The sequence below is a fragment of the Actinia tenebrosa genome, unplaced genomic scaffold, assembly GCF_029948245.1.
Source record: "Actinia tenebrosa isolate PJP-AT-01 unplaced genomic scaffold, QUT_ActTen_1.0 PGA_scaffold11__36_contigs__length_13525064, whole genome shotgun sequence".
Lineage (NCBI taxonomy): Eukaryota > Metazoa > Cnidaria > Anthozoa > Actiniaria > Actiniidae > Actinia > Actinia tenebrosa.
The window spans coordinates 8900785-8972873 of record NW_028292571.1 but is presented as its reverse complement, the minus strand read 5'-3'; the positions used below and the strand labels follow the sequence as shown (position 1 = coordinate 8972873).

Below are 72089 nucleotides of genomic sequence, written 5' to 3'. Positions count from 1 at the left end.
AGTGTTGCGTACTAGGATGATTGAGGATAAAAATATCCCTTACGTATAATATGCTCCGCGTATTCGAAAACAACGAAACTAAACTGCAATGCCTAGTGCAAAGCGACAAGCTGTACTTTAAGGCGAAAGAGGTAGCAAAGGCATTAGGTTACGCAGACACCAAAGATGCTATTAAAGTCCACGTGCGGGATAAGCATAAGAAGAGGCTTAGCGAATTTAGAATAGAGGTGAATCGCCTCCCTTCTGGTTCACACCCACAATCCCTGTACGTGACGGAATCTGGTTTGTATCAGTTAATATTTAGCTCCAAGCTACCGACAGCAGAGGCATTTCAAGATTGGGTCTTCGAGGATGTCCTACCTACGTTAAGGAAGACGGGAAAGTACTCGTTGGATGGTCCAAATAAGTTGGTCTTCAAGATCGAGAATGAGTTTGACTTACATAAGAAGGTCATCGATTACATACGCCGGTTTCACCCTACGCTGTTATTAGCACCTGGACTCGGGGAATTGCAAGATACCACCAGTAAAAGGATAACGTGCTGGCAAAAGGGCTACCAGGCAGGTCAACCCGACATCCTAATTCTTAACTCCCATAAAAAATACAATGGGTTATGTCTGGAACTGAAGACGCCAAAGGGTAACGGCGTATTGTCCGACAAACAAAAAGCGGTATTGACGCAATATGAAATGAATGGTTATCTTACGATGGTTTGCAACGATTACGATCTGATCTGCAGGGAAATCGACCGTTACGTCGACGGCATTCGCATGCCTTGTCCTGGCTGCGTTAAGGCTTTCAAGTCACAGGAGACGCTACAAACGCACCGAAAGATATTTCATAAATATAATGATAGTTGAACAAACTCACTGGCGCGAATTAATACAAGGCATTTCATACAAAATAAAAAATTACGTCGTCTTCGAGGACAATAACCGTTTAAGGTTGGTCCTCTTAGACGGCAGCCAAGAGTACAGTTTGTGGGCTCCTGACTGCGTACGGTACGTACTGCAAGGCGAAGAGTACACTCACATACGTAGCTATGGTAAAGTCAACGGCCGATGGAAGTTCGACGTTGAAAGAAAGGCGGAGGCTAATCCATTGTGTGATTAGTCATATGGGCTTCTAGGTATTGGTCTGCTACGTCGGACCTCATTTTTTCCGACATGAAATCAATCGATATCGTAATCAAGGCTCCTCCTGCGAACGCTGCGACGTAAGGTAACATCATATATTAGACCATTCTTTTCGTATTGCAAGGTAATGGTCTAAAGGCTTGGGACCTTCGTACAGGCAACACCAAATATGTTGTTCGCTACGTTGACAGCCACATTTGTCACAGATGCCGTCCCAGTGTTCTCGGTTCTCCCATCTTACGCCTTCATAGTCGTCAAAGCAGACAAAATCTTGGTCTATTTCTTTCTTACGCTGCACTAAAGCCCGGCTGGTTTCAAGGGGGCAACATCGCTCTGCTAAATCGCCGTGGGTTTCACAGACGACTTCTTCGAGGTGGTAACGTCGGCAGCGGTATTTATGCCAGTTTTCTTCGAAGAGGGGTTCATCGCATCGGCGGCAATGACCTTTAAGGCAGACTCTATGCTCTCGGTGATATCGTAGGGCCTGTACTGTGGACAGTTCCTTACCGCAGTCACCGCAAACAGTGCTGATGGTCTTCTGACAGACTTTCTTGGAAAGATGGTATTGCAGTCGCTGCTTGCTACTAAAAGCTCTATCACATTGCACGCACTTCATTATATATACCTTATTTTTTATTGTTAAATTGTTAAACCCTGTAAGAGGGTTTTAGGATAGGGTCTATTATTTCTTGTTATTTTGTTAAACCCCCATTAAAAGATGAGGTATCATTCTTTCTCATTGTTGAAACCAGCAAGAAGATAATCATGTTAACCATTCTTCGATTACGATGATTTAACAAAATAACAATAAAAAATAGGTCCTTACTTGAGACCTCTTTGCAGCATTTAACAAAATAACAATAAAAAAGAAAGACCTATGCTAATTCCTCTTGCTGGGGCTTAGTAAGATCTTCTTTGCGACCTCTTACTCTTCTCGAACGTCGTCTAAAGTCCTTCGTGCTTTAGTATCCGCGGGACACCAATGTCCAACGAAGTCTTCTTCAGAGAATACCTTATTACAGTGACGGCAGGTGTGTTTCTTACGAGGCGTCGGAGGGGTAACGATGATGCAGTCAGCAGGTAGTTCGCACGTAATGCAGTCCATATATCTATGGGGGATATCGAATGAAGTCCTTAATGGACTCCTTAGCCCAGCCCGCCACTGTCAAAAGCGCGCCAAACCATTCTGCACGCTTCAGACCACACATTTCATCGTACAATTCCTGTACGCGCTCTTTTAACCGGTCTATCTCCTCCCTTTGCATTTCTATGGTGTCTTTTTTATCCTTTGCGTCGGTGGTAATCCTTCTTACTGCTTCCGCTGGTTCCATCTATATATGAACCCAGATCACATGCCTTGTAACGCTCTGATAGTAGGACCCACCGGCTGTGGAAAGACCCAATTCGTCGTGGAGCAGCTATTAGGATCCTTTAGATACCGCTTTGACTACATAGTGCTGCTTTGTCCCACCTACGTGAATAACCGCACCTGGGAAGGCATAGGAGTGAAAGATGACGACTTCTTCGTAGATATTTTAGACCCTAACGAGTTATCCAGCCATTTGAAGTTCTGGCATAAGCAATTCCCTAAAGATACACAGACTTTACTCATACTAGATGACATTGCCTGTGGGGACGACGTAAAAAAGCGCACCTCCGAATTAGTGAAGCTCGCCTTCAGCGGTAGACACGACAATATCAGCGTTTGGTTGCTCTCGCAGCAGCTTACCAGTGTCTCTAAACCCTTCAGGGAAAACATAGGCTCCCTGGTCGTATTTTATACTCCAAGTAAGTCTGACCTGGAAACCATTTTAAGCGACTACGGCGGTGAGATATCCAAGGAACAGTTACACGAATACATGCGGCATTTAAAAACGCACCAACATTCCAAGATGATCTTCTCTTTGAGGTTTCCGTACGCGGTTGGAATCTTTGATTCCTAATGTATATGGACATTGAGCAGCTCTTAGATGAAGTCCCCACACAGTTAGATGAAAGTAACCTCAAGGAACAACTTAACATCCTTGTGTCTTCGGGGAAGTGTAAAGAAATGATAGGCAGGGAACTTACCCATGAGCAGGTTAATAAGCTGTCGGAAGAGGAAGTCAAGAAGTTCCATAAGAGGTATGAGGCTGCCCTTGCAAGTAAGACCACGGACGCCGTCGCAGACTCCGCTATCCGACTTGCAACTAAATTACTTGGACTTGCGCTGCCCATAGACGACGTGGAGCAACTACAGAAGGACATAAGAGATGACTATGTCATCGCCCAAGAACTTAAGATAACCTGCGGGTGGTTGTCTTTAAAGTGCGGTAAGTTAATGGCAGTCGCCTCTGCGGCACTTCACGTAGCTCAGCACGTCGACTTGAAGGAGGTACTAGGTTCCTTAGGAACATCTTGGAAGGACTTCAAGAAGGACAGAGAAGTCGAAAAGGTCTTCCAGGCAGCACTTGCTGAGGCACCTGCAAGTGACTTATCAAGTACTTAGTCAAGTCATTCGCGGGAATTACCTAGGCCGCCTCAAGTACCTAGTTAAGTCATCCTTAAGTACTTAGTCAAGTCGTCTTAAGTTACTTATCAATTCCTTCAAGTCCTTAGATATAAATGAGTGAATCGAAGGCGGAGGAAACCCCTCAAGTAGAGGAGCAACGAATCACCAAGGCTAAATCTCCAGGCAGAGTTGCTGCCGGAAAGAAGCTCGCGGAGATGAACAGGAAGAACAAAGCAAAGAAAGAAGAAAAGGTGGAGGAAGAGGAATCCTTTTGGAATCCCGGCTACGTCATCGGCGCGATAGGAATTGCTATAGCAGCAGGCAGCCTCTACTTACAATGGCGGGCTACGAAGCCAGAAGTAAAGTGGGAGGCCCCAACATATCACGCACCTGTAGAGACGAAAAAGAGCAAAATCCCTGAAATGGAATAACCTTCTCGCTTTGTAATATAATGTCGACCGCGTTGTTGAAAACTGTTGAAGAAGCAGCTATCATTACTTCTATTGTTGCGGGTATTGGTTGGGTAGGTAAGAAAGTGCTCAAAGAAGACTTTACTGAAGACCCAAGCAAGAGCTTCGCTAATTTTGCTAAGATGACCGCTGCCGTTGGTGGGGCTATCATGGTAAAGGATTACCTACGGAAGGAAAAGTACCTACCTAATGTATAATGGTTAGCTTAGTCGCAGGTGGAGTCGTTGCAGCTTTAGCATTTACAGGGGCTAATTATGGTGGTCAGTATTTGGATAGATTAGTTAGAGGTGATCGCAGCGGAGACTTAGCCGCCGAAAGGAAGAGACACGACTTAGCGCTGGAGAAATATCAGCGAGACGTGGCGGCTTGGAATGAAAAAAGACAAGCTTACAGGGATTGGTTGGATAAGAATTACCAAGACAAAATGCAGGCGGATAAGAACTTCGAAAACACAGACTACGCCTTTAAACTTTATGCGCAAGCGCATCCCACAGTGGCGTTAAAAAAGCCTCAGTTCAAGGATTACTATCAGCCTTCTAAGAAACAAAAAGATAGTGAGTTGGTATTCGTGGGAGTTGCAGGGCTGGCGGGAGGCGTAGCCTTGGCGTATCTACTCTAACGAAGGGGACTTGTTCCCTGTAATATATGATCGTCTTTTTGGAAAGCGACAAGAATAACTTTACCACTTATCTGAATCCCCCCATCAAAGCCCATAAAGTTCGGTTGGTTAGTTGCTCTTTGTACAATTCTTGGTATAACCTGATTAGGGGCATAGTCACTGAGCATACAGGAGGATCTAACTATCAAGCCGTATTGCTGCCCGATGGACATTACACACCAATCACACTGGCCAAGGAATTAGCAAAACACGGTTATACTCTCACCACAGGATTGCCGCACGAAATGACCCTCAAACATAATATGTCAAATTATTCAATGACTTTTGGAAAGTCTGACCCATTGGGATCTTTATTATGTGCTTCAGGCAAGACGATTACCAACACAGCCATACCTGTGAAATGGAAAGTCGCATCCTCTTACGAAGTCTATTGCGATTTAGTCCATAGTTACAACAATGGAGAAAAGTCTTCTCTTATGTCCAAGTTTCTGCCCAAAGGTAATCCATTTGACTCAGAAGAATACACTCCCATTTCTTTGAGCTATGACTTGTCTAATTTGGTAGAAAGCATAAACATCACCATTAAAGTGGACGGAAAGACGGTGGATTTTAACGGACGTAAGATCAATCTTGTTTTGGAATTCATATAATGGGTCGCGTAGAGGACAAACTCAAAAGGATTTACTATGGACCTGAGGGCTATTGGAAAGGAGCGTCGGCCATCAAGAAACTCGCGACCGCGGCCAGGGTATCAGAAGAAACGGCTAAGAACTGGTTGAAAAAACAAACCCTCTGGCAGGTTTATCTTCCCGTGCCTAAGTACATTCCCAGGCCCAGCTTCACCGTAAATACCCCCAATGAAGTTCATCAGGCGGATTTGCTTTTCTTGCCGCACGATAAGGTGAGAAGAAAGACCTATAGGTACGCTTTGACCGTAGTCGATATCGCAAGCAGATACAAGGACGCCGAACCCATAACCAGCAAGGATTCTGGGGAAGTCGCAGAAGCCTTAGGTAGGATTTATAAGCGCGTCTTGAAATGGCCCAAGCTGCTGCAAGTGGATGCGGGGACAGAGTTTATGGGCGTGGTTACCAAGATCCTGAAAGACCACAACACTAAGATTAGAAGAGCTAAAGCAGAGTACCACAGGGGTCAGAGCATCGTCGAAAGATTCAATAAGACCTTGGCCGAGCGTCTCTTTGGGTACCAGTATTGGAAAGAGCTGGAAGATCCCTCCAAACGCAACAGGGAATGGACTCAGAGGCTCCCCCAGGTCGTCGCAGCTTCGAACAACGAGGCGGCCAGGGCTACGGGAATGAAACCCAAGGATGCCATAAAAAAGAAACACGTGGAACACAAGTCCTTCATCAGAAGTTCGAGGGCGGTCTTCCCCCAGGAAAAAAGATTAGGTAATGTCACGGTTCGATATCTCTATGAGCCGGGTGAATTAGAAGGAGGATCCAAAAGAGCTACGGATCCTAATTGGTCTTTGGAAACTTACCAGATCCGAAGTGCGATAGCTAAGAAGGGCCAGCCCATCTTGTATTATCTTCATGATGGTCCCACGCGTGGGTTCGTCAAAGAAGAACTGCTTATCGTGTGATGTCCGAATGCTATCGTATGCACTCCGTCATCACACATCCATCGCTTACCGTCAAATGCAGACAGTGACACCTTCTCCTGCGTGACGTTATGTATCTGATGACCATAGCTGCGCAGGCTGTTCATCTTATGCCGCTGTTCCTTGCGTGTTCGTAATACGTTGAGGTAGGACTCGTGCGTAATGTCCTTCTTAACCACATACTTTTTTACGCCTTTAGCTTTCTTTTCTACGCCGTCTAACTTTAGCACGCTGTACATCTTTGGTTTCAGACCCACGTATTCCACGATGGGTTTTCCTAACATTTCGTCTTTCATCTTCCCAATTACCTTCTTATTCTTCGCAGAGTAAAGGAAGTGCTCCTTCGGGTAACCGCTGGTGTCGTACTCGTCTATGTCGGGGAGGCAGTCTTTGTAAACGTCTTCCGTTTGCACTTCTAGAATTAGGGAGTCGGTGTCTGTGTACAGGAGGCGACAGCGGTCTCCGTACTTTGGCTTAAGCTTATCGTAGTAGAACTCGTACATAAGCAGCTTCGATAGATCCAGCACCGTAAAGCCTGTGTAAACGGGCTTGTTTAGTAAGAGGTTTGCCCTTTTCATGTGAATCACGTAGAAGTTCAGCATTTCTACGTATCTAACGAAGCCTGGCTGTGACACGTATGCTTCTGCTTCCTCTTTGGTGCTGACTATTTTTACGCTTACGCGCTTGCGGATGTTCTCCATTGTCTTTCCGAACACGCTGTTGTTCATCAGTTTGAAGAGGTTTTTCTCGAAGTCATTTTTCGCTGCGGTACGCTTTTGCGTGTTAAAGTCAATGTAGGGGCGCATCCAGGGTTCCTGCGTGAATTTTAGGACTCTGTGGATCTTCTCTACGCGCATTCCGTGTCGCACGTAGAACTGCAGGTTGCGGTAATGTACCACATACTTCTTCTTATCCATCAGGTTCATAGTTAGTTTCCTGTACGGTTTGTAACCAGGGCACATTTGCTTTTGCAGCGGACTTAGCTGCTTAAATGGTATCTCTATCGCTTCTGGTGCTAAGGGGAACTCATTGTGTTCGTCGTGCAGGTGCTCTGGGTACTCCAGATCCACTTCTAAGACGTAACCCTTGTCTTCCTCCTTTCCTACCTGCATGTAGAAGTCTATCGGCTTCACTGGATCCCATTCGAAGTCTCTCACAGGTAGGTACTGTGACATTGCCCAACCATAAAGGTTATTCGCATCCAGGTAGTAAATGTATGTGGTTGGTTTCTCTGGGTCGTGCTCTACTAAGGGGTTGTTTGCGCGGGCGTAACGTCGGCTGGGTCCGCATACGCCGCCACGAATACCGTCTTCCATAAACCGATACATGTCGTACTCCGTTAGGAGATCCAACTGCGCATTTGTCTTCTTTAACAAAGCACTCCAGCTGAGCCCAGGAGCCGTGTAGAAATTAGCGGGATCCAATCCGTAATATTCCATTGCCATCTTTCGAAAGCTTTGGAAAACATCTGCGAGCAGCACTACGTCTGAACGTAGGTAGATGTCGTGGTATTCTCCCATATTCTCACAGGAGTACTTTTCCCACACATCTAACGCATGCTGGTACTCCTCATCCTTTATACCGGACTCGTTTAGGGTGCTGTAGAAGCGATCTTTGGGTGGTAGGGGTTCTTTGAATCGATCCCAGGAGTCCATGTATTCGTATGGGTAGACTCCTTTCCTTTCCGCGCCGTATTGACTGGAAATGGGGAACTCCGTGTTGTATTTAACCAAGTTTGCTAAGGAGTCCGCCATGAACTGCTGTGAGTCTAAGAACTTTAGCTTGCCTACGGTTACGGACATGTAGCGCTCTTTGTTGTTGGGTATGCACTTTACTTCGGAGCCGTCTGTTCCTTGTAGTAGCAAATGGGAGTCGTAACCGCGGAGGTTGTGAAAGAACACCGGAATCTCCATGTCTGGATTTACTTTGAAGTTTATATTACATTTCCAATGAGCCGCTCCTCTGTATTTACCCGTGATGTGGCAGTGATCTCTAACCTTATCCATATAGAAATCCTCAACAAATGCTTTGTGGCAGTGAATGCAGTGCGTGGAGGGCTTTCCCGGCTTCTCACCTTTCTTAGCATACTTCCCCGCATTTAAAATGAGCTTCTCCTAGATACTTTCCATCTTCATCCCACGCTTTCTTGGCTCGTCTTCCAAACTGAAGAAGCGTATGTTGACAAATGTGGCATTTTTTTGCCTTGTTAAAAGCCTCCTGGTTCTCTTTGGTAAATTCCATCTTCTTTGGACGTCTTAATTGTTCTCTAATCTCCCCCTCCTCTTCTCGCAATGCTTCTAGAAACTCATTAGCTGCGTTCTTACCTCGGTAAATCACAGGAGGGTTTGCTTTACCGTCTGATCTGACTACTATGTAACCAAAGGAGCAGATCTCGTGTAATCCTACCTTATTCGTGGCGCCACGTTTCTGCTCTTCCTTAGTTATCAACGCTTCGAAGTCTGCATATATCACGTAAGGCACTTGCATCTGCTTTTGATGGTCTGCGTATGAAAGCTCTTTGTTGGTGGGCATCTGGATCCGTTGCGCCACTTCTTCGACTCCGCGGCAGATCTCATCGTGTTTCTTTAGGGTATTTAAGGATGTAAATGACAGCAAGCAGCAGTCGCAGAAGTACTTTTTGCCTTTGTGCTTAGTATGTCTGTAGAATAGTCTGCTAATGTGTTTAACCCATGAGTAGTGTCCGCCGTGGTAGAATAAATGTACGCGCTCTCCTTTACTTTTTGACAGAACTAACGGTACTATCGTCTGCTCTCTGACTCCGTAAACGTTAATTGCTAGATCGTTTATTTCCTCAAATATGGGGATGTCTATCAACTGCATGGGAAATTCCACACCATCCCACTCTAAATCATCTGTGGGATACTTACTTGTCCTACAGGGATCCTTCTCTGCTGGATACAGTGCAGACCTGATTGCCCACATGAAGCATCGATTGTCTTCATTCTTCACGTTTACAATAGCCTTCTTCCTTTCTACCCACGTTGGTAGCGGTACGTAACTCCCCCCTCGTATGGGTACGTACCTGGCTATACTTATCTCTATTCCTTCAACCTCCTCTACTGTCCAACCCGATCCTTCTTTCGTGTAGTTAGACAGCGACTCCATTATTGCTTCTAAGGCTTCACTGAGTGACCTATCCAGATTCGTGGATTCTAATATCACTAACGACTTTGATCGCAACATTGCTGTCGTCATTACCTCGTCTTTTGACAAACTTACTTCTACCATTATGCTCGCTTTCAGGGCTCCTAATTCTTCTATACCTTTTCGGAGAGTCCTTTTAACCTTCCTTTCTGACTGACGCCAAAACTGTCTAACGTCAATCTCACCGTTACCGGGTATTGTCACCGTGCTGAAGTTGCTTTGGGATTCCATCTATATAATAGGAAATATTTTATACCTAATACCAAGCACTTTTTAGGTCGTCGTAGTCGTACTCACAGTCCTGACAATGCCAAAACAATTTAACCTTAGTCTCAAACTTCTTACCACATCCACAATCATAACTGCTCATACACTTCGTCTTCATTTTCAAATGCTTTTTCAAATCCGCTTCTTTCTTAAAAGTTCTCTTACATTCTTCGCACTCCATATATAGACTAACATATTTGCGCTGTTGCCCCCAACCACACTTGGAGTGGGTTGTTTCCGTAGGTGGATTTTTGACACGGGTCTTGCCCGTGTTGAGATTGCGCTGGAACCCCCATTCCCTATACTACTCACTTCATAATGTTAAAGATAAGGTTATCATATTGTTAAGTATGTCTGCATGCTGCTTTAAAAGACACCTCAGAATGTTAAGTATAAGGTTGTTAAATTGTTAAGGATGTTACTTCTAAGAAAAAAGATGTCTTAGAATGTTAAAGATAAGGTTGTTATATTGTTAAGGATATACGTATGCTGCTTTAAAAGACACTTCAGAATGTTAAAGATAAGGTTGTTAAATTGTTAAGGATATACGTATGAGTCATTTAAAAGATGTCTTAGAATGTTAAAGATAAGGTTGTTAAATTGTTAAGTATGTCTGCACGTGCTGCTTTAAAAGACACTTCAGAATGTTAAAGATAAGGTTATCATATTGTTAAAGACTATTATCTCTTCTTTTTTTTTAAGAAAAGAAATATCCTTATCCTTAGGTATATTTTCTTAAAAGAAGAAATAATAGTCCTTAACAATTTAACGACCTTATACTCGACATTCTGAAGTGTCTTTTAGAAGTAACATGCAAGACATCCTTAACAACCTTATAGTTAACATTCTAAGGTGTCTTTTAAACAGCACACGCAGTATATCTTTAACAATTTAACAACCTTATACTTAACATTCTAAGACATCTTTTAAAGCAGCATGCATATGTCTTTAACAATTTAACAACCTTATCTTTAACATTCTAAGGTGTCTTTTAAATGACTCATACGTATATCTTTAACAATTTAACAACCTTATCTTTAACATTCTAAGGTGTCTTTTAAATGACTCATACGTATATCTTTAACAATTTAACAACCTTATCTTTAACATTCTAAGGTGTCTTTTAAATGACTCATACGTATATCTTTAACAATTTAACAACCTTATCTTTAACATTCTAAGGTGTCTTTTAAATGACTCTACAGCGGATATCGCATAAAGTCCTTAATGCTTTCTTTTGCCCAACCGGCCATCGTCAAAAGCGCACCAAACCTTTCCGCGCGCTTCAGGCTGCACATTTCATCATACAATTCCTGCACGCGCTCCCGCAGCCGATCGATCTCCTCCCTTTGCATTTCTATGGTGTCTCTTTTATCTTTTGCGTCGGCGGCAATCCTTCTTACTGCTTCCACTGGGTCCATCGTATATATAATGGATCCGAACCATATTCCCTGCAATGCTCTGATAGTAGGACCCACCGGCTGCGGAAAGACCCAATTCGTCGTGGAGCAGCTATTAGGACCCTTTAGATACCGCTTCGACTACATAGTGCTACTTTGTCCCACCTATGTGAATAACCGCACCTGGACGGGCATAGGAGTGAACGATGACGACTTCTTTGTGGATATCTTAGACCCTAACGAGTTATCCAGCCATTTGAAGTTCTGGCACAAGCAATTCCCTAAAGATACGCAGACACTCCTCATATTGGATGACATTGCCTGCGGGGACGACGTAAAAAGACGCACTTCGGAGTTGGTGAAGCTTGCCTTCAGCGGTAGGCATGACAATATCAGCGTTTGGTTGCTTTCCCAGCAGCTTACCAGCGTCTCTAAGCCCTTCAGGGAAAACATAGGTTCACTTGTCGTATTTTATACTCCGAGCCGGAGTGACCTGGAAACCATCTTAAGCGACTATGGGGGTGAGATATCCAAGGAACAGTTGCATGAATACATGCGGCATTTAAAAACGCACCAACATTCCAAGATGATCTTCTCTTTGAGGTTTCCGTATTCCATTAACATATATGGACATTGAGCAGTTGATAGATGAAGTCCCCACTCAGCTAGATGAAAGTAACCTCAAGGAACAACTTAACATCCTTGTGTCTTCTGGGAAGTGCAAAGAAATGATAGGCAAGGAACTTACCCATGAGCAGGTTAATAAGTTGTCAGAAGATGAAGTCAAAAAGTTCCATAAGAGGTACGAGGCTGCCCTTGCAAGTAAGACCACGGACGCCGTAGCAGACTCCGCTATCCGACTTGCGACTAAATTGCTTGGACTTGCGCTGCCTATAGACGACGTGGAGCAACTACAGAAGGACATAAGAGATGACTATGTTATCGCCCAAGAACTTAAGATAACCTGCGGGTGGTTGTCTTTGAAGTGCGGTAAGTTAATGGCAGTCGCCTCTGCGGCTTTGCACGTAGCTCAGCATGTCGACTTGAAGGAACTTGCGGGCACCTTTGGTGCCTCTTGGAAGGACTTCAAGAAGGACAGAGAAGTCGAAAAGGTCTTCCAGGCAGCACTTACTGAGGTACCTGATCAAGTCGCCTCAAGTACTTAGTCAAGTCGTTGTCAAGTACTTAGTCAAGTCGTCCTTAAGTCATTGTCAAGTACTTAGTCAAGTCGTCCTTAAGTCATTCTCAAGTACTTAGTCAAGTCGTCCTTAAGTCATTCTCAAGTCGTCGTCAAGTTACTTATCAAGTCCTTCAAGTCCTTAGATATAAATGAGTGAACCAGAGTCGAAGGTAGAGCAGCCCGAGCAAAAGATTACCAAGGCTAAATCTCCAGGCAGAGTTGCCGCGGGGAAGAAGCTCGCGGAGATGAACAGGAAGAACAAAGCAAAGAAAGAGGAAAAGGTGGAGGAAAAAGAAGAGGGATCCTTTTGGAATCCCGGCTACGTCATTGGCGCGATAGGAATTGCTATAGCAGCAGGCAGCCTCTACTTACAATGGCGGGCTACGAAGCCAAAAGTAGAACCACCAACATATCGCGCACCTGTGGAGGTTAGAAAAAGCAAAATCCCTGAAATGGAATAACCTTCTCGCTTTGTAATATAATGTCGACCGCGTTGTTGAAAACTGTTGAAGAAGCAGCTATTATTACTTCCATCGTTGCGGGTATTGGTTGGGTGGGTAAGAAAGTGCTCAAAGAAGACTTTACTGAAGACCCAAGCAAGAGCTTCGCTAATTTCGCTAAGATGACCGCTGCCGTGGGCGGGGCTATCATGCTAAAGGATTACCTACGGAAGGAAAAGTACCTACCTAACATATAATGGTTAGCTTAGTCGCAGGTGGAGTTATTGCAGCTTTAGCATTTACAGGGGCTAATTATGGTGGTAGATATCTGGATAAATTAGTTAGCGGTGATAGAAACGCAGAATCTAACGCCGAAAGGAAGAGGCACGACTTAGCGCTGGAGAAATATCAGCGAGACGTGGCAGCTTGGAATAAGAAGAGACAAGCCTACAGGGATTGGTTGGACAAGAACTACCAAGACAAAATGCAGGCAGACAAGAACTTCGAAAATACGGACTACGCCTTTAAGCTCTATGCGCAAGCACACCCCGAATTTAGAATGAGAAAGCCTCAGTTTAAGAATTACTACCAACCGTCTAAGAAACAAAAAGACAATGAGCTGGTCTTCGTAGGAATCGCAGGGCTGGCGGGGGGCGTGGCCTTGGCGTATCTAATATAATGATCGTCTTTTTGGAAAGCGACAAGAATAACTTTACCACTTATCTGAATCCCCCCATCCGCGCGGAAAGGGTTCGGTTGGTTAGTTGCTCTTTGTACAATTCTTGGTATAATTTAGTCAATGGCTTTGTCGTCGGAACTTCCGGCACCAAGCCAAAGTTACCAGATTCCCATTACACCCCCATAACGCTGGCTAAGGAGCTAGCAAAGCATGGATATACTCTTACCACAGGATTACCCCATGAAATGACATTCAAGAAAAATAGTGGAAGCGCTAATTTAAAGGACAGTTCATTGGTAGAACTCCTGGGCCTTACTAGTACCACGATAAATAGCGGCAGTACATATGATGTAAAATGGAAAGTCGCATCCTCTTACGAAGTTTATTGCGACTTGGTCAATAGTTACAGCAATGGAGAAAGGTCTTCTCTTATGTCCAAGTTTCTGCCCAAAGGTAATCCATTTGACCCAGTAGAATACACTCCCATTTCTTTGGAATATGATTTGTCTAATTTGGTAGAAAGCATAAACATCACCATTAAAGTGGACGGAAAGACGGTGGATTTCAACGGACGCAAGATCAATCTTGTTTTGGAATTCATATAATGGGCCGCCTGGAGGACAAACTCAAAAGGATTTACTATGGACCCGAAGGCTATTGGAAAGGAGCATCAGCTATTAAGAAACTCGCGACCGCGGCCAGGGTATCAGAAGAAACGGCTAAGAACTGGTTAAAAAAACAAACCCTCTGGCAGGTCTATCTTCCCGTGCCTAAGTACATTCCCAGACCCAGCTTTACCGTAAATACCCCTAATGAAGTTCATCAGGCGGATTTGCTTTTCTTACCACATGACAAGGTGAGAAAGAAGACCTATAGATACGCTTTGACCGTAGTTGATATCGCAAGCAGATACAAGGACGCCGAACCCATAACCAGCAAGGATTCTGGGGAAGTCGCAGAAGCCCTAGGTAGGATTTATAAGCGCGTTTTGAAATGGCCTAAGCTGCTGCAAGTGGATGCGGGGACAGAGTTCATGGGCGTGGTTACCAAAACCCTGAAAGACCACGACACCAAAATTAGGAGAGCCGAAGCTGAGTACCACAGGGGTCAGAGCATTGTTGAAAGATTTAATAAGACCCTGGCTGAGCGCCTCTTTGGATACCAGTATTGGAAAGAGCTGGAAGATCCCTCCAAACGCAACAGGGAATGGACACAGCGGCTCCCCCAGGTCGTCGCGGCTTTGAACAACGAGGCGGCCAGGGCTACGGGAATGAAACCCAAGGATGCCATAAAAAAGAAACACGTGGAACACAAGTCCTACGTCAGAAGTTCGAGGGCGGTCGGACTGAAGGAAAAAAAGCTACCCCGCAACATAGTGGTCAGATACCTCTATCAGCCGGGGGAACTCGAAGGTGGCAGTAAGAGAGCAACGGATCCTAACTGGTCTTTGGAAACGTATGAGATTTCGAAGTCCGTCACCAAGGAAGGGCAACCTGTGTTGTATTACCTAAATGGCCCAAGTCGCGGATTTGTCAAGGAAGAGCTGCTCATAGTCCCCAAAGACTCAGAGTAGCGCAGCACCACGCGCCCGATTACACTCTAGGCATGTCAGCCTTACGTTGCCTCTGCAATGCCCGCGTTTATTATTTATGCGATCCACGGAGAACTGCTGATCGTCATTTGGGTCAAACCTCCATAGTAGTGGTATGTTACACTTGGCACACCTTGCCCCTTTCTTATAGACGTCGTCCACGCATAAGTCAAAGACATGACCCTTCTCTTCGTCGTGTCTTTTGTAGCGAAGGAGTTTCTTAGCAATGTTCTCTTTGGCTACGTCCTCTGGCGTCTTATCGTAACGCAGTTGCGGCCCCCAGGCTCTCTTTAACTGTTTGGCATACTCCACACGGCTTACGGCAGTGTAGATAAGGTTGCTCCAACACAGCCGCTGGTCTATGATCCATAAGGTTTCTTTTATGGTAAGCCCTTGCGCGCTGTGGACTGTCATGCAATAGCCCAAGCGCCAATCTGGATGGGAGGTTATTTTTTCCACCTTTTCTATGGGTACCCAGGCTTTATCGTGCGTTACCGCGTTCTGCAGTTGCACGTCGGTACCCGGCACCCACACATCACGCTTCTGCATGCGGGTATCGCGAGGCTTATAGCAAACGGGCACCAAATGGCCCGGAAATCTTTCGCGGTGCACTTTTAATAGATCTTTCTGTATTCGCGATTGTGCTGCGCGCTTACTGCTCAACACCAAGTCCGCTGGATGCCACGCGGTAAGGAAGTCCTCGTAAGACTTCGCTCGTACATGCTTACGCAGCGTCTTGTTTTGCTCGGCGTCACTGAGGCCCCTTAATGCCGCCTTTAAGTTTCTCACTTGATCCTTGCTGCGGTAGTCGGCATTGATTTCCTCCGCGTGGTCTACCATCTTCTTCAACCATTTATGGGGCATTTCTCCGCAAATGGGAGGAGGTTGGCATGGATCTCCAGCAAATATCACTTGACACTTCCCACGGAGGAAGTCTACAAATTCCTGCAGGATTTCTAATGGCACGGTGCAAATCTCATCCCATAATATAACCGACGGTATGTCGCGTATTGCTTCCGGCACCCACTTTTGACCATTCCAGCGAAAGAAGCTGTGGTACGTTTGCGCGTCGTGGCCCATCTCCGTCAATTCTCGTTCCAGACGGTGCGTCGGCGTTAACACCTTCACGCTGGGGAATAACTCCAAAACCCTGGTGGTCTTACCGCTGCCTCCGGGCCCATAAAGGTACGAAAAGCGTTGGTAAGAAATGGGGTCCACAACGGACGGCAATGGCTCCACGGTGGGGGTTATGGCACCTTTCGTATGTTTCCCGTGGTATTCCACACGTTCTCTCCAGGCTTTTATCTCTTCATTTTTTACGCGCCATTGACCACTTTCCGCGAGTTCATCGGCCGTGTAGAACTCCCGCATTCTTTCTAACACTTCGGGCTTCACATAGAGGGAATCCGTGGCCACGCGTGGGATATCCTCTTTGTCAAAACGCAACAGCATCGCAAGGAGATTGATATGCGCATATGCAAGCATGCTCGCCCGGAGATGGTAATATTGCGGGCGATGATCTTGGTAATAACACAACGCATTCCATTGTCGTTCACCTTGGCCTTCTATGAAATAATTCCACTTTTCTACGGACACCATTGATCCTTGTTCATGCGCGCGTTTTACGAGGAAGCTCAACTCTCCGTCATCGGTTATCAAACGCCGCTGCATGTGCTTTTCTCCTTCTTTTGCACCCTGGGTGAACTTTCCTATGACGATCCTAGCAGTGGGGTTATGCTCCGGTAACCATTGCGTGAAGGCGGAGTGACACAATATGGCTTCATGCGCCGTGTACGTGAGCAGCCCGCGTTCTTCGAGAAACTTCAACAAGGGTATGGGAATCCATTCTTTCTCCTGTAGGTGCTTCCCATACCACGCGTAAATTATCGGATGTAAGCCCTTTGCTAACTTCCACGTGGTCAACCGCACAAACCCCGTGGCTGGGGCGTCGTATTTACCGGGCAAAGACACACGAAAGAACTGCGAATCTGGATGCCCGTAGCGGTCGTAATACTCCTTACAATCCCCGAGGCCTTTAAAACTGGCGGGGTAACAATGTTTCATGTCCAGGGATACGTATTCGTTCTCGTCATACTCCATGTTCCATAAACCTCCATGACCATGCTCTACGCAGGCTTTGGCTATGTCGGCGAATTCCTTAGGCGTGGACTTCCAGCCGTTTCTTTTCTTCGCGGCTAGAAAGTCCAAACTACGAGAGCTAAGGACCTCGTCTGCAAAGTCTTCCCCTAAGGTCTCACAAGCACTTTGAATGCGTTGGTGTTCTACTAGAGGCCTGTAGAGGGTACCATCCTGCGTCATAAACTGACTTCCTTCCGCGTCCATTAACCAAACGGAATTCTCGTGGACCAATTCTGCCAACGGCGACATCTTATAAACCTTAGTTTCCTTCTTTTTGGGAAACCTAAGTTCTCGCCAAGCGTGTCCATTGTGTTGATAGATGACAATGGGGGCACCTCTACCTCCATATTTTTTCGTCCCTTCGTAAATGCAACCGTCCGTGATGTCCTTCACGTGTATGCGGCGTTCTAAGGCCGTCTCTAACTTCTTGATGTTCTCAATAGAGCCTCCAGTCTTATAAGTGTCATTTTCCCATTTCCTGATGGCTTCTCTCCTCTTGGGCGTAAGCTTACCGCCACGAGAGGAATCTTCGAAGAACTCTCTTACCAACTTCCCGACACAATTACCCGGATGTCGCATTGGTCGCAACTTCTTAACATCCGGCTCCTTAATCTCGTACGCGCCGTAAATGACCACGGTAACCGGGTAAGCGACCTCATAGAAGAGCATGTCAATTCCCTCCAATGCCCCTGGTCTCGTATGCTTATTCAAGACGAACAAACTCTGCTTGCCAGACGCCCTGATGGGATTACGGCCCTTTTCTATCACCCACTCGCCGTCCAAATACTTCACGAACGTCAACTCCAAACGGTAGTCGCCGTCCGGCATTCTATTGATTATCCTTTCAGCCATCTCGCGATTCATCGTCTTGTCTGTATTCCCCTCCATGAATGTCGCAAAGACGAAATCCGCATCTGAGTTATCCATCACCTGATTTCCCAACCTGCGCACAGTTTCGTTTTGAATGTCGTTGACGGATGCCATGTATATCTAAAGAATATCTTTCCCTCCATTTGCGACCCCAACAGAGCAGCAGTTAGGCACCTTTCGCGCTGCCGGCGGATCACGCAAGACCCCCTGTTCCGCGGGTTACCGACCTCCAAAAACCCACCCCCCCCTGGCGTTTTTCGACTTGTGATTTTTGGCAATGCCGGCGCTTCGCGAGTCCACCTAACTGCTGCTGAGACATATTCGCACGTTTTATACAATTATTTTGGTCTGAACGAGTGACAGTCACTTAACACCTTCTTTCGGACCGTGTCTTTATGATTGTCAAAAAAACAACAACAACAACAAAAACCAGGGTGCATGCTACATTCTCGTTACAAAATTCAAGGACTTTTCAAGCACTTTTCAAGCACAAAAATTCGATTTTCAAGGACAAAGTTTTTTGTATTAGAACGTGGTTTAAACATTGATTCAATGTTAAAGTGCAGCTAATTCAGCCGGGGCCACGTCCACCAATAAAAAACGATCATGACACGCAACCAACCAGTAAACAAGCAACCAGAAACTCTTCAATCAATTTTAATCGTTATTTATTTTAAAAGGAAAGTTAGAAATAACATTAAGTTTGCATAAAATTCAAGGAGTATTCCAGGAGTTTTGGCGTTTTCCCCTATTTTCAAGAGCTTTTCAAGCGCCCTTAAGGGCGTGTTTTCAATTCAAGGACTTTTCAAGGATTTCAAGGAGTAGCACGAACCCTGTAATAGAATTCCAAAAAGGTTATTAAAATTACCTAGTAGCTTTCTATGCTTTTCTTGTAATTTGAGCAATTCATCATCACTGAAAAAATGAAGTTAGATAATTGATTCATTAATGAGGACTTTTCTCAAATTTGATTTGTTGTTTTATTGATAATTGAAGCAGCACGTTCTTCTTGATCGACAAAGAAATGTATGGGATCCTAAACAACAATAAAAAATTATAATAACAACTCTTAATAAAAATACGCAGGTGATTATAGAAAATCTCGCGCGCTGATTGGTCAAGAAACTCACACTATCACACGATAATCACCTTCAGCGAAATTCCGAAATGGCAACCAGCCGCTTTGTTGCTGTTACCGGAAAAAAATGCATTTTCTCTTGTTTTTTTCCTTTTTTTGAAAGAATCACCTGTGTATTTATACTAAAACAATTATTTGCCTCAGGCTCAGTGATTATTGGAAGACTCGCGTCTCGGTAAATATTCCCCGATTCTTCGTTTGCATTAGACGTCATAGCCGCCATGTTAAAATTACACAAAAGATTTTTTAATGAATTCTTTTGTTATATCTTCCAACATGGCGGACATCCCTTTTGCTTATTGTGCTCTCTTGGGATTGATTGCAAACCAAGAATAATCACTTCGCCTTCGGCGAATAATTGTTAAATATATAAAGTTGCCGATACACGCTGCACTTTTTTCTCGCGCTGGCAATGCACACTTAATTTTTTCCGTTGCATTGCCAGCGCGAGGCGCCAACGATTTCTCACAACGCACAGAATATTGCAGAAAATCAACAAGTTTGAGCTTTTCTCTGCAACCCTTTCGGAATTGTACGCCTAAAAATAGCGAAAACTGAAAATTGCAGCGTCTATCTCCCATGTTTACTCGTAATGAAATAATCCTATTCAGACTAGTCAATCAGGATTTAATACTGATTTTTACTGATTTTTACTGATTTTTACCCTTTTGATATTGTAGACGTTAAAATTTTTCGCTGCAACAAAAATGTGAAATTGCGTTACCAGCTCGAGAAAAAAATTCAGCGTGTATCATGCCCCGCGACTTTGACGGCAACGAAGTCTCGCAACACAAAAATTGTTGCAGAAAATCAATAAGTTTAAACTTTGAAAAATCTCGATGCGTTTACACCTACTGCAAGAAAGTTGTCATACGAAAATAGAACATTAGTGATTTAGTGGGATAGGAATTATATTTAAAAACAAAAGGAGATCACTGAAGCTGAACTTTTTTTTGAATCTTCGAGCGGCGAGGTAAATATTCCCCAATAATCACTGAGTCTGAGGCAAATGATTGTTTTAGTATAAATACACAGGTGATTCTTTCAAAAAAAGAAAAACAAAGAAGATAAAAGGACATTTTTCCGCTAACAGCAACAAAGCGGCTGGCCGCCATTTTGGATTTTCGCTCGAGGTGATTATCGTGTGATAGTGTGAGTTTCTTGACCAATCAGCACGCGAGATTTTCTATAATCACCTGCGTATTTTTACTAAAATATATCTATAATAAAGTGCCCTCCTTAGTCAAAAGACAGATATTACCGGAAGTGACCAGTGTTTTATGTGTGAATGTATTATATGGTCAAAATAAATTATCATAGCCGTTGGTCATTTAATTTCTACTTTTTACCTTTCCTTCTCTATTTCTTCATCAGAACTAGAGGTATACACGCTTTTTATTCCTTGCCTTGCTGTGGTCAGCCTCAAAAGTTCTGTTCGTGGAATAAAATCATTTGTAGAAATTAAGGAGCAAGTAGATTTTGTAATAGGATTTGTGCCCCCCTCCCCTCCCCCCTTTTTTGATGATGATTCCTTATGTATATATTAGATAGTTCTTGACTTAATTTAGTATATAAAGAATAACTTAAAAACGTCCAGTGTCTTTTTAGTGTGCACCCAATTTTATTACATTTTAGTAGTATAAGGAAAAGGCTATTACAACATGTTCTCCATTTTACTCCCGGTGGGGGGAGGGGTATCCCCTATATTCGCTATACGGGTACGTGCCGCCAAACAGGGTATGGTTTTGAGCGATTCTACTCTGGAACAGGGTATATAAAATCGCGCTAGCTCTGGGACAGGGCATATGAAATCACGCTCTCTCCTCTCTGGAACAGGGTATCCATTTTCACAATACCAGAACAGGGTATGATTTTCACCGATCTTGCTCTGGAACAGGGTATGAATTTCAGTGATTTTACTCTGGAAAAGGGTCAGTGTTCAGAGGGCTCAGCGGCACATCCCTACTCTAAACGGGCAGGAGTACCCCACCCCCCGGACATTTTACCCATTTTGTCATTTCAAATCTTACCTATATCGCTTCCACTGCATTCATCCTCTTCATGGTCATCAATGTAGACAATATCCTGATGAATGAACTTTTGATTTTAGTACGGCTTGTAAACCACGATGCGATAAATGTGGACATATTTTCCCATTTCAGGCCCCGTCCACACGTATCCGGAAATTTTCGAAAACGGTCTCCAGAGTGAAAATTTTCGAATACGCTCCAAATACAGATACGTGTGGACGGTCGTATCCGCAAATTTTCGAATACGCTGACGTAAACACAATTTTGCGCATGCTCAATAAGAAATACTATCCGTCAAAGGGACTAGGCACCAGCGTGCATCAGGGCGGACCAAGAAATTTCCGGATACATGTGGACAGTGAAAACGATTCGAAAACGATTCGAATAAAATTTGAAAAAAAATTTGCGGATACAGAAATTTCCGGATACGTGTGGACGGGGCCTCAGACCATGTGCCATTCTCTTGAGAATAAGGTTCTTTGTTTGAGTTGTATCCATATTCATGTGTCTTCTCATGTGCAACCGAGCGCAACCATTAAACAAAGAAATAATACTCCAGAGAATGAAACGTGGTCTGACGTACTTTTGCAACACTTTTATATTTGCACATGATTTTTGTACTAAACTTAAAGAACACAAAGTGCAGTTGGTGTCTGGAAGTTGGTGTCTATTAAGAAGTAAGTTGACTATCAAAAAACTACTACTTACAGATTCACTGTCTGAATCAAACCATTTCTTTGGCAACCGCTTGCGCTTGTTCCCAAACACTAGATGTATATTTTGAGCAACAGGAAAAATTAAGTATTTTAAACAGTTAATCGGCAAAGAAAAAAGAAAAAAAAAATGTGATAAAACAACAAACAAACCACTTTCTTTGCTTTTTTCTTTGTCGGTTGGTCCAATACGATCCTGAAAAAAGTAAAATAATGGAATGTAATGTCTGTCCAAATGTTCCAATTAACAACTTTATGAGGGTTTCAAGAGCTTTGTTGTAAAATAAAATAAATAAAAAATAAAAATAAATCTCTTATTTAAGTGTCTAGTTGTCTAGCGCTTTTCGCACTAACTCACCTTTTCGGCCCACTGGTCTATCATACTATCACTAATGCTACATTACCCTGTCAGTATTGTTCTCCTGATAAGTAGCTTGGATTGTGTGTTACGGTCACCAAAAAGTTCGGACATCGTTCTCAGATTCCCATACAAATTCACTGAGTTTAAAGATTTCTTTAGTTAGCTCTCTTAACAGCAGAAAGAAAAGCTTCAATCAAGCTAGAAAAATGATTATTTACTTGTATTTAGAGAACTAATTAAACATTAACCCAGTAAATAGTTCATTTAGAGTCAGCATATTTGTACGGAAATTCGAGGACAACCGAACTTTTTGGTAACTGTAACACAGTCTAAAACGATTTATACCCTGTGACGGCTAGCGCCGAAAAGGTGAATAGGAGGTTTGCATGATGGCGTCATTTGACTCCCACTACCAAGATGCTTCGCGAATTTTCGTTCTTATTTAAATTTGTATTTCCTCGTGAGAATAGTAAGACAATTGGTGGTAATTAACTGAACAAAAGAAAGTGTGCAAGGGGGTCTGGTAGTAGATGTCAATGACGCCATCAGGTAAACGTCCTATTGGGGACACTTTTCACTCATACACACTACGGCTACATTCAATATTCTATGCACACAACGCTCAACTCACATTAGTGTTGATTATTACGGAGGGAGGAAACCGGAGAACCCGGAGAAAACCCTCGTAGCATAGAAGAGAACAACACATTAAACAAACTCAATTTACATGTGGCGACCGCAGGGCTCGAACCAGCGACCCGACCCGTTGAACTCACAGCGGTGAAAGACACGTTAGCTGCAAACGCAACCCACGCTACCCAAAAAATAATTTCTGCAACTCTGTGGATTCATAATGCAAAAGCTGTGATGAAAAAAGAGTTGATAAAGAACAAACGAGAGGCAGTGTATAAGCATCGCAGTGCCCCGGGGAGGGGGGGGGGGGGGTACTCCCATACATGGACTATACGGGGATGATCCGCTGAACAGGGTATGGTTTTTCGAGCTTCTTGTCATAAACAGGGTATTCAATTTCACTCAAGGTCCAAGTTCTTCCTGAGTTTCTTGTCATATTCAGGGTTTCTACTTTTGTATTGACTGCAACTGGTTATTATGGTCGTCAAAAAATTATACGCGAGATGACATGATAATTGAAACGGGAACTCAGTGCAATTAATTATATCTTTTGTCATAAACAGGGTCTACAAATTTGAGTTTTTTTATCATAAACAGGGCACCCCTTTCAGAATCCCCGCGGCTTTCCACACCACCATACATTTCTTTGTTGGAATTTATTAAATTCATGTTCTGTGATTTTTGACTTCAACTTTTTTGGCTCCCTTAGATAGTTTATTAAATTACTATTTTTTGCTTTGATTTTATTAGTTGGACCTAATAACATTTCTTATTTTTATCAAAAAATATTTTGTTGCTAAAAATATTTCCCTTTATCTCAAATGCGGGATACCTGTGCCAGTAAAAACCGAAACTGAAACCTTAGTTTCTATGACAACAAGGGAAGCTATTATTTAAATAGAGCCGGAAGTACCATATAAGGGAAGCAGTAGGCGGACTTTATGATCACGTGGTACATTGGGCGCCAAGAATTTGAATCTAAAATCCTGCCTTCTGATTGGTCGAAATTGAAGGAAATCTTTCGATGACGTCACGCTGTGCTCCGTCGATGAAAACGCGACCAAAAGAGATTCAAGAGAAAGAGTTTTCAGGTAAGATTTCTACTTTAAATCCTAAGATATTTTAGCCATCCTTAGCTCCAGAATTATTTTGGTTCCACCATAAGATTTTTAGATGCCTATATGATAATGCTGTGTGTTCATTTTGAAATCTAATCTAAATTTTATCGCTGGAAGTGGTAATGTTTGTGTGGTATTTCTCTGTGACTTCACGGTATCTTATTGTTTTTGAGTAAATATCGCTTTAAAACTGTCTTTCTTAAATCGATTTTATTCGCAGAGTCATAGAAAAGTGTCATTCCATAAGGAATGACCTAGATTTCTTTGAAAAAATTGAAAATTCTATCGATTTAACGAGTGTTTACGACCAAAGATGACTATGTCAATCCATGTTTGGAAGTCATTACATGAACTGAGAAGAATGTATGTTTAAAGCTAAAAAACTCACATTTATGACCTCTTAATGTTTAAATAAGCAATGTGGACTCTTAAAAGACTCTTAAGTAACTTGTATGGAGTGTTTTTCGTTTGCAAAATGCGTTCAATTTGGTTAAATTCTGCAGAAACAACGTCGTACCATAGAATCTTAATCTATTTCCTGTCGAAGTAAACACAAACGTTCGCGCCCATAATCAAAACACCAAAATCCTTTCCTTTTGAGATTCTCTCTAAGAATATGAAATAACTGTTCAAAGATTAAATACTCTTTCTTCTTAGCTATATTTTTTCGAATTTTTGTTTTGTTTTGGCATGGTTTAATTGAGTTGTTTTTGTGTTATGTGACGTGCAAGATTCGTTCTAAGGACCAGTCATGCAAATATATTTGTAGACTCTTTTCATACTCATTGGATGTGATCAACACCCACGCTTATCCCTCGTATTCCACAAAAAAGCTATCATGTCTGTCCAAGTCTTTGCTACTTCGATAAAGTCTACATCTCAATAACTTTTTTACTATCAAAATTGATTCGTAAATGTCACTGAATTTGTACATTTGAAATTTCCCTTACATAACAGATCTTTAAAAAATTTATATTTACAATAAAAAATTTTTCTTTGTAACTGTACCTTTCCAAAATATTTTGTTGTTTATTAAGGTTTCATTTGAATTTCTAATGCATTGTATTTATAATAAATCTGAACTATCTGAAGGGATTTTAATTTTAGATCCCCCAGTACAACCTGGAATGGTAAAACACTTTGTAATTTTCAGATGTAAAGTATTGGTGTTCTTGTTCATCATTATCGATTCAAAATTATTTAAGAACTTTTCATTCTGAAGCTTCGCTAAAATGCCTGAGCGATGTTTGTAAATTTCAATATTACCCATGTTTGCATTAAAGTGCGAACACCAGACATCAAGATATGTCCTAACTGGCTCCTAAAACTTGTTTGTTTGTTGGTTAAAAACTAAATGTTTGTCAATTTCAAACAGGACTGCCTTTAACGTTGACTTTTTAGCTTACAAGTTTCTGGAGCCGGTTAGAACATGTTTTGATGTCTGGTGTTTGTGCCTAGATGCAAACAACGGTATTGTATTAAGTAAACTGCTAAATTTTTGCAAATTTACCAATATAGCCATGTTTCTATATAAAACAAACTCAGTAGTTGTATCTGACATTCAAAAATGCTAAAGGTGTTGATAGATGACTTTTGATTGACAACACATTTCAATAGGCAGCTCAAGATCATGAAGTTTCCATAAGAGTAATCATGAGAAGTATGAGTGGCGTAGAGGTGAAAGAGTTCGCCCCTCATCAATGTAACCCGGGTGTTCGAGTCCCACCAGTTTTGGTGTCATATATGAGTAGAGTTGTTTGTTGGTTCTCCCCTGTACTTTAAGGGTTTTCCTCCCTTGGCAATAATCAACTTCTAAATTCCAATTTGAATTTCAGTGGATAAACAGCCACTCTGTAGAAATGCCACAGCTAAATCCTATTTATTTTATTTTTATTTAATCCAACATGCCCTATGGCAAATTTGTGTATATTACTAGCACTTTTCAGATGTTGGGTTTCCTGTGCTTTATTATGCTTGTTGACATTCAAAGGTTCCGTACAAATTTTGAACTTCAATAGCGCAAAACCTCAAAAATCTAGATTTGACTATACTTTTCTTTATAAATTTTCTTTACCCAACAGGGCCCAGTTGTATGAAGAGTGGATAGCGCTATCCGGTGGATAAATCCTTATCCATTGGATAAGTCAGTGCTGTTATCCAGTATATTTATCCACTGGATAAGATTTATCCATTGGATAGCGCTATCCAGGCTTCTTACAACTGGGACCAGGGCTGGTTGTACTAAGGGCGAATAGTACTATCAGACAGATAAATTTTATATAGTGGATAAATTTATTGGATAACAATATCAACTTATCCAGTGGATAAGCATTTATTCGTTGGATATTGCCATCTACCCTTTGTACGACTGGGCCCATGTAATCGGAAATCTTTTGTCAAAGTTTGAAAAACATGGAATTTTTGGAATTTCTTTGTAGAAAAAGCAGTGTTTGTCGTTGTTGTTGTTGTATAATTGCAATTTACTGAATTCTGATCATATTCTCAAATTTTTTTTAGATGTTTAAAATAATTTTTAAATTAAATGTCATGAAAAATTTCTTGGTAGCTTTTTTTAATTTTTGAGTTTTGAATTTATGTGTACGAAACTTGGTCTTTGCCATTTTTCTTTTGAAAACTTGTCAATATAGTTATATTCAAGATTCAGTATCTTGAAAAAAGGTCAAAACACACCATTTTACCTTTCCATTTTTGGAATAAGTGCTTCTACACATCACATATCCATGAATTAGAAACTGGTACAGGGCTCAGAATACCAGAAAAAATTGGCCTGCCACTGTTTTTTATGTTTGACTGGTGAAACAAATTTTGACCTGCCATTTATTTTTATGGCATGACGCATGAAATGGACAAGACTACCGGCAAAATTAATTTATGCTATTTTTAGACTTCTGAATCAATTTTCTGAGCAGACATTTATTTTGTCAGAGTATTAAAATCGAAAAAGTTATGAACGTACACGTTTCTGCATCCACAAATTAAACGGAGGGTTTTAAAGTGGAGAGCTTAAGTTGAAGGACACTCTTTTAACCAGTAATATTTTATGAAGGAGATTCATTTTTGAATAGGAACAATCACCAGATAAAAAAACAGTGTAAGAAGATGTCCAGTAAATGTCGCCTGCAATTGTATAATCCATTTGACAGTTCATTATAATTTTCGCCAGTCAAACTTTAAATTTGGCCATTGGAAGGCTGCTATTTTGAGCCCTGTAGTACATGCTTGTTGCACTAATTTGATATGTTTTTAGCAGAAAATACATAAACCATTCATTTTATATTTAATGCCATTTTTCCTATTGTTAACAATATAAGCTTAAACTTCACCTTCCTACTAATATCAAGGTGTCCCATTTATTTCTGTTTGTTTTGTCACTGATGTTTTTTCAAGGGGGTAAGGTTATGTGACCTGTTTATAATAATTAAATTTCTATAGGGCTATATACATTAACCCTATAGCGCTTAACAACTAGGAAAATAATAATGATAAATATATACAAATAAAATTTTATTAAAAAAACCTAAGAAGGTGAAAAATTATAAACTATATTAGTAGCATATTATATAAAAAATGTTCAGTCCATCTGTAACACTTAACGTATGCAACAATCACTACAAATTTGAAATAGAAATATTACAACTTGTAAGCATCGCGGAACAGAAATGTTTTTAAGAGATTTTTAAAGTGATCAAAATTAGTACATGTTTTAATTTCTCTTGGTAAAGTGTTCCATAGACTGGCTGTTAGTGCAAGTTGTCTTCATGAAACTAGTACAGATTGTTTGCTAAAGACTTGTTCCAAGGCAATCTCTTTGAGACTCACAGAGTAATGAGCTAAGCAAGTGAAAACAAGAGCTAAGCAAGTGAAAAATGAGCGATACTTGAAGTCATGAGAGATCAAGTTGTTCCTCTTGCAGAACTTTTGTTTGCATTCTATACCAAAAATTGCATGTATTATTGTAGCTTTTATTTCATTTTGTGCCAATAATGGTGTGTATTATTATGTCATATTTGTGTTTAATCATTTTACCTCTGCTAACAAATCTGATTTGGTCAAAATTATTATGATTACTAAAGTATCATATTTGAATATTTTACCTCTACAGAATCATATGTAACGGTGACCTCAGCTAATATCTCTGATGTGGTCCATGTACAAGAGATGAAGAGAGGTAGACCAGACGAGCATGAGGGAGTATTTGGTCGGGGCCGTAGCTTCCAGCAAGTTCTAGCTCCGGCACCAGGAGGAATTCCTTCATTTGAAAATGTTCAAGATAGTATTGCAAGCTCTTTAACTCAGTTTGGTACCCCCCAAATGGCAACACAAGGGTTCCAGTAAGTATCTTCTTATTAAAAAAATGCCTTAGTATAATGATTTTTGCAGGTAGAAAGTCTTTTATGTGTCTGTCCTCTTATTGACGAGAAATTTCGTCATCACATTTCCAAAGTAGCGTGGATTCACGAGCCGTAGCCGAGTGGATCCGCATACTACTTTGTGATGACAAAATTTATCATCAATAAGAGGACAGACACATAAAAAACTGATGTCTATTTGTTTTTTACAATAACGAAAAACGATTTAGTGATCAAAACAAGCAACGGAAAGAGTGCGCGCTCGTTGACATCAGCTTATCAGTCTGTCCTCTTATTGATGATTAAAAATAACCAGTCAGCGCGCAAGAAATTTGTAAGTTATTGTAAAATGTTCTTTGTGGTATTCAGTTCCCTACACTGACACTGTATTCTTTTTTAAAGTAAACAATAATTTTAAAGTGTATATCAAGGAAAATATTTTTCTTTCAAAATCACTAATGTGTGAATAGTGTAGTAGTATGGTTGCAGTATTTTTGTATGTCAAATTTTCTTTTCGGAGATATAAACATTTTAAATATGAATATGCAAATGAGATGGCATAAATTCAAGACCAATTTGTTATACAAAAATGCTTTTGTTGAAAGTACTGTATTTTTTTCATTTGCAAACCATCCTCATAACTGAAATATATGGCTTTTACACTTTTAGGTCATTTCACTTCAGAACGCTTGTCGTAAATTACACTGCAAAATGTAACCCATTCTTGAATTTACGTTATCTCATTTGCATATTGATATTTCGAATGCTTATTTCTCTGAAAAGAGAAGTCAACGTACAAAAATACTGCAACCATACCACTACACTGTTCACATATAAGTGAGTTTGAAAATAATTTTTTTTCCTTGATATACACTTTAAAACATTTAGAATCCTTGAAGTAAAGTTACTAAAATCATTATTATGGGCTATAAATGCACCCATATAATCTGAACCCTCGATATTTCCATTGCAGTCTATGCTTTTATCATTACACCCTTTTAACTTGTGGATACGTGAAGCAAAGAAACAATTCAAGTTAAGAGGGGCCTGAATACGCAAATGTGTCACTCGCTTACTCACTAACTAAGATGTTAGAGAATGACATGTGGTTGAAAATGGGAAAATATCCTGTTACAGCTAAAGAGTCTTATTGGTGGTTTTCATATGGAGCTGCCCTCTTGGTTGAATCTAACAAACAATATTTTACAATAACTTACAAATTTCTTGCATGCTGATTGCTTATTTTTTTATCATCAATAAGAGGACAGACAAATAAAGCTGACATCAACAAGCGTGCGCTCTTTCCGTTAGTTTTGGCAGATCCACTCGGCTTGTTGTTTTTTTGTTTTTTTTTTGGCTGTTATGTCTCGTTGCCAATAATGCAATACAACAGTGAAAGCTCATACATATTTATAGCAGTACCAGGTCACATTTGTTTTCATCTTTGTCTCTTGTCATTTTATTCTCTTGAGAATGAATATTTGTGATTTTTTTAAAGGGTACAAGCTCAGCAGGCCCAAAACCATGGCCAAGGCCACCAACAGGTAACTAGCATTATGACTAGTATAGACTGTCAGGTGTAACTAGCATTATGACTAGTATAGACTGTCAGGTGTAACTAGCATTATGACTAGTATAGACTGTCAGGCATAACTAGCATTATGACTAGTATAGACTGTCAGGTGTAACTAGCATTATGACTAGTATAGACTGTCAGGTGTAACTAGCATTATGACTAGTATAGACTGTCAGGTGTAACTAGCATTATGACTAGTATAGACTGTCAGGTGTAACTTCAATCAAACAAATTATAACAGGGTTCGTGCTACTCCTTAAACTCCTTGAAAACTCCTTGAATTTAATTTACATTTTCAAGGGCACTTGAATAGCTCTTTTAGCGAAACTCCTTGAATTTTTGCTTTGATCATTACTTGCATGGTTCTGAAATAGATCTAGTCAGAAAGATTGGAAAGTCTGAAAGGCGGACATGTGCAACCACGGTGTGAAACCTTGGCATAGTTAGCTGAACATACTCCTTGAAAATTCATTTTTGGGTCCTTGTATACTCCTTGAATAGTCCTTGAATCTTAAGTGGTTACCTCGGCACGAACCCTGTTATAACTAAATGGAATTACCACTGTTTCCAGGGTTTCAGGAGGTCCTGAAAGTCATTGAAAAGCTTTTGAAAAAAATACAAATATTTGAAAAGTCCTTAAACAGGGTTCCCAGGGGTCGGGGAAAAGTCAGGGAATTTTTTATTTAGTCAGGGAAATTGCGATTTTCACCTAAAGTCAGGAAAAAGTCAGGAAATTTTGTTTAAAGTTAACCATGAGTATCTGTGTGATACTCATACTGTTTGCAGTTTTCAGATAGACTTGATAATTCTTTGCAAATATTGAAAAAAATATTGAAGTATTTAGTATCATTTATACCGGACAGTTTAATTACACTGGGTATCCTGTGTAATATGATAAGAGTGGGGCCTAGGTAAAAGTTAGGCATGTGGCCCATGCTCACCCATGGGGCTCAACAAGGTCAGTGAAAATTGTTATTTAGTCAGGGAAAAGTCAGGAAATTTTTATTTTCAAAATGGCTGGGAACCCTGTTAAGTACTTCTTGAAAATTTAAAATGTTCTGTCGATGCTGTGAGGTTTGATGAGGAAATGATAAAATGCAGTAAAAATATAATTTGAACAAACAAATAACTTTTTTTCACAACAACAAATAAAGTTTTAAACAAATGAGGATTCAAATTTTTGCCCTTAAATACTCGTTGATTTTATTCTTGGGAGTCCAGTGCAAACCTCTTGTTTTCGTAGACCCTATTTCCACCCCCGAGCAGAATAAATTTGAATACTTTTGTTACTTGTCATGTTAGGGTCAAACACATCCACATGTCCAGGCACAAACCCAGGGACAGCAGCAGCAACAACAGTTTCAGAGGCTCAAGGTCTGTAGATATCACTCACTTTAGCCTTTGATTTACAGTACCTTTTTGTTTAGAACCTTTCACCTTTCAATTAGAACTTAAATTTGTAATTTGTTGTTTAGGTGGAAGATGCTCTTTCCTATCTGGACCAGGTGAAGCTGCAGTTTGGTAACCAACCACAAGTTTATAACCATTTCCTGGATATCATGAAAGAGTTCAAGTCTCAAAGGTCAGTATTATACTGAGAGATACAGTACAGCCCAGAAACATGGGAACATTTATCGCAAACTTAACGCTTTAGAGTTTAATTGAAATCTTTGCGTTGTGTTAAATGTTACTTCAGCCGAGTTTTTTCCGAATTTTGTCTGTTTGTCTGAATCGACCGAACAAACAGCTCGAACCGGCTAAATATTCAAACTCGAAGATAGAACCAAACAGAATCTTTGTGGAACAGATTTTTGTGGAAGAGAAAACTTAAGTCAGGATTTGCTTGCATTTTGCTCGCGAGCACGCAGTGATGGCGATGAAATCACGAACAACAATAAAGAAAGGTGCGAACAAATCGCAAGCAGATCACGGGCAATTGGTGCAATCTGCCCGCGATCTGCTCGAGATCAAATGTTCCCATGTTTTTGGGCTGTACTGTACAGTATAGGGCTTGAAATAACTTCCTATAAAATAAGTCACTGGTCATGATCACAGGCCTAATAAGTTTAAGCTTAGTCATACCTTATTTCTGGCTCAACGTTACTGGACAAAATGACTGGCATGACAAAGACTTGACCAGACAAGTTCCAATTCTGGGCGGACATTGTCTGATGTCTGGTCGTTTTTTTAAGCTCTGACAATACAGCCTAGAGGTGATTCAAGGTTCACTTGAGTTTGTTTAAAGAGCATAACACATTTATTTACCATTTTTATCTCTGGTTTCACACAAACTTTGGTCATTTTTCACTCTAAAAAAATGCAACCAAGATTTGCTTTAATTGTATTCATAAGAGGCCTCTAAATATTGAGCAGTACATTGCTTGGGATTCCAATTTGAAAAGACATAAGGTCCACTTTTAATAATCTGCTTGAGTTAGTCAGGAATGAAACCAATATTATTGTATATGGCTTCAAGAAAACTCTGAAGTAAACATCTGTTAACATCGTTAGTTATCATATCAAAGTGTGAAACCTGGTCTCTCCAAGTGCAATGCCTGTTGTCTTTATTTATCATTTCATTCTGCAAAGAACATGCGTGATATGGAAAAAAAGAACGTGCCTGATATCAGCACTTCTCATCTGCTCGCGCTGGGTACGATGGGGTTTAGAGAGAGTTCGAGCATTTATTTGCAGAAGTAAATGATAAACAACTTATCAGTAGTCCCTCGTAAAAATATACAGCCGTATCAGATGCTTAGCTGACTGATTACCCCTAAACCTCTATGTATTACCATTGCAAGGTTAAGGGTTAATGTGTTCCCTAAAACAGTCTCACAATGTATTGCAGTTCCAACTCATCCCAGTTTTTCTCAACCTCGGAATGGCTAATAGAGACAGACAGAAATACAGCCTGAGTAAAAACAGTATTATTAATACCTTGCATGTGTTATATATCCTACAGTATTGACACCCCTGGCGTTATCAGTAGGGTATCCACTCTGTTCAAAGGACACCCAGAACTAATTGTTGGCTTCAATACTTTCCTTCCACCTGGGTACAAGATAGAAGTCCATGCCCATGATCCTGGCAGTGTATCAGTCACTGCCCCAACAGGATTGACTCAGATATGCCCTGGAGTAAACCTACCCATTGAAGTGGTAAGTATTAACTTTCTTTACCTGGGTTGAAATTCACCTTTTTGACGCTAGCCATCATTAGTATAACTAGCGTTGCAGTCACCAAAAACCTGGAAGAAAACTTGTATGAATGTGCTGACTTTTAAACAAATGTATACAGGATTACTTTAGTTGGCTCTGTAAATAGAATTTTTTTTTCAAACTCAATTGAAGCTTTTCTTGCTGCTTTTTAAAGTGCCTATGACCCCAAATTCAATATTTTCAGCATGGACTCTACGAGAAGTGAATAGTCGAGTCGAGTGAATAGCATACTTGAAGTATAAGCCTTGATATCTCCAAGATGCATCACTCAAATCATATTAAAATATTTTACCATTCGACTATTTACTTCATGTAGAATCAATGCTGAAAATATTGAGTTAGGGGTCATAGGCACTTTAAGAGCTAACTAAAGAAATTGATCTAAATGTTGAAATTTTTTGGTGACCATAACACAATCCAACACCATGTATTCCTTGTGATGACGAGCGCCGAAAAGGAAAATTAGGCATTCTTTCCAGTACATGTGAATATCACCGCTGCAAAGACGTCTATTTCCTTTCCATGAAAACGATTTTTAATTCCGATTTCAATAGACCTGTTCACAGTTCCCTGCGCAATCTTGAAATGAAGCATCGAAGCGAGACGAACGGTGAGCTTGCAATGATAGAGATCTTTTTTAACAACTTGAACAGTTATTCATGTCTCTATCATTGCAAGCTCACCATTCGTCTCGCTTCGATGCAAAGGCACAGCTACGTTTCAAGATGGTGCAGGAAACTGTGAAGGGGACTATTACACAATAAAGTCACTAAACTCTTGCCAAACTAACACAGACCATGCGGTTATCGCCACAATTTCCACAGGAAGCCCAGTGGATAACAGTTTTGCTTTCTAACGACTGCCATGGGCATTAGCTACAGACTCATTCACTAGTACAGGGTTGGACCTATTCAATTGTTTTAATCATTTTTTTTCCTGGTTTTAGCAACAAATCCAAAGCAACCAAAACCAGGGATACCCATCACAATCTGCCAAACAGCAGCAGCAACAGCAGCATTCACATTCCCAACAACAAAACCAGTCAAATAATTCATCTCAACAGAATCAGGTTTGTATTGCACAGAAACATGTTACCTAATAGTGTATTCAAAATATTGAACATGATCAACCCTTCTCAAAAGTGTTGTGGATGCAAGGTTAACATGTAAATGTATAACAGGGTTCATGCTACTCCTTAAACTCCTTGAAAACTCCTTGAATTTAATTCACGTTTTTAAGGGCACTTGAAAAGCTCTTGAATACTACGATTTTAGCAAAACTCCTTGAAAACTCCTCAAGTTTTTGCTTTGATCATTACTTGCATGGTTCTGAAATAGATCTAGTCAGAAAGATTGGAAAATCTGAAAGTTGGCCATGTGCAACCACCGTGTAAAAATTGGCATATTTAGCTGAACATACTCCTTGAAAATTCATTTTTGGGTCCTTGTATACTCCTTGAATAGTCCTTGAATTTTAAGTGGTTACCTCAGCACCAACCCTGGTATAAAGATATCGCAATTTTCTCAATACAATTTGTGGCATTTTATTTTCATGTTAGCCTTGGATTCAAGACAATTTATTTTAAAAAGACATTGACAACTAGTTTATCAATTGTTTAAAGCAAGTGTGACCACTTTTTAAGAATATTTATTTTTTTGACAAGGTTTGGGACATATTGGCCATCTTTAGAACAATTTATGGAATCAAAATCAAAGTAACTTATGTGAGCTATTTGTACATTGTACATGAATTATTCAAAAATGCAACAACAAAGCTCAAGTGGTCTAATGCTCAAGTGGTATAATCGTAATATGAGATGAACTTGCTTTAATCAGTTGTCTCCAACATACAATCACATTATTGATGTACTTCTTAGATGTTTCTTTAACCAGGTATCAAGTAATCACTCAGGGCTGTAACTAGGGGGGAGCACAGTGTGCACGTGCAGCCCCCCATAAAAGCTTAAGGTTCACTCATCCATCTCCTTTTTTTTGGTTCTGCTTTCTTTTGGTTACCTTTTTTAATTTTTATTTTATTATTATTAATTTTTTTTTTTTGGTTCTGGTTTCTTAAAAGAAACGATCAATGATCCGATTTTATTCGATGTGCACCCTCCCTGTAAAAGTCGTGGTTACGGCCCTGTCAGTCAATTTTCCTTACTGTACCAGTATCTTTATTAATATATATATATATATATTCTGTTATTTCTTCAGTCTCAGCAACCTGTTGAATTCAACCATGCCATAAATTATGTCAATAAAATTAAGGTATTTGAATGAATTTTCTTCCAACTTGGAACTTCTTTTTTCTATTTCCGCATACAAAATTGTGAGATTTAATTTAAAACTCCATTTGATTTTAATAATTTGTTTGAATTTTCCATTACCATCGTTATCGCTTAAGCGTCAACACATGACACTAAAACATGTTCTCATATTCTCATGGTATTTAATTTTTACTTGGAATCAAGTCCTGAGATTTTTGATTATGTTTTTTTTAGAATCGATTCCAAGGCCAACCTGAAATTTATAAAGCTTTCTTGGAAATCCTCCACAATTACCAGAAAGAGCAGAAAAACATAAAAGAGGTCAGCTGCAAACTTCTATCACCTTTTCTATCCCCTTTCATCCATTCCCACACCCAAAAAACACCTAAGTTGTTTATTCATTTGTTGATCCATCTTTGAACCCACCCTGGCCCATCAATCCTTTCTTTTTTCCTGCTTTACGTCGATCTATCCCTCAACTTTCCCACCCGGGCCATTTCATTCATCTGTTACTCATTTCAGACAATGTGTCACTCTTGAGAATGAAAATTCAAGGGCGGATCCAGGGGGGTTGCGACCCCCCCCCCCCCCCCCCCGTCATTCCTGAGGTCAAATGGGCTTCCTGTGGTAAAAATGCGACTGGGATTCCTTTGCCCACAAAATTTACCCCTGAGACCCCCCCTTCAAAAAACCCTGGATCCGCCCTTCAAATTCTTTCTATCAGTAGAATCCATATTCAAGTGTCGTCTCATGCATGACCGTTAATCAAAAATATGATACTCTAGAGAATGTCATTCAGTCTGAAATGACAAAACATTAGGGCCAAGTGGATATGGCCTATGCTTAACACCCTTCCTTCAATCATCCCTTCCTTCCATCTATTACTTACTATCAATCACGTGACTTTTTGGAGCTGACTGGGGGGCAAAAAAGCAGTTGACTGGGGGGCAACTAACGAATGCTAAGTCAAAACATATCAAAATAAGTCCTCAAACTATTGTATTTGACTATTTTCACGACATCAGACCAGAAAACAAGAGATAAAAACAACCTGCAGGATTCTACAAGCCATCAAAAAAGAGCTATTACCGGAAGTGACGTCTATTGATAGCAACCTATTTATCCATCCCATATCATAACTCCATTTCATCATTATCTGGATTCAAGAAGTAAACCATTCTATTTGTGCTCATTACTCTAGGCCAATCTAGATACAATACAGCTTGGCTGTATAAAGTCTTATTAAATTCTTTCCCCCTACAGGCTGCAATGCAAGGAACTCCTTTGTCAGAGCAAGAGGTAATATCCTAAACAAAGTTTCAGTAATATTATAGTAATGAATTCTACCTGTTAAAAAAGTTTTACTTACTTTGAGAGAAATGACTCTCTGGGGCAGAGCTATCGAACCATCAAGCAAATCTTTATTGAAAAATGATCAGTAAACTACATTCTACATTTTTCTTTCTTTCTAGATTTACTTAAGAGAAGCAAATCTTGCTACTGAAGTAAGTAAAGGTTTTTGTCAGGCTAACCTATGAAAATGATTAATGTCTGTGGTGGTATTGTGTCTGATTGCAGAATGTGTATAGGCCGGTTAAGACGGTATGATTTTCGCCTACGACTATCGTATACAACCAAGGGTGGATCCAGGGGGCAAAGGGGGGCTGAAGCCCCCCCTTCAGCAGAAAAATACTATGCTTTTTTATTGTTTTCCGTTGTGTTGACAGAAGAAACTCAATTAGCTCCCCTAAACTCAATTAGCCCCCCACCCCAAATTTTGGCTGGATCCGCCCTTGACAACACGCTCACGGCATCCTACAACTCGAGTCATAGCATGTAAATTAAGCCTACAACCTGCCTACGACAGACGTGTGCAACACTGAAAAAAGTTGTAGGATTTTAAAACATGTTTCAAGAAGCTACAACAATCGTAGGTGTCATGACGTGAGCGCATACGATAGTTGTAGGCGAAAATCGTACCGTCTAAACCAGCGTTAAGATGTGTATTATATTGGTGATGTACATAGTGTGTGTTGTGGTTTTATATTAACTGAATATGGGTATCCAGTCTTTTTTATTCAAAGTCTCTTCAATCCAGGTCTTTTTGAACCAGGTTCAGGTCTTTTCGAACCACTTATATACACTTTCGATCCACGTATATACACTTTCGATCCACGTATGTAACTAAATCATATAACAAGTCCTATATGCTGTGTACATGCAGGGAGAAAACATTTTTTCTTGGCTAAAGACTTTATGTTGGAAGTGATTATGGGGGCTAACTTAACTTTGTAAGCAATAAAACATCAAACACAATACTTGGTTCCCTCAGTTGGTTTACTTGCTGAATTGGTTCACTTCTTCTGTGATATTTCTGTAATATTTCCGAAAGAAAACACTAAACATCTATAAAATATTTCATAACTGTATTGGATCGAATGTGTATACATGTGGAGCAAAAGTGTATATAGGTGGTTCGAAAAGACCTGGATTGAAAGACCTGGATTGAAAGACAGGTGCTCCTGCATGTTTTTAGGGTTCATGCTACTCCTTGAAATCCTTGAAAAGTCCTTGAATTGAAAACACGTTTTTAAGGGCGCTTGAAAAGCCCTTGAAAATAGGGGAAAACACCAAAACTCCTGGAATACTTCTTGAATTTAATGCAAACTTAATGTTATTTCTAACTTACCTTTTAAAATAAATAACGATTAAAATTGATTGAAGAGTTTCTGGTTGCTTGTTTACTGGTTGGTTGCGTGTCATGATCGTTTTTTATTGGTGGACGTGGCCCCGGCTGAATTAGCTGCACTGTAACATTGAATCAATAATTAAAACACGTTCTAATACGAAAAGCTTTGTCCTTGACAATCGAATTTTTGTGCTTAAAAAGTCCTTGAATTTTGTAACGAAAATGTAGCAGAAACCCTGGGTTTTGTGATGATATCTTGGGTAAAGGTTATTACAGCCATTGTCAGATATGATATAGACCCCTTGCGGCATGTTGGAATGCAGCTCGTTTGGAGGATATAACAATAACCCTTAATAGATTTACAGTTCTCATGAGATTGAAATTCTTTTGTTTCGTCCTCCAAATTGAGCTGCTTTGACATCACATGCAAGGGGTCTAGTGTATAATAAAGTGCTGTGTATTGCCATGATAATGTCAATCATGCTATGTGTTGTGTGACATCTATTCTGTTCTCAGGTCTACAAACAAGTAGCAAAGCTGTTCCAAAATCAGGAGGATCTCCTGAAAGAATTCAGCCAGTTCCTTCCTGATGCTAATGGTGCTACATCAGGAAACCAAGCAGGAATAAGAACACAGGTCAGTAATTGTGTAGTCAGTCAGTGTACCTGGTTATACCAGGAATAGTCATCTGGTGATCATGATCTTTCAACCTTGTGTAGTCAGTCAGTGTACCTGGTTATACCAGGAATAGTCATCTGGTGATCATGACCTTTCAACCTTGTGTAGTCAGTGTACCTGGTTATACCAGGAATAGTCATCTGGTGATCATGACATAATAATAATAATAAACATTATTTGTTGACCAAATATTATATCGTGACAAGTTATAGAATCAAATTTCCAACTCTAACTTCAGTAAAAAGCTTGAAATAATAAAAGAAATTGCATATTGTATATATACACATATATATATATTTTTTTTTTACTCGTGATTTACTTAGTGGCAATGACCAGGTATCATAGTATTGTTGTACTGCGTTGTTGCTGTAAACCAGATTTGCCCTACTATACAGTATCTAAACGTTTTTTTTAACTTTCATTTATTTTCATTTTATTTTTCATTCCACATTGCTTACTGTACTTCCACTAAGTTTGAGAAAGAGTATCTGGGAGCATAGTACTCGTTAAATCATACTCTGTTTGTATGTTATAGGGATTGATTGCAGCATCTGGTCGCATTCAGAGTCACATGGGTAACCAGGGACGCCATGATTATGCACCTCCATTGAAGAAACAAGCAGGTAAATAAACAACTGATTCTTATCAAACACTGCAACAACCAACTTACCCTGAAACAACCTAGGGGCTGATCTAAGTCAGGGCATGGCTAACTCACAAATCAAACGAACAACCTCTGGGCTGATCTAAGTCAGGGCACGGCTAACTCACAGATCAAACCCTGAAACAACCTCTGGGCTGATCTAAGTCAAGGCACGGCTAACTCACAAATCAAACACTTGAACAACCTCTGGGCTGATCTAAGTCAGGGCATAGCTAACTCACAGATAGAACCCTGAAACAACCTCTGGGCTGATCTAAGTCAGGGCATGGCTAACTCACAGATAGAACCCTGAAACAACCTCTGGGCTGATCTAAGTCAGGGCATGGTTCACTCACAGATAGAACCCTGAAACAACCTCTGGGCTGATCTAAGTCAGAGCAGGACTAACTCACAGATAGAACCCTGAAACAACCTCTGGGCTGATCTAAGTCAGAACACAACTAACACATCATTGTTATTGTTGTTGTTTAGTGGGATTAAATTCTTCCAAAAGAATGTCCCAGATAAGAAGGGGTTCTTCTGGATCCTCTCCATCACATGCTGTAGCCAGTAAGGTAGGTATTGTACCAGTATGTTCTTCTTCTTCCAAAACATCCTTATCATTGGCAACCTTTCCTATAATGTTGGTGGCATTACAGCACTTCTCACAATTTTCTGTCTTGACAAAAATATAGTGTTTTGGTGGGTGTCAGTCAGTGTTTCCATGGAAACCGTTTCCATGACATTCTCGGGAATCACAAAGTGATCAAGTGCATGTACCTATGGAATATCATAGAAAAGCCTTGACGTTTAACAAGTTACTTTGTCACAACAGCAAAGTGTACATTTTTGTACATGTGATTTTGTTACACACCATTAAGATAAAATCCTAAATCTCCCGGTTATTAACCCATCATAAATTATAAATGAGTTATAAGCCCACGTCTTCTAAGCTAGGCCAAAAACTTGGGCTTATAACCCGGATTTGATGGATTTCTTAGAGGGGCACTTGGATGAAAATCAATGAAAATTGGAAATGACTTGAAACTTGGTTAGACTCATCTATATGGCCCAGATAGTAGCCAAGCAACATGTTTTCTTCACAGTCAAAAGTGGTGGGAAATAATTATCAATTTTATTAAGCATCTAAATTGTGAGTAAATGACGTCATTTACTCAACCCTATTGTTCTTTTCACTTTTAACCCAAAATATCTCAATAGCAAGTGGCTCCCAGGCTAAAATTTTCATGTATCTGGTTTTGATATCATAATTAAGTCATATTATCCTCAAATACTCAAATTATTTGGACTTTCAAAAATTGGGGCGTAAAAAGTGAGTAATTTATCTAATGGTTGAATATTATTTTCCAGAAAAAGTCTCGTAGTGTAATGAAAGAAGTATCATTGGCTGAAGCAGGGAAGCATGGCACTTTCACTGAATATGCCTTCTTTGATAAAGTAAGAACAGCAAAGTAATGACAAATCAAAAAATCCTAAACTTTTATACAAAGGGCCAAGGAATGAAATATCAAAGCCTCACTTTGATCTGTCAAAATTTTGAAATGAGGAAATAATCCTTGGAGCCCAAAGTATTCTGGAAATGCAAGCCCCATCGTGTGCAATCTCTTGGGGGGGGGGGGGGGGGGGGAATAGAGAGCAGATTTACTTTGTGAAAGCCAGGATCCGAAATTAATTTTTGAGCTAAGTGGTACTTTGGACAACTATGTTCTAATTCTTAGGCGTCCAGAACAAAACTTAGCATTCCCACTTGGACGCCATTTTGTAGAGCCTGAATGACAATGGTCAGCGGTTAGCTATAATGCAGAAGATGCATTCAAATTTATCAACGGTATTCATTGGCTTCTGATGAATGCGTTATCTCGAATTTTTGAAAGTTTATCAGCTGAAAAATGAACTTTCTAGGATTTAAGCAGAAGAAATACAATTTAGAATTATATTTGGACTTTACAGACTCTTTTTTTTTATAAAAGAAAACACCTTAGCAAAAACGTAGGTCGTCAGAAGGACAACCACATTCCAAAATCTAGTCTTCATTTGCAAATTTTAGTCATCCCTGATGACTGGAGGACCGCTAATTTCAGGTCCTGAAAGCATTGTAATATTTTGCCATCCAAAAGAATATCGTGTCACATACTTTCACTTCTAGCTCACATGTTGGTTTGTTGAGTTTATTAGTACAAATTGTCTTACTACTCGGTGAGGAAATCCTAATGGGGTATGAAGGAAAATTTGCGAAGCATCTTTTACAGCCTATTGTAATAGATGGAAATGTGAATAAGATGTACTCAATAATGAAATATCAACGGTGCTGATTATTGGCTATTACCCCATAAGTATATGTAATAGGACTCCATATTGGACGAGGAAAATTCCGAGGACTTCCAAAATTGGATGAGGCCTTAGGTCGAGTCCAATTTTGCAGTCAGAGGAATTTTTCGAGTCTAATTATTTCTTGATTGGGGAGCATGAAATCCCATTACCTATTAATTATATAGCTGCCTAATTAATCCCATATCAACAAGACCTGTCCAATTAAGAAAATAATTGGACAGTTACCTATATGGGATTAATGAGAAGCTGTATAATTAGTTATTGTAACAACAGATAATTGTGATGTGCATTTGTGTAGTTTATAGAAAATGTGCAATATAAATAATAAATATTATTATCATGTATAATTGGCTTATTTGTGTTGTGTTCAGGTTCATAAAGCGCTGAAGAGCCCAGAAGTATACGACAACTTCTTGAGATGTTTAATGCTTTTTAATGATGAAGTGATTTCAAGAGCGGAGCTTGTTCAACTTGGTTCTAACTTTTTGGGGTGAGAGACCCTTTGATTTATTTTTTTTCTATTTTATTCTCTTATTCTTACTACTCTTCATACATTTTTGCTGTCTTTATGTCTGTCTGTCTGATATCCTATATGGTTTTATATTCATTCTTTTGATTCTTGGTAAGTTTTCATGGTTGTTGCTATGTGAAGAAGCAAATCTGCATTGCCTCGGCCTATCGGCCTCTTCTAATTTTGTCAGTTCTCTGAATTTTTTTCATCCAATTATTTCTAAACATGTAGTCCTATTATCTACACTAATTATTATCTCATTTTTATTCAGTACACTTTTCTTCTTCTTTCTTCACAAATAATTGCCATTTTCAATAACTTTCACTCATTCATATTGTCCTCTCATTCTTATCCAGAAAATTTCCAGAGCTTTTTTCCTGGTTTAAGGAGTTTCTGGGCTACAAGGACTCATCACCAATGGAGTCAATGACTGGGTACAAAGAAAGAACTTCAGGAGAACTAGCACATCTAGAAATAGGTACTCTATATAACTACATTCAATCAGTCTTCCTTGGTTTACCAGTACATTTCAATGAACCCTTATATGTTACTTTACCGTGGTGGGTTGGGAAATTCGTTTGGAGGTTCCCAAGTTATTTTATCCTCAATTATTCCACTATATATTTTTAGATTATTCATCATGTAAAAGATATGGTACCAGTTACAGAGCTCTACCAAAGAGCTACACCCAACCTAAATGTTCTGGCAGGTCTGATCTGTGCCGTGATGTGCTCAATGACACCTGGGTGTCATTCCCTTCCTGGTCTGAAGACACACCATTTCCAGGAACGAGAAAAACTCAGTATGAGGAATATATTTACAGGTACTAGGTTTATCAATCGAGTGTGTTTGCTTTAGTTATTCTTAAATTTTGTCTCCTGGCTAGCTTGCCCAAGTCAGGGGCACTCAATATATGCTTAAAATACTTGCTTTTGATTGGCTGTATTCTGGTATGGCATAAATCATTTGTGGAAAACTTTGAAAACACTTGATAAAAATATAAATAGAGTGCAAACAATTAATCGGTGAAACACTAATTACTAAATAGTACAAAATAGTGCTAATTAAACAATAGAAAACAATGGAATTTGCATGAAACTGTGCTATTTAGTATTACTAAAGTTTCACTGTTATATTGTTTACACTCTATTTTTCTAATTCATAAAATATGTACTGTGGTCCTTGAATACGCACCTCATTAAGTAGCAAGTTATTTGTAAAGTAAGGACTCATATAGGTTGAGCGTTATAAATAGCCTGCAATTTCATAAGCCACCTCTAGAATATGCAAACATTCTACATGAAAATAAATTTCATACAGAGCAAAAGAAGATTTCAAAATGGGAATCATTAGTCTTCGTATAACTTGAATCTCCTCGTATAACTTGAACCTAGTATATAAGAATATTATCCATTAGTCTTTCTAAAAAAACCCTTTATTTATTTAATTTACTAAATTAATTAATTCTTTTTCTTTACTCTCTTTTTTCAGATGTGAGGATGAGCGATTTGAGGTAAATAAGCTTCCTACAAAAACAGTCCAAGAATCTAGTTTGATGTTATCAAAAAGGCATTACAAGAGTTTAATGGATAGGAATAGAACTTCCCCAAATAGACTTACATTGAATCCAAGTATTTTTTTTGAATTTTTTGTATAGAAATGTCTGTGAAATATATGAAAACGATTCTTACCTGGCCTTTGATGTACGGTAGTATTTCTTTTCAAAAATGCTTTGGATTTGAAAATCCATATCTTCGGCAGCTTATGGGCAACCTGTATGAAACTTTGCTTCATTACTATTACCAATGTGACAAATATTGTTGAAAATCTTTTTTCCAATCAATCAAATATCTTATAATGTCACGCTAGTGAGATATATGTCTATTCGTTTGAGTGACAATGAGACAGTGACTCCAAGTCCAGGTTTGGACTTGATGTGTTGATACTTTTACTGTATCCCATCAAGTTCAACCCTGAGTTGAAGCCATTTTTTCGGGTCTCTCAAGTGAACCATGTTTTGTGGCATTTTTGATTTCAGCTTGATGTAGTATTAGAATCCAATGCTGCCACAGTACGGGCACTTGAAGCTGTGCAGAAAAAGATGTCAAGGTTAGATGATAAAACAATTGAAAATCCTTCCTTTCTCCTTTCCACACCATTAACGTTTGCTTTTTTTGATTCATCCATCTATCCATTCCTCCACTTGCCAATCTATTATACACCCATCAATCCCATTCACCCATCTATCCATTCCTCCACTTGCCAATCTATTATACACCCATCAATCCCATTCACCCATCCATCCATTCCTCCACTTGCCAATCTATTATACACCCATCAATCCCATTCACCCATCCATCCATTCCTCCACTTGCCAATCTATTATACACACTTCAATCCCATTCACCCATCCATCCATTTCTCCACTTGCCAATCTATTATACACCCATTTATCTCATTCACCCATCCTTCCATTCCTCCACTTGCCAATCTATTATACACCCATCAATCCCATTCACCCATCCATCCATTTCTACACTTGCAAATCTATTCATCCTTCCATTCATCCATCCATCCACATGTCTGTTTACTGATTTGACTCAATATTTTGCACACCTATTATTCAACCTAATAACCATTTCCTCTTTCATAATCATGTGATTAAGGAGGCTCGAAACGGTTTTTCTTAAGTGCGTATGTGTATGTGAAGGCACAAACGCTTTCCAACCTCCTTAACTTTACTAATATTGTTTGTTTTATCATTTGAATTAAAGAATGTCCCCAGAAGAACAACAAAAGTTCAGAATGGACAGCTGCCTGGGAGGAACATCAGAAGTTGTACATAAGAAAGCAATACAAAGGTATGATTAGAACAAGACACATACCATGATTAGTAATATGATTTATAAAATAACATTCTGATTGGTTTGGAGCGCGTGCTTTATGAGAGCACATTGCACGCGCACGCACGTTCCGTTGCATCACTCTTATCTAAAATAACGGTTATTGTAATTTGCATTTTATAAAAGAAATAAAAAACTTGCTTGCTGTGCTGTGTGCCGTTATAATTGGCAGAACACTCGAGAAGTGTCCAGAAGCGCTCCGCTATGCGTCATGCTTTTCCTAACACTTCTCTCGTGTTCTGCCAACCCCCACGTGCTTTATGACATAACACAGCATTATTTCTTCATTATTTTACTATGAAATGCGATAATACACTTTTCTCTAGAACAGTTAGCTTGACAAAACATAATCAATTACCACTTAGGTAATCACACAGCGTACATCTTAAGTAACCAGTAAAAAATACCATCTAGATCACAATAACTCAGTGGCTGGATTCGTCCCACTAGCAAACAGGTCATGGGTTCAACCCCTGTTTGGAGCTCAGATCTTGTTACAAGAAAAATAAGCTTAACGACATATACCACCTTGACCTTCAGAACAAACTCGAGGTCAACCAATCAATTGAGGATTCAATATCATATTTTGATTAGCCATGATTCTGCCAAGAGAATCTTTGAAATATTAAATTATTGTTCTTTACATTTATTGTAAATTCTACTAGTTGAACTCGTGATAGAATTCTAATTCATTGAACACAAGAAAACTACTACTGCACTAATGTTGCATTCCCGTTATTGAAAGAGAAAATCTGGAAAACCTTATCAAAACTCTTGAGGAAGAGAGTGAATAACATGCTTAACGAACTAAGCCTGAAGGGGGTTGAGAAAAGGGCTGACTTGTAACTCCTTCATGTCTATAGTAGACTTAGTTTGTTTGCTATTTGTTGTTGTAGAATATATGGAGACAAAGCCCCTGATATTATTGATGGCTTAAAGAAAACTCCAGCTGTGGCTGTTCCTCTTGTTCTTAAAAGGTTAGTATACTAACAGACAATCCTATGTCCAGATTGACTTGTGTGGCTTGACTGATTGACACGAGTAACTTGATTGACTGACATGAGTGACTGACTGACTTTATTGATTGATATGAGTGACTGACATGAGTGACTAACTAATTGACGTGAGTGACCAACTGATTGACATAAGTGACTGGCTGATTTACATGAGCAACTTGACTGACTGACTGATTGACATGGGTGACTTGATTGACATAAGTGACTGGCTGATTTACATGAGCAACTTGACTGACTGACTGATTGACATGAGTGACTTAATTGACTGACATGAGTGACTAACTAATTGATGTCAGTGACCAGCTTAATTGACATGAGTGATCGACTGAGTGACTTGATTGACTAGCATTAATGAATTGAGTGGTTGATCGGACTAACCAAGTGTCAAACTACCTAATAATTCAATTCCATTGAGTTGCAATGACAGATTGACTGATTGGTCCAATTATTGATTTCTCAGACTTAAAGCAAAAGAAGAGGAATGGCGGGAATCTCAGCGACAGTTCAACAAGATTTGGAGAGAACAAAATGAAAAATATTACCTGAAGTCCCTTGATCACCAGGGAATCACTTTCAAACAGAATGATCTCAAAGCTATGAGATCCAAGACTGTAGTTAATGAAATAGAGACTATATTTGATGAGGTAAAGGGAATCCCCCTCAACCACTTTATTATTATTATTATTATTATTATTATTATTATTATTATTATTATTTAAACATATTTGACTAAACATTTGCCCCAAAAGCTGTAAAGCTTAACAAGGGGGCTCACATCCATAATATTTACAGTACAAAGGAAGAAAATTAAACTAGCAAAAGCGAAATAACATCAAGCAACATTGATTGATGAGGACTCCATGCTATTGAAGCTATCTATTTTTGATGGTTATATCCATCCAACCCATTCAATTCTTTTGTCGTTTGCATTTGGACAGAAACAAGAGCAAGCTGCAGAAGGGAATGGAGATGCTAGTGGTCCACATGTCATATTTACGTATCAGGTAAACATTTTATATTGATAGTTATAGTGCAAATGGGAAAACTGTGGGCGCCTAGAAATAATACTAGGAATATTCTATTCTTCTTTGACCAATCAGAATTGACTTTCTAACCACAAGATAACGGAAAGATAACAATAACGCTTCTGTAATTTATTGGCTGATTAACATTCTTAAAATATTTCTAGGTGCCCATGGTTTTTTGATACACACTGATGTTAATCACTTTTTTAAGTGATTAAAAAAATAACAGACCTAATCCACTGTTTTCCCACTTCAGATCACGTGTCATTGCCTTGAATGGTGTATAACGAACATTGTTTATTGTGTGGTTATGTTTTTTAGGATAAGTCCATCTTGGATGATGCAGCAGGTCTGATAGTACATCATGTCAAGAGACAGACGAGCATACACAAAGAAGAAAAAGCAAAGATTAAACTCCTTTTACACTGCTTTTTACCTGATCTTCTTTTTGCTCCAAGGTAAGCTGTGCTAAATACTTGCTAACAAAGTAAATCTATACCTTATTTACAGCATGACACACAAAAGTATGATAAAGTATTAAAAAAGAGTGATATAATATTCAAATTCTTTTATGCACAGGGTTTTCTACATTAAACCCAAGCATTTTTAACAATATTTTTATCTAGTAAAATTATTAAAGTTATTATTAATCACTTGTATACTTGAGTTTTCAAGGTTTATACTCCCAATATGTTAATGACGTGACATCAAAGGAGGCATTTCAGTTTATCTGCCATCACATGGAAATCGAAACACTGATTACTATGAGAATTTTTTTGCTAGAACCTTTCTTGAAATCCAAAGTAAGACAATAATGTTTTATACAGGGTATTTTACTGCCCCAGAGAAGTTTTGTATAATTAATCATGCCTATAATGACATCACATCATTAACATATTGGAAGTATAAACCTTAATATCTGCAAGATTCATCACTCAAACCATATTAAAATATTTTACTATTTAACCATTTGCTTCATTTCAAATCAGTGCTAAAAATATTGAATTAGGTGTCATAGGCACTTTAACAGACTTTTTGTGCTTTTAGGTTTTTTTGGCCAAAATATAAAAATTCTCAATTCTAACTCCAAGGTTGTGCTTCATATTCCAATCTAAAAGGAATTTATGTCGTTCTGCTATAAATATATTACATTTAGAAGTGATACTCGCAGACAACATTTAAAAATATATATGATAATGTAGGTGTAGATGTACATATATGGGTAAATTGTCTGACATTTGCTTAACTTTTAGTTTGATATTGGTTTGAGAAGCCACATGAAAGAGCGTTTCATTCAATATTCATTATTTATTATATAGATATCAATGAAATACCAGGTTTTCTCTAGTGTCGAAAGCTTGATATCTTTCACCAGTGGAAGATACCATATCTTTCACAGGTGAAGATATTGCAGTTGACATAGTAACGTATTTTTCAAAGAATCGGCTTGCTATCTTAATAAAGAATTTTTGAGCTTTTGTTTTATTTAAGTTTCATCGATATCTATATAATAAGCAGAACATTACATGGCCGCTTGGAGATACGAATTTTATCTTCTTGTGTTCAATTTAGATATCTCACTCGTTCACTGCGCTCAGTCTTGAGATATCAATTGAACACGAGAAGATAAAATTCGTATCTCCGCGTGCACATGTAATATCCTCTATACAATTCATGATGAAATATCTTCAAGTTGTTAATTTGAAATCTGAATTTGAATTTATACCAAATAAGTCGTCAATAAGGGATGGCTAAGGTGATTTGTCTTTTTATTAGGGGAGATGTAAGTGATGATGAGGAGTCTGTTAAAGAGATGAATGGACCAGGTAAAAATGATTTGACTAAGCTGCATACTTGTTGCTTTTTGCTTGGTCTAATATTGTGGGCTGCCTGTGGTGTAGTAAAACCTGCTCTAGCACAGGTAACCCAAATATAGAAAATCTTGACATTTATAAATTACCAAAGACATATAAAAAGGATATGGTTTCTGTTAATGTGTTTCAAAAAGTTTTGTTTAGAAAAAAGTATCCAGGTGACATATACACTGCTAACACCTTGTCTTTCACTGCTGTGAGTCCAATGAGTCATGTTGCTGGTTTGACTTTCAGCAGATAATTTTCACAGCCGATCGCAGTTGATCTTAGTTTAGATGGGTTATTATTGTAACTTTAAGTAAAAATAATAAAATCGATGTGTTGTTCTCTACCTTGCCACAAGGGTTTTTCTCCTGCTTTCCTCCCTCCGTAAGAATCAACGTGTGAGTTGAACGTTGTATGCATAAAATAGTAAATGTAGTGAGTGTGAGTGATAGCAGTCCCACATCAGCGAAAGCTGCAAAAACAATCAGCCTGCTCTAACAAATAAAAGATTATTATTCTAGACTTTTGCAGTGTTCTGACTTATTCATTCTCAATGTCTAGGCAAGCCGGAACTATCCAATGGATTAGGAGAAGGAGAACCTGTAAGTTAGTATTTGCTTACTATCATGTTGCCTAGCAATCCAAGAGAATATTAGAGATGAGCATAAACCTCCTAAACTAAGAGTGAGGTGTAGTTCCAAAACACGTGAAAAGTAAGGGGTGGGAGTCTTTCACTCCCTAGCTGTCTTCCCAGGGTTGTTAGACTTGGTGCTATTGTTACTTGGTTAGATTAAACACAACATACCACCACACAGCAATTGAATGTATATAGCAATATATAGCATGACAGTGAACAATAGAGTCTTCAGGAAATCTAACCCTAGACGTCTGGGGGTAAAATGTAAGATTAGCCCATCAGATGCCCTGTTGGCTGATTATTGCCATTGAACAGTTGACATCCCACCATTACTCCACAGTGACTCAACTATTATCCCACTTACAGTTTCTAAAGAAACAATACTACCTCACAGCTGCCAGTCAGACAAAAAACAACTGTTGATTGTCTGACAGTTGGTCTGCCTTATGGCTGTGTTACACTGTAAACAAGTATTTTCAAATTCACGAGGTGTGACAGGAACTCCTGTTGATGTAGAGCAAATAATCATTTTTATGTAATATGAAATACATTTTTCTGCATCGCCCAGCTCTTTAAACGTAAATATAATTTTCATTCTAATTTTCCCACAATGTTTCATTTCCTATTCATTTATCCCCAGGATGATGCATACAATTTGTTCTTCATCAACAACAATTGGTACATATTTCTCAGATTACACCAGGTAAATCATTTACACTTTTCAAATTACACTCTAATGGTATGGTGTCTGACATTCATTCTTGGCTCTAAATATTGTTACTCATTTGTTGCTCATTCATGTGAGTGCAGTTGCCCGTTGGTTCTCTCCTGTGCTTCAAGGTTTTCCTCAAGGCTTTCTTGTTTTCCTCCCTCAGCAGAATCCAAATCTAAATTCCAATTGGAATTTCAGTGCACAAATAGCTACTTTGTGGAAGTGTCACTGCTAAATTCCATTGTGTAGTTCCAGAAATTATCCATACCCACCCCACAGAGGAATTTGGAATTTCCAAAGAGTAGGGGGGTCAGAGAAAGAACAAACTTACAGAGTTTGTATGGAAGAAAATTGGAATTTTCAGGGGGTAGGGGGATGTCTTGAAAAAATTGCTCTGTGAGGGGTATGGTTTGGAACTACACATTAGATTTTTTCATTATTTTGTCTCTTGTTACATTCAAGAAATGATATTCTAATTGAAAGCATTTTTGTAAACTAACCATTTGGGAATATCTCTTCACCGAATAAATCTGTTGCCAAATATGGTAATTGTAACTGAAAAAGAGTCTATTATCCTGAGTATAAGGATCATGGTTACTTCATGTAAGCAGGGCCTTATGCTAGTGGTATTGTCTTGTTACAATCATAAATGCATGGTCCCAGTTGAACACCACTGAGCTAGATATGAAAACCTTTCAATTTTTTTAATGTAGATGTTGTGTGAGAGATTGCAAAAGATGTATCTGCAGTCAGTAGCCATAGCTGAAGGAGAAGCATCTGACAAACAGCAAAGAAAAGAAGCAACAGCTATTGCATTACGACTAAAGGCACCCAGTGAAATTGACCTTGAAGAATACTATCCAGCCTTCCTCGACATGGTCAAGAATGTTCTTGATGGTGAGTTTACAATAGACCTCCTCGGCTCTGCAGTGCTCGAGCGTAATGTTTTCCCATTTCAGACCACGTGTCATTGCGTTGATAATGATATTCTTTGTTTGAGTGGTATCCATATTCATGTGTCTTCTTATGTGCAACCGTTAAACAAAGAAATGATACTCTAGGGAATGACACGTGGTCTGAAATGGGAAATCATTACGTCAGAGACGAGGAGATCTATTTAAGGTTATTTTTTCCCTTGTGTTTCTTTGTTTGGACTTAAGAATTCACTGATCTATGGGCTTAGAAGATTGCTTTCCACCCACCCTCCCTTCCTTTCTTCCGCCCTTCCTTCCTAACTATTGTTCTTCCTTTACTTCTTCCTTTCCATCCACCCTTCCTTCCATCCATCACACTTCCTTTCCCTATTTGTTTCTTTATTTCTAATCCCTTCTTTCTATTTCCTTCAAGGGTTTTCTTTTTTGTCAGAGACTACAGACTGTAACTGATTGCCCATATTATACTTACTATATTATGTGTTTATGTGTGATAGGTAACATGGATTCAACTACTTATGAAGACACATGCCGAGAGATGTTTGGAGTGTATGCCTACATCGCATTTACAATGGACAAACTAGTGCAAAATATTGTTAGACAGGTATGGATAAGTATTGTCTTTTTAGCATTCCATTCCACCTTCTGCCTGGTCAATTTGCTTCTTTGCTGCGGGAAACAACAATTAGAAAAATGTCAAAAAATACTAACAATACATTAAAATTGATTGACTTGACTTAATATATACTTGTAACAGAGATATTACAACTTCAAACACTTGTTTGAAGAACAGATGAAACAGGCATCCAGCATAGTGCCCACTAGTTTGTTTGTTGTTTATTGAGTAGCATATGTGTCTCTCTTTACAGCTTCATACCCTTGTAACAGATAAGACAAGCATCCAGCATAGTATCCACTAGTTTGTTTGTTGTTTATTGAGTAGCATATGTGTCTCTCTTTACAGCTTCATACACTTGTAACAGATGAGACAGGCATCCAAATCACAGAGCTCTACCAACAGGAACAATCCAACAATGCTACTGGTGGTAGTTCTGCAACACAGCACCTTAGAGCTGCAGCTGAAATAGCATATCAGAGCAAAGCTGAATCAGTACTATCAAATGAGAACTGCTACAAGGCTGTGATTGTAAGTAGACAGGAATTCAAAACACTAAGAATTTATATCAGGGTTCGTGTTACTCCTTGAAATCCTTGAAAAGTCCTTGAATTGAAAACACATTTTTAAGGGCGCTTGAAAAGCCCTTCAAAATAGGGAAAACGCCAAAACTCCTGGAATACTCCTTGAATTTAATGCAAACTTGATGTTATTTCTAACTTACCTTTTGAAATACATGACGATTAAAATTGATTGAAGAGTTTTCGTATATTTCGTAAATAGCCTAGCTGAATATCTGGGTACTTCTGGTAAGAATGCGTATATTAAAGATCTATTTATCTAAGCTAGTGGCCCTGGCTGAATTAGCTGCACTTTAACATTGAATCAATGCTTAAAACACGTTCTAATACAAAAAACTTTGTCCTCAAAAATTGAATTTTTGTGCTTGAAAAGTGCTTAAAAAGTCCTTGAATTTTGTAACGAGAAAGTAGCACGAACATCAAAAAAGTCCTGTTTCTCATCTGGTATTTACTATGTACAGGTTCAGCCTCATTTTACAGCAAATCAATAGACCCTTTTTAAGTTCCAAATTACCGCTGTGTTTCTTGATTACAGACTCATTTGCTCAGGCCAAGCCTCGATTTTGTGAATAATATTCACGTTTTCCAGTCAAGGTCCGTCAAGTTTCGAAGTGTTCGTATTATTGAACTTGTGCATTCTTTACTTAACCGTTGGTATTTGCGAGTAATTAGACACTGATTCCGCTAGGCTTGGCCTGAGCAAATGAGTCTGTAATCAAGAAACACAGCGGTAATTTGGAACTTAAAAAGGGTCTATTGCAAAGTCATTCCCAATTTGGAGGGAAACAAAAGAAATCCCTTTATTTGGATTTTATTTATTTTTTAATACATATTTTGGCATCTATGTTTCATAATAAACTTTCAAAAAACTGAAAAAATTTGAAAAACCTGAAGAAATGCTCAGGAGCCAAAGGGTTAAACAAGAAATTCTGGAAAGTCGTGTGACCCCAATTTTTGCACTCTGACCCCAGGTTAGGGTTTTAGGCTAGGGCTAGTTTTAGGCATTCCTGCAAAGATTAGGCTTTAGGGAAATTGTAACTCTGATTTATTATTTTTGTTTTACAATAGTCAGGGTTTGAAGCATTCCAATACTAAACTTTATTCATTGACATCTTTCAGCACAAGGATAAGAATATATGTAAACTGAGCCTGGAGCTTCTTGACACTGGTGATACTAATTCAGAGGATCCATTAGAAGTAGAGGTAAATACCAACAATTATTTTTTTCCCGTCTGGTATCCTAAAAAATTGTGTGTTCTGATTGGCTGGTTGAGCGGGCGGTATTTTGGCAGTATCTGCACGCGCTTGCAGTCCGGTGTCCTTTGCCGCTGAACAACAAAACAGGACGATTACAAAAACAAGTAAAAAAATACAAGAAAAAAATAGATAAGTTACTTACCTTCCAATATTGGTCCGGATAGGGAAAAACTGTGCCCTCTGTCTTGAAAACGGACATCGGCCTAACGGCCTTGGTCCGTATATTCAAGACCTCCGGCACAGTTTTTCCATATCCGGACCTCCTGGCCGGTAAATAACATATACTGTATATATATTCTATGCTGGAACCTTAAATCTAGTTCTGAAGAAAGGTTAAGAATTAAGGAAAGGAGACGGCTTAGGGAAAATAGTCAGATGTGATTTTTGTACAGTGATTTTTGTACAGTGATCCTTCAACTGGATTGTTGCCCATCATTAGATAAAGATTTACATTTTCCTCTCACATGGTTGACTTAGGTCATAACGTTATGCAATAGCCCATTTGCATGATGGCATCATTTGACTACCACTACCAAAATGCTTCACAAACATTCTTACTTACTCGAATTTGTATTTCCTAATGAAAATAGTAAGACGATTGGTGCTAAATAGGGGAATAAAATAAAGTGTGCAAGGGAGTCTGTTAGTGGTAGTAAATGATACTATTATACAAGTGGCCTGTTGAATAGCTGGTTGCCTGGTAGTGGTGACTTCTGTTCGTAAAGAATCTCAGTCAACTACAATGCAATGCACCCTTATATCATTGTTTACATTGCTTAGCTACATCATTCCCAAAGCTCCTTTATGCACTGGTAGAGCAAAATTTTCTTCAAATTCCCAAAGATTTCCTCCTTTCATTTCACAGCAAGTAGGTTGAATTTTTCAGAGAGATTCTCTTTGAGACATTATGACTTTTTGGTTGTCCAACTGTTAGACATCACAACTTTCAGAATGTACCTTAGATTTGTTGCTTTTACTGAATATGTATCATTATATTATGATGGTCGTTAAAAAAATCTACCAGGGTTAACAAGACCAATGGAACTGGATTCCCACACTTACCACCATTGTGCCTGGCAGACAAATTGGCACTTTGCATTGCATTTCATTGTCTCTGGCTCACAGTACATCGTAGTTGACTGGGATTCTTTAATTCTCTTCCACAAATCTATGCAACACAGAGTTTTACAGGTTTTTAAAAGGCAACCATTAAATTCTTGTTTTTGTGTTTGTTTGTTTTGTTTGTTTGTTTGTTTTGTTTGTTTGTTTTTTATTTTATTTTATTTATATCTCATTCCAATTTCTTTTCCTTAAGAAATGGAACGATTATGTTCAGAAATATGTTGGTAGTGAGGAAGTGTCACCAGAAGTCAAAGAACATTTGCAGAAAAAGCCCTTGTTTCTACCCAGGTAAGAAACCCCCAGCTATACAGTCTTCCCCTTAACCCTGGCATTGTAATCCTATTTGCTGTGCTGTCACCCCCTTGTCCCCTGCATTGTCATACTATTTGCTGTGGTGTCACCCCCTTGTCCCCTGCATTGTCGTACTATTTGCTGTGGTGTCACCCCCTTGTCCCCTGCATTGTCGTACTATTTGCTGTGGTGTCACCCCCTTGTCCCATGCATTGTCGTACTATTTGCTGTGCTGTCGCCCCCTTGTCCCATGCATTGTCGTACTATTTGCTGTGCTGTCACCCCCTTGTCCCCTGCATTGTCATCCTATTTGCTGTGCTGTCACCCCCTTGTCCCCTGTATTGTCGTACTATTTGCTGTGCTGTCGCCCCCTTGTCCCATGCATTGTCATCCTATTTGCTGTGCTGTCGTCCCCTTGTCCCCTGCATTGTCGTACTATTTGCTGTGATGTCGCCCCTATGGCCCCAGCATTATCCTATTTGCTGTGCTGTCGCCCCTATGGCCCCTCCATTGTCATCCTATTTGCTGTGCTGTCGCCCCCATGTCCTCTGCATTGTCATACTATTTGCAGTGTTTAAAAGAGGAGAAGCTGTTGTTGTAGTAGAAGTGTCAATTTCCTTGGCCAAGCCTTGAGAGCGACTCTTGGATTCAAGTAATAAAAAGAAATTTACACTTTAAACCACATGAAATTTGACTGAGGGCTCAGCTGTATTAAAAGCTTCAGTTTAAGTGTTTTTTTCACTAACCCTACTGTTTTCAGAGTTTGACTATAACAATAATATCTTTCCAGAACGATACAAACAAAACGAACCAAACCACTTGGTAACAGTGGCCAGGAATCAACTAATGATAATGGATCTTCTACTGATGAAGCAGAAAGTGAAGTCAATAAAAGGTAAGTTAACCTATAGTTGATATGCTGTATATGATGTGATATGCCATATACTTATTTCAATAAAGTTAGTCAACAAAATCTATAAAGCTGTGATCGCTGAGAATCATGGAGAAATGTTTTATATCCAACAAGTAAAGCTTTTGACATAAACTGCAGCAGTTGAGGATGCTCAGAGGAGGTTAACTTGTAACTCGTAGAAGATCTCAAGTCCATCAACAGTTATCAAGCGGTTGAAACATGTAAAATGTATCTATCCATAATCCTTGTCATTTTCAGCTTTGTAGCTTTTCAGGTGACTAACTTTATTGAAATAAGTATATATGATGTGATATGCTGTACATGATGTGATATGCTGTATATGATGTGATATGCTGTACATGATGTGATATGCTGTACATGATGTGATATGCTGTACATGATGTGATATGCTGTACATGACGTGATATGCTGTACATGATGTGATATGCTGTACATGATGTGATATGCTGTATATGATGCGATATGCTGTACATGATGTGATATGCTGTATATGATGTGATATGCTGTATATGATGTGATATGCTGTATATGATGTGATATGCTGTATATGATGTGATATGCTGTATATGATGTGTCACAAGATAGAAATACAAGCAACTGATTCTGTTAGTAACGTAAGCATCATCTGTTCTTTAGTGATAAGGAAGAGGAGGAAGGAGATGAGATTGAAGACATGGTTGAGAACTCCATGCAATGTAAACTGAGCTTTAATTCGTACAAAATGAGATTTGTTGCTGGAAGCTGGGAATCCATGTACAGACGAGGAGCTCTAACCAAAGCCAAAGAGGTAAGGACAACATTAGTTTTGTGCCTTCACATTATGAACTAAAAAAATATATTATGGCTATAATATGACAGCAAGTAAACCCGGAAAGCCAAAGACCATAAACCAAAGATCACAATGAGCATGAAAAAATGACGTCAGACATTGCTATGACAACATCAGATCCCTTGGTATGCCATCAAAAATGTTCATTTAAAAAGTCATAACTCAGGAACTAAAGGGTGAAATTTTTTTAAAACCAGAATATTTAAACTTTGTATCATAATCTTCTTTTCGACAAAAAAAAAAAAGAAAAATTTCTGTAAGAGGGAACTATTCCAAACAAATTTTATTGATTTTTACAAATTCCCTCTTAAAAAATGTTTTCTTTTTTTGGTTTTTGGTTTGTGGTCTTTGGCTTTCCGGGTTTACTTGCTGTCATATTATAGGCATAATATTATTTTAGTTCATAATGTGAAGGGCACAAAACACTTTCCAGCCTCCTTAAGGGTAGTGTTGATGACCAGTAGAAATGCGGGCCCCTGTCGCCACAATGGTCAGTCTATCAACCATTTTCGGGTAGTCCCTGGCATGTGACGTCACAGCAGCTCAATCTTGGGGTCAAAACAAAACAATTCCAATTTCTTGATGATTGAAATCTTTTCTGATGTTACACCTGATTTCCAAATAGTGCGAACTCTCAGGATTTTCCTTTTCAGTCGATCTTCGGCACTTGACCGATATCACTCGACATGTGAGCTTATTATACGTAAGGTTACCTTAGTTTACTTCAAAATTTTAGTCGGGAACACAGCCAAAAGGGATATTGTATATTCTAAATTTCATTCCAGACAATGAAAATGATTTATATCTTTCATGGTCAGTTCCCGATGTGATGTCGGTCGAGTGCCAAAGACCGACCGAAACTGAACATCCTGAGTGTTGAAATCAGGTGTAATATGTTTCATTATTTTGACCCCCAGGTAGGGATTTAGTGCAAGGGGTCTATAGTACTGAATATTTCTTCAGCATGTTAAGTGGTAAGGATGATGGAAATATTCATATATTTTCTGACCTTAGTGCCATCCTCAAGTTATGCCACGACTACATAAAAAATTCCACAAATGGTTAGACGAATGGATGGAATCGAACGTGACAGAAGAAATGGAAAAATCCTGTGAAGACTGGTTACTAGGCAAAACAGAGGGTCTAAAACCATGTACCACAGCCAAACAGCGGCTTACTAACACACCCATTCAGTGTTATAAGTATACAGTAAAGTGGGAACCCACGCCTACCTCTTAGCACTCCTTACACTCAGCGCCTTGTATTGGTCAAATCTGGCTGGACATTCTTGTATATTTGTATGGTGTAAATTGGCATGTTACAGTCAGCATTATTTAGCTTAGGCTGGGTCCTCTACATAAATATATCACTTGGAGGATTTTGAAGTTGAAGTGATGCTTTTCAAATCATTCGTAAGGGAATCAAATTCCTTGACTGGTCGGCCATTTTGGAGTAATCAGTTATAGTCATCCAACATGGAGTTGATAATGTCGCATGGCAGGCCAGGAAATAACCCTCTTCAGGCTGTGTGTGCAGGTCTATTGAGTGGGTAAATGTGCGAGATTTGCACAATGGCCGTTGATTCGGCGATGTGCTTAAACCCAACAATTGGCATGTCTCAACATTATCAAACTATTTCATAAGTTGTTCCAAGCGCCATTGATCTGGCATTATTCCTAAATTAAGAATTTCAAAATCATCCCCAGTGGGTGTAGGACAAATTATGATACATCGGTCATGTTGGAGGACTACTCTATTATTTTTATTCATCCAATATGGCGGCCAAGACGTCAAGAATAACAGAAATTATTACTTATATCTTAATACATTGTACAAAGTAACAAGTTTCTTGGTAGACTTTCGTAGTTAAAAGCTTATAACATCGATAGTGCAGATCACAGCACGTTATGAATAGAGATAGACTGGATTTTGTACAAGTAGATGCGCTATTGCTTAAACAGGATAGTAAACAATCCAGGTTAATGACGTATTTTAGCGCATTTCTGAGTAATATTTAGACAATCAAATTCACAATAAAACTTGTCTCTATCAGTCATACTTTAAAAACATCCTTTTTAATTAAGAAAGATGTTTTCTAGTTTAAAGCCAAAAAATTCTGTTTCTATATTTGCTAGCTTTTCTTCCTTCCTTCCTTTTCTTCCTTTCCTTCCTTTCCTTCCTTTCCTTCCTTCCTTTCCTTCCTTCCCTTCCCTTCCTTCCCTTCCTTCCTTTGCTTCCTTCCTTCCTTCCTTGCTTCCTTCCTTCTTTGCTTGCTTCCTTCCTTCCTTCCTTTTTTCTTGCTTTTGCCCTTCATTTCTTCCTATATTTTATTTTATTTCAGTTTCATGAAAATGGCCTAAGAATAAAACATCTGTAACGTTCTGACTTCATGGTCCAGGCATACTTAACCATAAAACAGATCCACGACTCATTCCTAATAATTTATAATACTCGGAACTATTGTAAAACGTTGACCATCTATGGACAAGGTATCAGGTCTTGGTGCTCTTAGGAAACAGCTTTCGTAGGGCAAAGCAACAGAAATGAAATGTCATGAAATATATTGCATCTTCTCTGTCTTAACACACGTCAGCCGTAAATAAAACCCATCGTGTACAGCTATTTTAAAAAAGGTTGAAGGTTTTGTTGCTAACTATGCTTGTATTATGTTCATGTGTAAATCTGCCCAGATGACATGCAGACATGGTACTTTTTTGCCTTGGTATGCAACAAAACCTTCACCAACCTTTTTTGAAATAGCTATATAGACTGAGAGTAATGTATAGACCTCCAAAATATGCTTGAATGATAACCAGGGTTCATAGCCCACCTTTTATTCCAATAACTAGTCAAGCTTTGTGATCATGAAAAATTCTGGAAAGGTTTATTTGTATTTATTGATTTCTACAAGAAGCGAAAGGATGCTTGCATGATCATGGAAAATTGGTTCGCGTTTGCAGTGCATTGTGGGACTAATAGACCGTTTTTTCAAGGTTGCATGCGCATCCAACTTGACGGGCCACAATACTGAAATACGCAAAATCAGTGAAATTGAGAAGACAGTTTTTTATCCAAAGATGAGAATAATCGATTTTATGAATTCTTATCGAAAAAAACTTCATAGCAATGCATGATAATACTCGTGTTCTGGAATCGTGCAACGTCGAGTTCCTTAAGTTTGGATGCGCACGTAACCTTGAGAAAACGGTCTATTGAGGGAATGAAATGGACGCCACCTTGGAAATACGTTCTCTAAATAGCCCCACAATGCATTGCAATGCTAACTCGACCTATTTTTTACCCCGACCTCGTACTGACAATTCTCCAGAAAGCCATCCTATTCTTTTGAAATCTTTGCGTCAGTCACAGCTTTACCTTTGTAATAGAAAAACACGCATTAAAAACATTTTGTGAAATAAAATATTATTAGCTACCAAAGCTGCAGGAGAAAGTTCGAAGGAAACGCAATATCTTAATTAGAGGATTTTGTAAACGTCTCTATTTCTTCACCTCATTGGTGCAATTATCTGGAATAAACATCTTTGATTTAATGATAGCGGTTGTTGCTTTATTGGTTTTTTAATCCATTCTACTAGGACAGAGCGGAAAAACCGGACGCATGCGCATTAGAGACTATTTTCATGAGTAATCCAATATGGTGGACGAAGGGCGGTAAAAATCTGTCTCTAGGAAAATTGCTCTAAAAATGGACAAAAACGCAGCAATGACACTCAAAACTTTTGATCACAACTCGTAATCTGCCACAGTACTTGATCTTGGTAGTTTTTTTGAAGCTTGTGGTCGACTTGACGCCAAAATAATGAATTCTTCGACTTGATTCAGAAGGACTTCGATCGCATCTCCTAGTGTTCGATGACAAGTGGAGAATCTTCAAATATAAGGACAGATATGGATATATAAGCTTCATACTTCGGCAAAAGAACGATAACTGAATGAACTTAAACATATCAAATAGCATCCGAAAAATTTTGATACCATTTTTCAAACGAGGCATTTGAACTCACGACACGTGGGCCGAACAAGCGTAAGTTTACCTACACTGTTTTGCGAAGCATATATACCCTTGAAAAACTTGTTTTATTGCCATTCAATGTTATTAAATTACTGTATTTGAGATTGATGAGTGTGAAATGTTCTTTTATTAATAATAAACATCAATTCTTTTGGATTATTCGTCCTCATTAATCTTGAATACATTTTCTTCTGCTATCTTTTACTGCCACTCCAAGGTCAATGTCGAACGCAAGAGCGGCGCAAGCGCGTCAAATTCCCGCCTTTTTTCAAGCCCTTTAAGAGTCCTTCCGAGTACTTTAAATTTGTTGCTACGAGGAGAAGAAACACCATTCGTAGTTTTTATATTAAGAAGTAATTTAAAATGGCCCATAATAATTGTATTTTTTCACCTCGTCTTCGAAAGTCCGACGACCTGTGTAGTGGTTCAGTTCGTCAAGTAGAAGGTCTCGAAGCGCGAAGTTGTGGTTTTTCTAAAGCTATTTCAGTGTGCTTTTACCATTTGAAGCGTAAAAAACAGCAAAACAACAAAACTTGTTGCTATCCTATACATGAAAAGACCTGTAATGGTTCACTTGTCCCCTGCCCCCAACGCCTATTCAAAGTGTTTGACGAGATGCTAGTACACCCAACCAAAAGAGGTACAAACATATGCTCCGGGCATCTGAGTGACGCCGACAAAAATACTCACATCACGTCTATGGATTCGTATTGTCCACAAAATACGAGAAAGGTATGGGGAAAAACACATTTATTTAAGCTATTTTTCTTATTATAATTATGTAAAAAAAAAAAAAAGCAACATGTCTAGACTGTTTTCTAGACGATGTGTTCCTGACCACTTTTACGTAAGAAAATAGAAAGACAGACATAAACTGAAGGGAAGACAGCTTTTTCTTATTTACAGTAAAACCATTTCTACAAAATATTGTCCTACAGACTTTAAAGTGCAAATGAACCCTTTGACAATACATTCAGTACTGGTTCTGCATAAAGTAAATAGTTGATTGGTAAAATGTTTCTTGATTTGAGTGATGCGTCTCTAAGTTATGAAGGTTTATACTTCCAATATATTAATGATGATGACGTCAGGTAAGGTATTTGAGTGTTTTTGTTGTAACTAGTAATACTAAATGCTGGCCATTTTGAAAATACAAATTTAAAATAGCTTTCATGTAAACCATGAGTAAAATAATGATGCTTTTTAAATACTGTATCTATATGAACCAGTTCGATTTTGTATATTTAATTAAGCCTTAATAGACGTCACACTCGTTAGCATATTGGAAGTATAAACCTTCATAACTTAGAAACGCATCACTCAAATCAAGAAATATTTTACCAATCAACTATTTACTTTATGCAGAATCAGTACTGAATGTATTGTCAAAGGGTTCATTTGCACTTTAAGCCTCAAACAGTTTTTAGTGAACCCGCAATGAACAATATTATATTACTGAACATAATTAATTTGGAAATTGATTAGCAAAATAAAGGAAACAAATCAGACACAGGAGAGATAGAGAAATATAAAGAGATGCAGAAGAGAATATTGGAACTGGAAAAGTACAACCACTCACTTGTAAGGGAAAATGGTCATTTGGCACATCAAGTAGGGGAGTTTCAACGAGAAAACAGCATGCTGAAGCAAAAGCTCTCAGGTAAAAAAAATTAAAATAAAATAAAATAAAACAAACAGAAAATAAAAACTGAAATTTAAATCCCCCCTCTAATCTTACCTTCAACAAATCAGAGAAGTGCCTATGTCATTTGACAATATTCTCAGTATATTGATTCTACAGGTAAGCTGTTCACCCCCAAAAATCATATAGTTGAGTGATATATCTTGAACTTAGTAATGAAGGTCTATATATATATATATATATATATATATATATATATATATATATATATATGTACACCCTTATTGAATACTTCCAACTAAGCTTTCAGTTTCAATAAATCAAAAATGTTTGTGACAGCACCAAGCTTTAGGGAGCTGTTCAGAAGATTTCACAAAGAGCTGACTTTACACTATGATGACAATGGCCATCTTCTTTATGACCCACAAGAAATGAAGAAGTTTGCAGAACAATGTGCTCCTGGTCTGTTTGGCCAAATCTATGATAGTATTATCAATGATGAGTATGGTAATCCTACAAAGAAACGAGAAGAGCAGCAATTACAAAGAACAGTTTCCATTTTACACACTCTGTCATTCTTTAGAAATCAGGTAGTGAATATAACTAAGGCGAATTTTCAACCATTTATAACTCACACAAAGTGAAGGTGAAGGTTAACACATGGATACTGACTTAACGAAGGGATCCCAATACTATTGCATTTTCAAACTGCCTTATTTCATAATTACATCATGGCTTGTTTGCTTGAGCAAAAATAGAAATGTGGGCTAAACCTTCTTTCATCCAGGATATTTATGGTGTAATATTTACTTAGCTGATCTCATTTTAATGTGACATCATAGTGAAAAGGGCAGTTCACAATGAACAGTGTTATCTTACTGATAAGCCAATATTGAATAAATTTAAATGATTTTATTCAGAAAAATAACAAACTGCAGCTGGACTGTGGAGTTCACATGGCAACTCATGGAGCTTCACAGCAGGCTTTGATGGCTGGCATGTCTATGGGCTTTGCCCCCCACCCCAGAACAATTTTTAACCACAAAAAAGACTTGGCCTTAATGAGTCACCAATTAACAAAGGAAAGGATAAACCAAGCTGATAAGGTAAACCACCTCTCTTTCATTCACTAAAATAGGAGGGAGGAAATCCAGAGAACCTGGAAAAAACCCTCGTGGCAAGGGAGAGAACAAACTCAACTCACACGATCCTGTCAAGCCAGGGCTCGAATCCAGACCACAGTGATGAGAGGCCAGCAGTGAACCACTACATCACCCATGCCATGTTGTTCATGACTTAATTTATATTGTGTGCATTATAATTTGTGTCATTAATACTGTCATAGAACAAAGAATTCATGTTGTTAATAATTGACGACTTCCACGCAATTCATACTGTGCAAGACCCCAAAATATCAACGACAAGCAAAGCAGTTCATATGGCCACTGAAATTCTTGACATTCAGAATAATGTACCTGCGATTCCTGTGCCTGCTGACATAAATAGATTGCACAAAACAGTACTCGTCGGGCAGAAAGAATGCAGAGGAGGAATAAGTGTTCCAAAAGTATGGGAGCTGTTCCAAGAACAATTAGTTGACTACTACAACCAATATTTTCAAGCAACACTTCCACACCAGTTTCTTGAATTTGACATGCAGAATGCACAATGATGTGTAGAACACCTGAGGTAGATAATTAAAAAAATCAGTTAAAAGATAAAACTTATGATTTCCACAGGTTCACTTTAATTAAACCTTCTTATAATCAGCAGCACACCTTTTTAAATTTTATCAAAAACAATATAATTTACTTGGATCGACAATGAAAGCTTATTTTAAAAAATCCTATATCATTACCTATCATTACAAGGTCAGAAATATATATAACAATCATTAATGCTTGACGTTTGCAGATGTTATACAGATCCTGAAAGAAGGGAAATGGATACGCTAAGATCAGTTGTATTAATTGATGAGGATGAAAGACCCCTGAAGAGTCTAAACAACTACAAGGAGGCATTACTCCACACTGTTAGAGAATCACCACAACTTGTGCAATATATGCAAAATAATATCTTATTTACGACAGGAGATTGGCCAACTTGGTATTTTGAGAAAAAATTACTTGCTCAGGTAAACACAACATGAACAAAGGAAAAAAATGACATAAAAGACACTAGATCACAAGGGCTTGATTATGAATTTTACAAAGATTATTTACATTATTTACCTTCTTCTTGCAGCTCAATCCAATTGAAGATCCATTCCATTTCATTTCTCTTGTACCTTGGCAGGGACCCTTTCACATCTCTTTTAATGCTCAACAAAATGTTGTTAAGATCTACAGATTTTTCTTTGAGCCATTATACAAGGCTATATTTGGCCAAAGGAAAGCATTAGCAAAAAAACCAAAACCCTTTAGGATCAGCACCTTGATTACTGCTTGTTTTGGAGGTTGGCTTCTTGTCAGGGACACTGTATTGCAGCACTTTGGCCAAAGATACAAGAGTACTGAATATGCTTTGTTGTTACACTTATTGGACGAAGTTGTTCCTTTGGTCTTCCACTTCTATCCAATTATCTTTTGCAGTGGAAGTTATGAGTCTTACAAAGAAGCACTGGTTCGAGTTGCTGTTTTGTTTATTATTCACCGTCGTCGTCATTATGACAAGGCCACTCTGTGTCAACTGAGTGACATGATCCATCATGAAAATCTGGCATCAATCCATAATGTCAAAAGGTCGATGAATGTGCTCTCTGAGAAAAAAGTGGAAATATTTCATTCATTATTAAGAAGGTACTGTAATGAAATAAGTGTAATCACATATTAAATGCAATAATTACTACAGACTGTTAACTATTTATATATATATATATATTTCCAATCGAAAGTAAATTAACATAATTTATGAAATTTGTAATTGACAGTGAAATACAGCCCTGGTATACACCTGAGCAGATACGAACAACAGCTCATATCCTGAACACTGCGGTTCAACAATGATTTCCAAGAATGGTTTGTGCCACAATATAAAAGGGGACAAGGTATCATAATTAGACTCAACATATTATTTGAATATTATTTAGCTTCAGCATATCCCATAAATAATTCCTAATTTAGGTATTTTTATTTTTTAGAGGGCGAGTGGGTTAAATCAGTTATTTGTACTGTCATTTTTTTGTAAATAAAGTTCATTCATTCACACAAGGGCACAAGGACTATTCAGTTATCTGTGACCTTGCTGCAGAGCACATCATTGACCTGTTTGGGGATATTTGGAACAGTGGAGATGGTACAGTAAAACTACCCAAAGGGAGAAAAAAATTTCAGGTAAGACGAGTTTGTGTTTTAAGTATTTAAATTACAAACACAAACAATTACGTACACTGTAATTAATTGTTTGATTTTACATGAATTTTAACAGCCATATTACCTACCTTCCTTTGATGCCACTGTGGACCAAAGAAGTCTGCCACTTGGATATGCTTGGGGAGAAGAAGAACCCGACCCACAAGAAGCATGTGATTTAGCAGAATGCGAAACCGAAGACGACAACACACTAACCCTGACTTGTGGACATTCCTTCCACGTCCTCTGCATGCCTGCTCGCGCTCCTCGCAACTGCCCTATATGCCATCCTCGTCTGCTACTCAAAGTCCAGACTCTGTCTAGCACTTTTAATGCTGGATTACTAAAGGTCGAAGATGATGATGATGCCGAAAGCGACGACGAAGAAGATGACGATGATAACGACGATAACGACGACGACGCGAACCCTCCAAGAGAGAATGCTTATTACTCAACTCAGCAGTTTCGTGAATCACTTGATCGACGTTTTTGTCAGAGAATTTCAGAAGAGTGATCATCATTTGGTAGGTAGTAGCGAATAACTCAGATATTTCGAAATAATTGCCAAGGATAAATCTGCAGGTTACGACTGAACAAGCAAAACAGTGTAGGTAAACTTACGCTTGTTCGGCCCACGTGTCGTGAGTTCAAATGCCTCGTTTGAAAAATGGTATCAAAATTTTTCGGATGCTATTTGATATGTTTAAGTTCATTCAGTTATCGTTCTTTTGCCGAAGTATGAAGCTTATATATCCATATCTGTCCTTATATTTGAAGATTCTCCACTTGTCATCGAACACTAGGAGATGCGATCGAAGTCCTTCTGAATCAAGTCGAAGAATTCATTATTTTGGCGTCAAGTCGACCACAAGCTTCAAAAAAACTACCAAGATCAAGTACTGTGGCAGATTACGAGTTGTGATCAAAAGTTTTGAGTGTCATTGCTGCGTTTTTGTCCATTTTCAGAGCAATTTTCCAAGAGACACTTAGATGTCAAGAACTATAGACCAATAACATTGTTGAGTGCCATAGACAAAGTCTTTGAGCAGCTTAAGCAATCAAGTATCAAACTTTATGGAGCCTCGTCTCTGTAAGACCATGACTGCCTACCGAAAAGGTCACAGCTGCGAAACAACGCTAATTGCCCTGGTAGAAGATTGGAAGAAAGCTGTGGATGATAAGGGCACTGTAGGGGTGCTTTCAACCGATATGTCTAAAGCTTTTGATTCCCTACACCATCCCTTATTATTGAGTAAACTGGAAGCTTATGGATTCTCTGCTGATGCTACTTCTTTACTGCGATCTTACTTCCTTGAAAGACAATGCAAAGTGTGTATCACTACATCCTCATCAAGTAAGTGGGTCGAGGTCAAAAGAGGTTGTCCACAAGGGTCCAATCTTGGTCCATTGTTATGGAATGTTTTTCAGAATGATTTACCATTCAGTGTCAACAAGGGAAAACTGATGATGTATGCTGACGACCATCAACTCTATTCCACCGGGAAGAATGTCAGGCAAGTTCAAGATACTCTTAACGAAGAGGGCAAATCTATATCTGACTGGTACCAGGTTAATCAGCTGAAAGGTAACCTTACGAAATATCAAGTGCTGAGCATTGGTTCCAAACAACAGGATAAAGTACTGGACGTCACAATGATGAACACAAGCATCAAGCAAGACAAAGTGCTGAAAATACTTGGAGTATCCATTGATGAGAACATGGATTTCAGTCATCATGTTAGCTCAGTGTGTAAAAGAGCTGCCAAGAGAGTCGGTGTCCTAACTCGTCTTCGTAACATGTTACCTGTAAAAGCAAAGCTAAAGATATACAAGACTGCCATACTGCCAATACTGACCTACTGTCACACAGTATGGCATCATTGTCGTGCTTCGGATAGGAGAAAGTTGGAGCGTGTTCAGGAGCGAGCCCTAAGAGCTGTGTACCGTAATAGGACTAGTGATTATGCAACACTTTTGAAATGGGCTAACCTAAGTACTCTGAACGATCGTAGATTACAAGATATAGCTATACTTATGTATAAAGTTAAAAATCGTTTAAGCCCTTCCTATGTTACTGACTTATTTAATCAGTCCAGTTGCAGATATAATCTTAGGAATTCTGACTTCATCATACCAAGATTTAATACAGTCAATTTCGGAAAACACAGCATAAGATATCTCGGACCAGTCTTATGGTCTAAGCTTAAGAGGAACGTTAAGTCATTAGATACCCTAAGTAAATTTAAAAGACACATAAGAACACTTAACTTAGGTGACCTCATGAGTGATAATTGCCAAAACTGCCTCTTATGCGCTACCTAGTAAGCGTATCGATCTGAGTATCGAACACATGTAAATTAGGATCAGTTGGGGGTGGGAATTATCTTACAGTTACTATGGGGTCGGTGGGGTAAGGATTTAGCTTGTAGTTTACACAAAAGTGTAAGAATAATGGGTATATTTAGTCGGAGGGGTGGGATATTACCGTAAATTAGATAATTGTAAATATCATATAGGGGTTGTTTTAAGGGTTGGAAACATGGGATAAGATTTTTTATTGGTTTTATAGGGTTCTAGATAGGTGTCCCCAATTAGTTTATTTAAATAAGCTAGAACGACATGACACAGTAATAAAGTTTATTATTATTATTATTAGAGACAGATTTTTATCGCCCTTCGTCCACCATATTGGATTGCTCATGAAAATAGTCTCTAATGCGCATGCGTCCGGTTTTTCCGCTCTGTCTTCTACTAGTGAAACAGTCACTAGAGCATTTCAATTCGGCATCACAGTCATCATAATCAGGGTAAGTGTACCACTTTTATCTAGCTACTAACAAGAGTCTCCACTGCTTCAAGATATTCTTCACCAATCGAGTCTTAGAGGCCATACTTGTATATTTTTTAAAAGGGACAAACCACGATTTTAATAAATTCTATTATTCTAATGAGCATAAAAAATCATGTGTGCTTCACAAATAATCTAATGACGTGCGTTCGACTGCATCTTATCGGAAAGACATATTCCTGGTTTTTCACCAAGCATATTATTCGTTATTACGAGGGCGAGGAAAAACTGGAACGAGTTGACATTGCAGTGCATTGTGGGATTGTTTTATGGGACGCCATCTTGGAAATATGTTCAATAAAACAGTCCGACATTGCACTTCGAAATGCCAACTCTACCCAGTTATTTCCTCAACCATGGAATAACTGATGACATGTTGTTTTTTATCAACCCGTGAATTTTCGTAGGCTAGATGTTCGAGGCAGTGTTAGCGGCGGCAATGGAGTGAACGGATATGAAGATCTTTGACCACGTACTAGAGACATGTAATCTGACCCGGCCGGGTAGGTTACTGGAGGACTACTACGCCGCGGAGATGATAGTGTGAACCTTGCTAATTCAAACTTATTCACGACCCCTCTTATTGAATGTGATCTGCGGAAACACGGGGGCATTGGTTGTCGTGGATTCCAATCGTGAAGATATTCTAGGTCAGATCCCGAATTATTCTCATTAACTTCCATTATCGAATCTCTACTGAGCGACCCCAGAATCCCTTTCCCTGTACGAAATTCATTACTCGCTTTCGTAAAGTGGATGTTTTCAGGCACGTCTGGAAACTTAAAGGTTTGATTGACGGCTAAAACTGCTGTACGTTGCTGAAGCTTGGAGACCGATTCGTCTTCCTTCCCAACGATTTCTTGTACATTTCCTCGTTCGATGAGTCGTCTGGTTTCAGAAACAATATTCTCTGATTCCTTCACAGTATATAACGTCTTCTTCTTCTCTCGGCGAACGTTAGACAGCAGCGAGGAGGTGTTTTCAATTTTCTCGTCGATTTCAGTAGTCAAACTTGTGCATTCCTTTTGGATGATATCAATGAGGTATTTAGTGTGATCAGAAACCTCCTTTTTCGCTTGCTGTGCAATTTGTAAAGTAGCCTTGAAAGCAGCTATCGATCGTTCACAATCATCTACATGTGATTTGCTTGACGTTAACCCTTCCTCGCACTGTTCCAAAGCCCTCTTTATGGATTGTATCTCTTTTCGTCCTGGTAAACCATCAATGATAGTCTTCATAAAGTGATTGGTCGGTAGATCAGCCACTCCCCCTGGAGGTAAGTACGAGTCAACTCGGCAAACTGGACACGTGACAAACTGCCATCTAGAGCTCATTGCAGCAATATTGCTAAGGCATTTCTGACACACGTTATGTGCGCATTCAGGCAAAGCTTTAGGTTCTTCGAATATGCTAATACAGACAGGGCAAGAAAGATCTTTTTCTTGAAGAGAAACCCTGTGCATCGTTGAGCTGTGGGCCAGTCAACAATCAGGAATGTGTAGCTCGTATGTTGGATTCTGAACGCAAGAAAGGAAAAAAAATTTTAAACCGTTTCCTTCATTAAAGCACACTCAACACAATTACTCGAATCTGGTAGAGAAAAGTACAATAAATCGTTAACTGCACTCCTAGTTGCTATGGAAACCACATTATAGAAAGGTTATATCTGTTTTTCACCTACCAACACATATTTATATAATACTAAATCCTTTGCAACTAGTCTTTTATACATTTTCATAGTCCTTAATTAGATTTTTTGATAAAGATTGCCCAGAGATTTATAGAATAGAAAACGCGCGCGCGTGCTGCGTGCAGTTATAAAGCACGCGGGGGTTGGCATAACACGAGATAAGGGTTAGGTCTCGACACTTCTCGAGTGTTGCTTCATAACTCCACACAGCACATCAAGCAAGTTTTTCAATTTATTTCATAAAATTAACAATAACCGTTATTTTTGAAAAGAATGACGAAACTGAAAGTGCGCGCGAGGACACGAGTGTAAAACGTCTGCGCATGCTCTGAATCCGTATGCAAATTAGTCAAAACATAAGTAAATTTGCCTGATAAATTGGACTTCACAAAAAGCCAAAACTTGGTGTCCATGCTTGAAACTTAAGGCTAATTCTTTCATATTGTGTTTGTTAATACAGTATCTTGATCTGACAAAAGTATACTCTCGAACCTTTTTGTATACTTTGAGAAAACAAACAATTATTTTCTAACTCAACTTCTTCAAAATTCTTTTATAAAATAAGTGGGATACTACGCGCACAACGTGGAAAAGCTGGAATTACCACTCCGCGTCGTGGTTTCCTACGCTCCTCTCGTGTTCTCTCAACATCCCGCGTGTTTTGATCAGAGTATCAAATACGGGAAACGGTTTTAGATCTGTTAAAAGAAAACGCGCTGAAATGCACGCATGCGCAAACCTTTTTCTCTAGTGTCATATGCGCGAGTGCAGTGTGCTCTGAAGGACGCCCTCATAACCAATCAGAACGCGATTGTGCCTAGCTGTCTGTCTGTCTCGCCGTCAACAACAGAAAGCATCTCAATATTAATCAAAACAAAATATTTAAATCTTCATGTTAAATCAAGCGGAATTTTTCCTTACTCTCTTATAAAGCTCAACCAAATCCTCTCTAGATTTCATTATCATTCCATATTTTTAATTAAAATTTCTAAAGTTTCTATAAAGTTTGTCTTTACCGTAAACCAAAAGTCTACGGCGCAAACTAGAATGAAAATCTTGCCCGTTGAGTTATATTAATAGTAATCGGTATGACGTTATAAACCTCAATCTAATGAACTACGAAGGCTAACGAAACTTTGAACAACTTTGACCATTTAAATTAAAGCTCATTTGTAAATACAAAATTGCGTGAACATATTTAAAAAAGCTTTATCAAATATGATTCTATAAAATGTCATATTTTGTCTGGACTAGCCTTAATAACGAATCGCATATTCATCTAAGCGTGATAGTGATGGTTAAATATTCAGTTAATAACTACCTATATTTGTACGTCAAGGCAGACACAAAAATGTGCTCCAGTTAAAAGTGGAAGTAGAAAAAAAACGATTTCAAAATTCATTATTAATTATTAAATTAATTTTGGGAAATTTTCGAACTTACCTTGG

At 38.9% G+C, this 72089-nt stretch overlaps 3 protein-coding genes and 1 long non-coding RNA gene across 7 annotated transcripts in view; 1 reads left to right on the top strand and 3 right to left on the bottom strand.

Moving 5' to 3' along the window:
- Positions 1-20555: 20555 nt before the first annotated feature.
- LOC116286927 (uncharacterized) lies at positions 20556-22002 on the bottom strand. The gene is made up of 3 exons (XR_004196002.1): positions 21945-22002; positions 21237-21291; positions 20556-20637 (listed from the first exon to the last, which is right to left on the bottom strand). It is a non-coding gene; the product is annotated as an uncharacterized LOC116286927 (long non-coding RNA).
- Positions 22003-23993: 1991 nt separating this feature from the next.
- LOC116286928 (paired amphipathic helix protein Sin3a) lies at positions 23994-59134 on the top strand. 2 transcript variants are annotated; one of them, XM_031693524.2, is made up of 36 exons: positions 23994-24034; positions 28185-28413; positions 29930-29975; positions 31310-31381; positions 31483-31589; positions 32970-33165; positions 34172-34294; positions 35439-35492; positions 35726-35812; positions 36755-36790; positions 36964-36996; positions 38697-38816; positions 39394-39481; positions 39994-40076; positions 40873-40959; positions 42225-42343; positions 42721-42842; positions 42995-43187; positions 43856-43877; positions 44403-44473; positions 45139-45225; positions 46164-46244; positions 46744-46927; positions 47222-47287; positions 47630-47766; positions 49085-49134; positions 49729-49769; positions 50445-50507; positions 51230-51413; positions 51946-52052; positions 52413-52595; positions 53765-53848; positions 55218-55312; positions 56106-56210; positions 56886-57036; positions 58093-59134. In XM_031693524.2, exons 2-36 carry the CDS (start codon positions 28241-28243, stop codon positions 58315-58317), a joined length of 3675 nt encoding a protein of 1224 aa, XP_031549384.1. In that variant the 5' UTR covers positions 23994-24034; positions 28185-28240; the 3' UTR covers positions 58318-59134. The 2 variants fall into 2 exon arrangements, with proteins under 2 accessions (XP_031549384.1, XP_031549385.1); XM_031693525.2 differs by lacking the exon at positions 36964-36996.
- A 3869-nt stretch (positions 59135-63003) lies between these two features.
- LOC148912485 (uncharacterized) lies at positions 63004-65115 on the bottom strand. 3 transcript variants are annotated; one of them, XM_089027640.1, is made up of 4 exons: positions 64985-65112; positions 64612-64681; positions 64229-64437; positions 63004-63266 (listed from the first exon to the last, which is right to left on the bottom strand). In XM_089027640.1, exons 1-4 carry the CDS (start codon positions 65027-65029, stop codon positions 63246-63248), a joined length of 345 nt encoding a protein of 114 aa, XP_088883766.1. In that variant the 5' UTR covers positions 65030-65112; the 3' UTR covers positions 63004-63245. The 3 variants fall into 3 exon arrangements, with proteins under 3 accessions (XP_088883766.1, XP_088883767.1, XP_088883765.1); XM_089027641.1 differs by lacking the exon at positions 64612-64681 and having other exon boundaries at positions 64985-65115; XM_089027639.1 differs by lacking the exon at positions 64985-65112 and having other exon boundaries at positions 64612-64774.
- A 3611-nt stretch (positions 65116-68726) lies between these two features.
- LOC116288740 (uncharacterized) overlaps positions 68727-72089 on the bottom strand; it is a 3455-nt gene continuing 92 nt past the window's right edge. The window contains exons 1-2 of the mRNA XM_031695563.2: positions 72085-72089; positions 68727-70468 (exon numbers count right to left, since the gene is read on the bottom strand). The exon at positions 72085-72089 is cut by the window's right edge and continues 92 nt beyond it. Of these exons, the coding sequence (XP_031551423.1) occupies positions 69338-70414 (1077 nt within the window). The 5' untranslated portion in view covers positions 70415-70468; positions 72085-72089 and the 3' untranslated portion in view covers positions 68727-69337. The remainder of the gene's footprint in view (positions 70469-72084) is intronic.

Excerpts from the sequence above, each read along its gene's own strand:
- LOC116286928 (XM_031693524.2), top strand. The coding sequence starts at position 28,241 with ATGAAGAGAGGTAGACCAGACGAGCATGAGGGAGTATTTGGTCGGGGC. Across the intron at positions 46,245-46,743 it reads GTTCCTCTTGTTCTTAAAAG|ACTTAAAGCAAAAGAAGAGG; the intron begins GTTAGTATACTA and ends TTGATTTCTCAG. Across the intron at positions 47,288-47,629 it reads ATGTCATATTTACGTATCAG|GATAAGTCCATCTTGGATGA; the intron begins GTAAACATTTTA and ends TATGTTTTTTAG.
- LOC148912485 (XM_089027639.1), bottom strand. The coding sequence starts at position 64,774 with ATGCCTCCTTGTAGTTGTTTAGACTCTTCAGGGGTCTTTCATCCTCAT. Across the intron at positions 64,438-64,611 it reads TTCTGACCTTGTAATGATAG|GTGTTCTACACATCATTGTG; the intron begins GTAATGATATAG and ends TATCTACCTCAG. Across the intron at positions 63,267-64,228 it reads AGCAGGCACAGGAATCGCAG|GATTACCATACTCATCATTG; the intron begins GTACATTATTCT and ends GTTTCTTTGTAG.